General features: G+C 37.5%; 1 protein-coding gene across 1 annotated transcript; it reads left to right on the top strand.

Moving 5' to 3' along the window:
* Positions 1-21,750: 21,750 nt before the first annotated feature.
* On the top strand, positions 21,751-66,644 carry LOC149804313 (serine/threonine-protein phosphatase PP1-beta catalytic subunit). The gene is made up of 8 exons (XM_089938736.1): positions 21,751-21,905; positions 23,847-23,978; positions 27,658-27,888; positions 38,354-38,458; positions 49,640-49,711; positions 52,447-52,598; positions 58,504-58,638; positions 63,134-66,644. Exons 1-8 carry the CDS (start codon positions 21,854-21,856, stop codon positions 63,233-63,235), a joined length of 981 nt encoding a protein of 326 aa, XP_089794862.1. The 5' UTR covers positions 21,751-21,853; the 3' UTR covers positions 63,236-66,644.
* Positions 66,645-72,089: the final 5,445 nt, after the last annotated feature.

The raw sequence follows: 72,089 nt of genomic DNA, 5'->3' as shown, positions 1-72,089 counted from the left end.
CAAAGAAACAAGAGGGTGAAAATCAAACGGTCACGGTACTGTTGGACATTTTAGCGGAGTTAAGAAGTCTGAAACAAATGTATCAGACTTCTTTATTACGACTGAAGAGAATACGACCTTCCCGAGCTAAACACGTCAACCCTGTGACTAAGCCTACCGTACCACCCTTAGTGATTTCAACCCAATCATCATCATCAACGTTACGCAGTCCAGAAGTAGGCCTTGGCCGTGGCAAAGGCTTAAGGCAGTTAAAGTTGATTGCTTAAACTCACCCCTACACCAAAATAAAAAGGCCCTTTTCAGGGCCACCCACATTTCTCGAAAAGAGATAGCCTTTCAATTTGCCAATAACTCAGAAAAAAATAAACCAACCCATTTTACCCCCTATAGTACGTGTCTTTGTATGAGTGCGTGAGTGTAGCTTCTTATTTTAAAATCAAAACTCAAAGACACTTACCTTATATCATTAATTTATTCTTTTATCCATTGTTACAATCCAATTCACAATTCACAACACAAAACTTTAATCAAAAGTTCATTGACTTCTTCTTTCTCCTTTTTAGTCTCTCTGTTTTTTGAATTTCTTCACCGTCACACTCTTTTCCTCTTCTTCCTCCTCGCTTTCTTCCCTTCTTCTTTTCTTCTCCTGTTTCTTTTTCTTCACCTGTCTGCTTTCTTCCTCTGAAAAATCCATCTCTGCTTCCGAAGAATCCCTCTCTTCTTCTGAAGAATCCTTCTTTTCTTCTGACTCCTCTTGTTTCTTTTTTGGGCAATCTGGAGACCAATGTCCTTTTTCTTTACAATAATAACAGGTATCTTGACTTTTGTCTTTTTTAGCCCCTGTTTTTGTTCTTTTTTGACGGTCTGGACACTCTGAAGACCAATGCCCTTTCTTCTGACAGATATAGCAAGTATCTTGACTTTTATCTCGAAAGGAAGGAGAGTAGTCCGTCGGCTGGTCTGAAGAGAATTTTCTAATGACCCCTCGCAAAGCTCTGACGAAACGTTCGATTTGGTTAGTCTCTTCCATCTTTGTGCTCGGCTTGAGAGTGAAATGAATAGTGAAAGGACAAGACACGCACCTTTTTATATACGCTGGTCTGCCATGACTATAAATTAGTCTATGGTGTTTAAACTTGAGTCATTTGACGTTTTTCACTCAAGATGAAACGATCCTATTCATTTGAGAAGAAAGAAGAAGAAGAAAGTAAGAGGCAGAAACGTGATCTATCGCCTCGTACCAGAGCTGAAGTCTTGGCACAAATTCATGCCAGTGATTTTGAAGAGGACATGAGTGAACCAGAATCCGAACCCTCTAAACAAAGTTCGCCACCCTTAGTCAACCCTGAAAAATACTATTCCATTCGAGAGACGGAAAAGCGCTCCTCTAGAAAATTTAGAACCACGGCTTACAAATACAAGGTGAAGTTTAAAGATTTCAAGGTTGAAGTGCCGTTAGAGAAAGCAGAAGTGTTCATCACTGGGGTGTGGGATTCTTTGCTCACTGCACTCAAGCGACAATGTCAACCCAAAGAAGACGATCGCTTGAGACTTTCCATACAACACGACGGTTTGAAATCTCCTGTTTGGATCGAGTTTAGCACCCCTGCAGAATTGACCGCTTCCAAAGTCATGGACAAGATTCAACACGTACAACAATCTAATGATCAGTTTGACATCACCGATGGTAAAGCCACACTGGACATGACCCACGTCTCTCCTCCTCAAGGGACTGGACGCAAAAAGATGTTATTGGTGGACGACCTTCGCAACACCAAAACAAGTCTCGTCCGAATTAACAACCCTCAAGACCAGATGTGTTTAGCCCGTGCCATCGTGGTGGGACGAACCTATGCCAACAAGAACGACACGGTAGAATGGAAAAGAACCTGGAACACTATTCAACGTTCCTATAGAGCCAAACAACGAAACGAAGCAGAAGTCCTGTTGCAACAAGCCGGACTGTCCAAAGACACACCCTGTGGCATTCCTGAGATGCAAAAATTGCAAGATGTCCTAGCTCCACGATACACCTTGAAAGTCCACCCTCAAGAAATGCGCGGACCTCTATTGTTTCGAGGCCAAGATTTTAAGGATGGAAAATACATTCATGTTTATTATCACGATGACCATTTCGATACCATTACCAGTATCACTGCATTCCTGGGATACAGTTATTACTGTGAGAAATGTGATTATGGTTTTAATAATCGAGAGCAATACAAGCATTGTGGATTGAAATGCCCAGGATGTTTGGCCTCTCCACCCTGTCTGAGCGAAGAACCAGTGCCTTGTTCACCTTGTCTGCGCACGTTTGTCGGCCCTACCTGTTACCAACAACATCTGAAGACGCAAGGTTCACAGAAGAAATGTGCTTGTCAACTGCTGAGATTGTGCCCTACCTGTGGACAAGGCATACTTACCAATAATGCCAAGGCACACGTATGTCGAGGAAAGAAAAAATGTCACATTTGTCACCACATCGTGGACTTGGAACACCAGTGCTACGTGCAAAAACACCAACCCCCACCAGAGAAAGAGGATGGTCACAAGAAGAAAGGCAATTTCATCTTTTTCGATTTCGAATGCATGCAAGAGACCGGCATTCACATTCCTAATTTCTGCGTGGCTCATCGAGCGTGCGAGAAGTGCATTCAAGAACCTATTTTCAGTCATTGCCCTCACTGCAGCAAGATTCCTGGAGGGCGTGAAAAAATCTTTCGGGGACCGAACACGTTAGCCGATTTTGCCCAATGGGTCTTAGACCCCATCGACAAGACGTGGAGCCAAGAGGACATCGAACGTTACGGAGATTGTCATCGTCATGCCACGGTGATGGCTCACAATTTCTCCGGATACGATGGATAGTTTCTTCTCAGATACTATACGGAACAAGGCACCGAGCGTCCTAAAGTGACTTTGAACGGAGCTAAAATCATTTTCATGCAAGTGGGACAAGTACAGTTTAAAGATTCGATGAGCTACTTGGCCATGCCTTTGAGTCGAATGTCTAAAACGTTTGGAATGACAGAAATGGCTAAAGGGTACTTTCCACACTTTTTCAATACGGAAGCCAATCAACACGCCGTTCTACCCCATTTACCTGAGGCTTACTATTACGACCCCGACAACATGCGTACCGAACAACGAGAAGCTTTCTACGCTTGGTACCAGCCTCACGCCTCGGACCCTTTCGACTTTCAGGAAGAAATGCTAAAGTATTGTCGTTCCGACGTGGACATTTTACGGCGTTGCTGTGGAAAATTTCGAGAACTGTTCATGGAACACGGAGGGGTCGATCCTTTGAAAAAAGCTTGTACCATTTCCAAAGCGTGTTCCTTAGTGTATCGACAACGATTCATGCCTGAAAACACCGTGGCTGTCATCAGCCCTCAAACGACCCACTTTGTCAAACGTCAATACTCGGTCAAAGCCCTACGTTGGTTACATTACTTGTGCGACAAGGAAGACAGGTGGATTCAGCATGCCCGCAACGGAGGGGGTGAAAAGACCATCGGAACGTATTCGGTCGATGGCTGGGACTTAGAAAACCCCAAGATCGTGTACGAGTTTAACGGTTGCTTATTTCACGGATGTCCCGTCTGTTACCCTGACCGTGGCCTAAAAATCAGTTTTTGCAACGAACCATGGAAGACTTGTACCAGGACACTTGTCAGCGACGCCTAAAGTTAGAACACCAAGGATACCAAGTGGTGGAAATGTGGGAACACGAGTACGATCACCGTATGAAAACCGATCCCGAGTTTAAACGTCTCGTGGAAAGTTACCAGTTCATGGACCCGCTGAACCCGAGAGATAGTTTGTACGGAGGAAGGACCAATGCCACCTGTTTGCTGTACCAAGCCGACGAAGAGAAAGGAGAAGAAATCAAATACTTGGACGTGTGTTCGCTGTATCCCTACGTGTGCAAATATTGTCGCTTTCCTGTAGGGCACCCACAATTGCTGACGGAACACATCGACCTGAAAAACATTCGACAATACGAAGGCTTAATCAAGTGCAAAGTTTTGCCTCCCACGAACCTATACCATCCCGTCTTACCTCACCATTGTCAAGGCAAACTGATGTTTCCATTGTGCCGTACTTGTGCCGAAACGTGCAACCAAGACCAGCCTTGCCATCACACCCAGGAAGAACGTGCCTTGACGGGAACATGGGTCAGCGTAGAATTGTTCAAAGCTCTGGACATGGGATACCAACTGTTAGAAGTGTACGAAATTTGCCACTTTCCCAAGACACAACAATACCACAAGGGTGACCCCACGCAGAAAGGCATTTTCGCCGACTACGTGAATGCCTTTTTGAAACTGAAGCAAGAAGCCAGCGGCTATCCGTCCTGGTGTCACACTCCCGAAGACGAAATACAATTCAAAGAGAAATACTATGAACAAGAAGGCATCTCTTTAGACCACATCGAGAAAAACGAAGGCAGGCGATCGTTTGCCAAAGTGATGTTAAATTGCTTGTGGGGTAAAATGGCACAACGACCGTGTTTACCCAAGACGGAATATTTGACAGAACCTTTCCGCTACTTCCAGATGATTCACGACAAAACCAAATACATGAAACACGTGGACGTCGTTCGAGAGAATTTGATCTTGGTCAATTACGAAGAAGATCTGGACTTTGTACAAGACGACCCTTTTGGAAATGTCATCATTGCGGCTTACGTGACAGCTCATGCTCGCTTAAAATTGTACGAAGCTTTAGAACTGTTAGGGAACGCGTCCTGTACTTTGACACGGACAGTTGCATTTACATCCATCACCCGAGTCAACAGCACCCTGACATCGAAGGAGACCGTTTAGGAGCCTGGACAGACGAGCATCCCGACGACAAGATTCTAAGTTTCGTCAGTGGCGGTCCCAAAAATTACGGCTACGAATACCGGGACAAACAAGGAGAAGTGCACACGACGTGCAAAGTGAAAGGACTGACTCTGAATTATCGTACCAGTCGTGTGGTCAACTTTAGGGTATTGAAAGAAGCCTTGCAATCGGGAGAGGATGGAAACTTTAAAGTGACCACCTATCAACCGAACAAAATTGTACGTTTACCCACTCATCACATCGTCAGTCGGCCCTTGGAAAAAGTCTATCAAATCGTGTACCAGAAGCGAGTGCGACTTCCCAATCATTTCACCTTACCGTATGGACACGTTGGTATAAAACACTGGTTGTAAGAGGATAGTCACCTGCTAGAAGGATGACTTCGCCACAGCAAGAATCGAGTGAGAAACCCGATGAGAACTCCAAGTTCAAACCCTACCATTTTCCAGTCTTCTTACCTGACTATTGTGATTGTGCCCGTCGATTGGACACGTTTCAGAAATGGCCTACGGATAGGGAAGGATTACCTTCTTCGCATGTTTTAGCTAGAACAGGATTTGTCTACTTGGGACCTGAGTCAGGATTGGGATACGAGGTACAGTGTTTCGCTTGCGGAGTGAAGTTACGAATGGATCTATGTATCTATAAAGATTCAGCTATTCTGGAACATACTCGATGGTCTCCGCACTGCCCTTACCTTTCTATGGCCTTTCCGCCCATCACACTACGGTACAATGTTGACGGTACCTTAGAGACGGTACCTTCCAGAACAAGACATAAAAAACATAAAAAAGGAAAGATGTACAAGCTGGAGACTGCATTGCGACTAGTATAAAAAGGGGCTATGGTCAAGATCGATAGTTCATTGTGACTACCAAGACTGAGCGAACAAGATGAATACTTTCAGAGAAACACAGAACAAGTTGTTTAGAAAGGCACAATTCAAGTGTGAGGCTTCGGAAGTGGAATGCGATTGTGAGCCTTGCGATGGGTACGATGCTGTACGTTGTGACCTTAGCGATGCCGTAAAGCATCATGGGAACTTTGTTCTCACGACCCCTATCATGGAAAGTGATGCTGTGCGTGTCAAACCTGAGGGATGCGAAAGTGATGCCGCTCGTCCTCTTGGACATTTTACTGGGTTTCGTTTTAAAGGGGAATGTTCACCTTCACGTCTACCCCTCTACGGATGTCATCCAGCCCTGAGCAAACTCCTGCCGATGTCACTCAACCCTCATCGAAACGAACCTGTGAAAGACGAATATTCGTTTCCTGTGCGTTTGTCGGAATACTGCGACTTTGAAAATCGTCTTCAATCATTCAAAGGAAAATGGCCTAAGTATCTGGAAGGACCGACCCCCGAAGAATTAGCCAGAGCCGGATTTTTCTACTTGGGCGAAGGAGATAGAGTCAAGTGCTTCAGTTGCGGTGTGTCACTTCACCACTGGGAACCACAAGATTCGGCCTACGTAGAACATGCTCGATGGTCACCGAATTGTCATTACTTACCCTTAGTGGGACCGAGACATTGAAGTAACTTACCATAATCTGTTCATGGATACTTTACAAGAGAACATTCGTGCTTTGCCTGTGGAGTTGAGAGAACGCATTTACCGAGAGCTGGTCAAAATACAAGTGAAACGTAAAGAACAATTGCATCCATTACGTCACCGGTGTTTGAACCACTGGTACCTTCAGGCTATACAAGGACTGATTGAGTTGAAAGTGTTCCATTGGACAGACATTGATCAACGACCCCCTGGTTTTAAAAAGGAATGGTTTGGTATGGACGATTCTATCTACTACATTGTAAATGTACTGCATCGAATTCCAGAGGAAGAGTTAACGAATTACCAACATCTTGTACGCAATGTCAACTTGGTGAAAGAGGAAACTTCTGAACGAATTGTAACGTGTAAATTAGTAACTAAACGATTTAGATTCGACAATGAATTGAAACCATGTCTGTGCAAACAGTACATTTCTTGTGTCAGACCAAAGAGGATTTAGTATGACCTATTCATGGATACTTTACAAGAGAACATTCGTGCTTTGCCTGTGGAGTTGAGAGAACGCATTTACCGAGAACTGATCAAAATACAAGTGAAACGCAAACGCAAAGTTATTGAAACGTTTTTAAATTATGCTCTGTTCCAAAGTACAAGAAGACTGATTATGAGTGGATATTACATCAGGCACAAAGTTAAACGAGGCTATTGGCCACCACCCAACGATTCCAAAAACAGTGTATATACTTATGGATACTTTACAAGAGAACATTTTGGGCTTGCCTGTGGAGTTGAGAGAAAGGATTTACCGAGAGCTGGTGAAAATACAAGTCAAACGTAAAGAACAGTTGCATCTGTTACGTCACCAGATCTTTAACCACTGGTACCTGAATGGTATAAGAAAACTGATTCGTCAGAAATTGTTTCAGTGGTCAGACATTGTTGAAAACTTTGAGGTCGCCAATGATGTACATGTTCATAATTTTGGTTACTTTGACATTCACTTACTGCAACGTATTGAGGAAGACGAGTTAAAGGATTACCAACATTTGTTACGTGGAATCTGCTTAGCGGAAGACGAAACTTCTAAACGAACTCTGACGTTTCGGTTACAGTATGTAACATTTAAATTCCCTACTGGAGAACGAAGATCTCTGGCTAGAAAGTACGTGTATTGCATCCGAAAAAAAGAGAATATAAAAACAGGCTGCCATGCCACGACTTATGTCACATGTCATTGAACAGATTCCGTGGAAGGAACTCAATGACCATATTCAAACCGTGGATCATTACCATCGATTATTACAAGAACTGTATCCATTCAATTTGGGACGACAAGTGGTGTGTGTCTTAGTGACTTGTTTTCTGGGATTTCGTTTACCAGCCGATTCTTTGTGGACTCTTTACGATCAGTACTTACCACCTCAATGGCCTTAAATGGTCACGAAAAACTCCTTTTGCTCAAAGCCTTCCGGTTTCATCTGGATACTTCTCGACCTCAACAGGAAAAAAAGATTCGTCAACTTTTAGCTACCCAAGACGTGTATGACGATGTGTGTGTAGCTTGTGACTTACATCCCCATTGGACAGATGTCCGTGCCTGGAAAGAATGGGATTTTGAGGCTTGGACCCAAGAAGTGGCCCAGTATGCACGAGAGTTGTTCAAGGAAAAAAGTTACTTTTCAACCCGTGTTAGTGACGGTGCCAAAAGAACCCGTCACCCAGGACGGGACTGTCGTGGACAGGCCTGAAAGACCCTTTCGGGAGGACACTTGTGTGACCTTACCCCCTACTATAGAACTGGATAGAACATTACCCAAAACATGTTGTACAGACACTTGTTTTTATTCCAAGTTAATGGTTATCATGTGCCTTTTATCCTTGTACTTAAGCCTTTGGCTTTTATGTATTTTTGTCTTTCGTATTCATGTTTGAAAAAAAACATTCAATAAACGTGTTCTGAAAAAGTATATAAACTCTTGTCTTGTTTGTTTTCGTGTCACAAGTGACATTTCTCACACAATGGCTACCTCTGCTGTCTCTGCTCCCTCTTCCTCTACTGTCAAAGTCATCGACGAACACTTAGATCGTGCCAGTTGGGAGGCTTTGTATCTTCGCCATCCCTTTAACATGCTCATTGCTGGACCTAGCGGTTCAGGCAAAACCGAATTCGTCAAACGTTTGATCGAACATAAACATCATTTGATCGATCGGCCACCTCAGCGGATCGTGTGGTGTTACAAAGAGTGGCAATCGGCGTACAGCCTCTTGCGAGAAAGTCAAGGCGATTCCATCGTGTTTGTGGAAGGCATTCCTAAAGAAGACGACGGCATCGTCTCTGACTCTCGTCAAACCCATTTGGTCATTTTCGACGACATGTTAGGAGAAGACGAAGAAGAAATTAAAATGTGGTTCACGCGCAAAGGGCATCACCATAATGCCAGTGTCGTTTACATCACCCAAAATTTGTTTCAACAAAGTAAAGCCCATCGCACCATCAGTCTCAATGCGCATTACATGGTCTTGTATAAAAGCCCTCGAGATAAATCGCAAGTGCAAGTCTTAGCCAAACAGTTAGGAACGCCTTGGCTGACTCAGGCGTACGACGATGCCACTCAAACTCTACACGCCTATTTACTCGTCGATTTGAAACCTACCACCCTCGAGGATTTGCGATTTTGTACCCACTTGTTTCACCACTGGTGCCAAGAGGGAGGGCCTGTCCTGTACACGTCTCCGTCCTCGACTTAATTTCACTCCCCATAAAAAAAAGTCTATAAAAACCTCAGACCTTTCTTCGTCTGTCTCACACAACGTCAACATGATGTCCCTTCAGTCGCATCTTCCCGTCAAATTGATTCGTGCCTTGTATGGCATCAGTCGAGAAAAAAATCCACAAATACGAGCTCGTGTCTTAGAAGCTAGTCTCAAAGAAGTCTTACGATGGTTCACGGTGACGGCACGTCAAATACTCCAAGGAATCATTCAGATTCCTCATCAAACCAAACGCTTTTTCGATCGAAACAAAGTCGCTTTGGTCCAACTGGCCGATCCTCGCATCGACACTCAAACCAAAAAACAAATCATTTTGAAACCTGGAGGGAGCGGTACTCTAGGAGGGGTCATCATTCGCTCTCTCTAAAGATGGGATCCTAATGCCCCCAAAGTTATACCCAAGAAAAAAGTCCAACGAAGCCCCAAGAAGAAAAAGACCAGGTCCCCAAGAAGAAGAACTTCTCCAGTGGCGGGACCCTCTTCTGATCAGACACCACCACCCCGGAAAAAGAAAAGAAGCCCCCAGAAAAAGAAACAGAGAAAAAGTCCCCAGAAAAAGAAAAGCCCACAGAAGAAAACTAGTCGCAAGAGAGGCACTTCGGCCAGGACGCAACCTTACACTCGCAAACCACGATCTGCCACGGCAGTGACTGCGTCTTCTGCATCCTCACGTTCATCCACTTCTCCGTTGATGACACCAAGAATTGAAGAGTACTTGGAGACGTTGATTACACCAAGAACTTCTCCGGTGATGACCCCAAAAAGAACTTCCCCAGTGGCAGGACCCTCCAATTTAGTGGCAGTGGCTGCTGCTCACAAAGTACCTTCTCCCAAAATCAAAGTCCAAGAAAGATCGGGTATGTTACAAAGTTTACTGGATTTGTCCAAGCAAGAACTGGCTCGATTTAGTCCGTTGCGTACCCCTGCACGACGTGTCATGCCTATCCTCAAACTGATACGACGTAAAGACAATCAGTGGCGACGCGTTCCAGTATAAAAAAGGCCTGTGACCAAGTCGGGGGTATCAGTGTTTTTTGGTACTCCTGAAGACTCAAAGATGTCACCCTCCAGAAAACCCCAACGAAAGAAAAGGAAAGGACTACCAACACGTTTAGTCAAACATGGGGACATGTTATCTATCCTGTCCAAAGCTTCTCCACCTCTACGAAAAAAACTCATTCAATCGGCCTCCAAAGAGGTCATCAATACCGTGTGTGAATATTGTTTGAACGTCTTGAAAGGCACGATCTATTTGTCCAAACACCAGAAACAATGCTTAAGCAAACATCGTCACGTTCTTCGCCAAATGGTTCAAAAGAAAATTCCCATTCGTCAAAAGAAGAAGATGTTGGTCCAACGTGGAGGCATTTTGCCTCTCTTGTTAGGCCCCATACTGAAAGGAGTCTTGGGAACCATGTTGGGAGGACTGGTGGGAGCAAGATAAAAAGGCCCTCGGAAGTCCCAAGATCTCAGAATCGACCCGTGGCAACTCCATGGAAGGACGAAAACTAGCTTTAGTGCCTTACAAACGATGGATGGAATACCATCGGTGGCAAGAACAACGCACCCCGCATTTACGTCCCAATCCCAATTTGAGCGAGATGTCCCAGTTACAACACGAATTGCAGTCCTTGATGGATCGCCAAGATTTGTCCGAAACAGAAAAATCGCAAAAGTACGGTCAACTCTTGCAACGACTGCAACTCTTTCACCAGAAAGCTTTAGACGAAACAGCTCTACCCACTTTGAAAGATTTTAAGACCTTGACGAAAGGTCCAGCGCCATCATCACTACCACCACCACCACTACTACCATCCCCAGGGGTCACCAGAGATGCTACCCCACGAAGACCTGAGGAAGAAGAGATGCGAGAAGTGTTTCAAACACCGTCAGCAGCTCCCATTTCGAGTAAGATTGCAGCATCCTTGTTGACCCCGTCCCCCACACCCCAACGAGAAGAAATGAAAGCTTGGGTTAAAAAGATGATGTCCACTCCTCCTTCGACAGAAGTGAAAAAAAAAGAAGGGAAACCAGAAGTGAAAAAAGAAAAGAAGACCAAAGCCATTCCATTGCCACCTCCACCTCCACCACTACCTTCGACTTCTACTCCCGTAGCCCATCGGACACGTAAATCCGTTTCTAAACCACCCTTTCGTCCCACCCAAAGTAGCATCACCGAAGAGTGGGTGACTTATTAACACACAAAAAAATGGAAAAAGTCTTAGCCAGCATTTACTACGATCCCTCCCATCCTGCAGGTTACGCAGGAGTTCAAAAATTGTATCGTGCTGCCAAAACGCGACTGAAAAGTCTCCGTTTACCTCAAGTGCAACGATGGTTACAAGAACAAGCTACCTACACTTTACACAAACCCATTCGACGCAAGTTTGCCAGAAGTCGCACCCGAGTGGAAGGCATCGATCATCAATGGCAAGCCGATTTAGCCGATGTCTCTCATTTGGCCAGCTACAATCGTGGCTACAAATATTTGTTTTGTGTCATCGACGTCTTTTCCAAATTTGCCTGGGTCGTGCCCTTGACTTCCAAATCGAGCAGCGAGTTAGTGCGAGCCCTGCAACGGGTGTTGAAACAAAGCGGTCGTCACCCTCTTCGATGGCAAACGGACAAAGGCACCGAATTTCTGAACCAAGCTTTCCAAAAAGAAATAAAGAAACGTGACATTCATTCTTTTACCACCGAGAATCCCGAAACCAAAGCCAGCATCGTGGAACGTTTTCAACGCACTTTGAAAGAACGCATGTGGAAATATTTTACGCATCACCACACTCTGAAGTACATCGACATCTTACCGCACCTGGTGCAAGCGTACAACCAATCTTACCATCGAAGCATCGGACGTGCCCCGCAAGAAGTGACTCCCGACAACGAAGTGTTGGTGTTTCAAAGCCTGTTTGGTACGTCCCCGACGAGGGCTGTCCCCAAGAAAAGTGGAATGTTGGCTATAGGAGATTGGGTGCGCATTGGTAAAACCAAACGCACTTTCGACAAAGGTTACTTACCTAACTGGACGACCGAATTGTTTCGCGTCACTGGACGAGTGCATGGCCGTCATCCTGCCGTCTATAAATTGGAAGACATGAACGGAGAAGTGCTCAAAGGAACGTTTTATTTACGCGAGTTACAACGTGTCACCAAAAAAGAAGACGACGTGTACGACATCGAAAGCATTCTCGAACGCAGAACCCGTAAAGTGGGCAAACGACGTGTCAAAGAAGTCAAAGTACGTTGGAAAGGATATCCACCCAGTTTTGATTCTTGGATCGACGCTTCGCAAGTCATCGACTATAAAAAGAAGTGACCATCATGCCCTTTCACACAGCAGACGCAGCTACGTCGACCACTCCTCCTTCACCTAGTTCTTCTGTGCAAGATTTACAAAAACAACCCTTGTGGGTGTGGTGTGGAGAACGTGTGCCTAAAACGCAAATCGTCTTTTTCTGCCAAATCTTCGTGGTGTATTGTGTCATCGGGGCAGCCATTGCCAATTTGAGTTTGCAACAAGGAGACAAACAATTGTGGACCATTTTATTGAGCAGTTGCATCGGTTACCTGCTTCCCAATCCCTCCCTGAAATTCTCCTCGAACGGGAACCTTGTGTCCAGTGCCAGTGTCAGTCACCACTCCAACCACAATCAGAACCCCATTTTGGGCGGAGACACGCCTCTGACGTCCAGATACCCCTCGGAGAGCCACAGAACTCTGGAATTATGAGTCACGAAAACCAATTTTACTTAACCTTACCCAATGACAGTTCCATGGAGGTGTTTCCCAACAACACGTTGTGCTGTTACACGGCCAAATTACCTCAGACCATCCCACTAGATCACGAAGCCCATTGGGAAGTGGCTTTAGTAGAAATGATTCACCCGACCCAAGTCCTCAATGTCCTTCCGAATCAAAATAAATTTGATGTGGAAGTTCATGACGAACAATTGCAACAGTGGTTGGATACCCATGGCAAATATGACAAGAAAACCCTTGGTGGCACAAAAATCAAAAGTGGACCACCTATCACTTGTTCATTCCCCCAGGTTATTGAAAGATGCGGCACTGACGCAAGGCAAAGAATTTCTCCAAAATGTCATCATCGACAAACAAAACCCTAAAGAAGCCTTCATGAGGGGAGGCAAAAATGTCTTGCTACAAACGGGCAAAGACATTTTAGGCCGACGAGACACACCTATAAATGCCCTGCACGCTACCGAGTCAGGCATTCAGCAAGGACAAGGCAGAAAGAGACGACGAAGAAAACACCCTTTCACCAGACTTCAAGCGAGAAAGGCCAAGAAAAGAAGAACCGTTCGAGACTTAGACGTTTTCGATTATAGAGAAAGAGACAAAAAAATGATGCACCGAGAGTCTTGCGCTTGTTCAAAGACGGAACTGGATCTGTTTGCCATGCCCCCCACCAAGATGACGATGCAAGAATCCCAATGGGTGGAATTTCACCCCGTCTCCTCATTGACCGATTCCGCTCCCATCGAGTTTGAAATCAAAGGACAGCCCGAAGATTACATCGATCTGAATAGCAGTTACTTGTACTTGAAAGTCAAAGTTCAAGATAAGACTGGAGGTGATACAGACACTGAGCCAGTAGCTCCCGTCAACAATTTCATGCATTCCTTGTTCAGTGGAGTGGACTTGTACTTGAACAACAAACTGGTCAGTAGCAGCATGGATACTTACCCTTATCGAGCGTACCTGGAAAATCTCTTGACGTACGGAATAGACGCCAAGAACACTCATCTCAATGCCTCTGTGCTATGGGAAGCTGACGAAGCAACCCAGTTTGAAAATTTCGAAGCTGATGAAAAGAAAGACAACAATGATGGATTTGTAGAACGAAGAAAGAGAATCATGGGACCCAACAAAAGTTTAGAACTGATGGATCGTTTGCATTTGGACATGTGGTTGCAAGAGAAATATTTGCTAAACGGGGTGAATGTCCGTCTGAGACTGAATCGGAGCAGTACCGCTTTCCATTTATTGGCTGATACTGACGATAATTACAAAACCAAAATCGAAGAAGCCAGACTCTACGTACGCCGTGTGGAAGTGTTACCTAAAGTGGGTAACGACATCAGTCAAACATTGAGCAGAACGACCGCCAAGTATCCGATACGACGAGTGGAAGTGAAAACCTTCACCATTCCCAAGGGACAGCGATCCATGATCGAAGATCATCTGTTCCAAGGACAGCTACCCAAACGTTTGATCGTTGGTATCGTCGAAAATGAAGCCTTCAACGGAGCTATCGCTAAAAATCCTTTCTACTTTCAACACTTTGGCGTGTCCAAGATCGAAGTCAGTCGCGATGGCAAGACCTTGTGTACCCGACCTTTCGAACCTGACTTTACCAAGAAGAATTACTTGAGATCGTACTTGTCCCTGTACGAAGCCACCGGACAGTTAGGAACCAACACCAGTCATGGTATTACGTACGACGATTATGTAGGAGGCTATGCTTTGTGGGCTTTCGATTTCACTCCATACCAAGGCAGCGACGAGGGACATTTCCACCCTATAAAATTCGGCCAGATTCGTGTGGAAATTCAGTTTGCAAACCGAGACCCTGATGTAACGGTGAACGTCATCCTGTATGCAGAATTCGATAATACCATAGAAATCAACAGTTTGAGAGAAGTCATTCTAGATTACTAGAAACCATGGAAGACTGTTATCCCTCTTTACCTAGTGGAGAAACTTTGGACATGAAATGTGAGGAGACTGTGGAAGAAGAAGTGATCATGATGAAGTCGAGATGGCCAGAACAAGAAGCCCATTTAGTCTGCTCTTTTGCCAAACACTTGGTGGAAAAAATGACGGAATTGATCAAGAAAAATTGCTATGGATGTCAAAACGATCATCCCAGTCAAATTCAACATGATAAATGCCTGATGTTGAGTCAAGAAGAAAAATTGGACGAATATCTGGACGAGGCTTGGAGTCTCATCTCGGACGAAGACATGTTGCATCAGTGGTATAAAGACTTGCGTGAACGTTCTTGTCCACCATTAACCACTCAAGAGATCCATCGCATCGAAGCTCTCCTGAATCAAAGTGAGGAGACGAAACGAAGAAACGGTTATTTGTCAGACATTTTCAAGCAAAAAATCAGGATCGAATTGACGACTTATTATTACCTGTGAAGAAGAAGAAAAAAAAACAACACAAAACATGGATACCTGGGAACTTTATTACCTTTTGAACCACAGTTCATATATGGCTTCTTGGAATCCTGTCGTCTGTGCTAAAGATGAACTCCCTCATCGCAAACCTAAAGACCATCAAGCTTACGTGATCAACACGGACGACAGTCATCTCCCAGTAACCCACTGGGTAGCCGTCTACCTTCCTCAAGAAGGATGTGTGGAATATTTCGATTCGTATGGATTGCCTCCTTTGGAAGACGATATCATCGACTTTATGAGAAGAAATGCTCAAACCACCCGATTCAATAATGTGAAATTACAAGGCACAGATTCCTTGGTGTGTGGACAGTACTGTGTGTATTTTCTGCATCATCGCAGCCTGGGCTATTCCTTAGAACATTTAGTGACTCATTTTGATCCTCGTTCTTCTTCAAGAAACGATGTGAAACTAGATCGATGGTTTTGTGACCATTATGCTTATCTTTTGTCTCAAGCTAGGAAACGTAGTGTCCATCAATGGCCTAATGATTTCCAACAGTGGAAATCACAATTTCATTCACAACGTTGTCAGCCCTGTTTAAAGTAGACTGTAAATTGAAAAAATGTTTGTGATTTGAAAAAAATGTTTGATGTTATCATGTTGGATTATTGTTAAAAAATGTTAGAGTTGTTGTTTAGTGTCAAGTGATTTTTGAATAAAAAATGTTGTGTTTTGAAAAAAAATGCCTTTGTCTTTTGTTTAGCTATAAGAATGTTTGATCGATGCTCTTTAATTTCTTACTATCCCTCTCATGACACTCACTGAACGTTGCGGCTCGAAAACCGCGTGGGGGATGTTTTCCTTCACGTCCGCGCTTTGACTTTAAGAACCGGGGCAGTTTCCAGTCTAACCATCCATTGTCGACTCATCCTCCTACGAAGATGTGCTCCAAACTAGCTAAGCTCAACGAAGCCTACGTGAATTTGCATAGGGTCAGACACAGTCTGATACCGAAGCCAGAAGAAATAGAGAATGTGAGAATGCTAAAAGTTACTGAAGACCTGATAGAAGAGCTCTTCAGAGAAGAAGTGAACAGGGAGAAAGAAGAATGGACAGAGAAGTACAGACTTCAAAGACAGCAGCAACAGCAGCAACAGCAACAACAACAACAGCAGCAGCAGCAGCAACCTGAAGCTGACAGAGGCTTTGTCGATTGTCGTATCGACACCAATGAGTTCTTCTTCTCTTTCCGAAGAAGCAGACCTATTGCCAGAAAGTCTATCCTCAGAGGACATCGCATTCTTAGAAACTAAAAAAAGATTGCCATAGCAAACAAAAAAACAGCCCTTTTCAGGGCTACCCAATACTCTAGAAAAGAAATAACCGTCAATTTGCCAGTGTATGTAGGTAGAGTAGTGTGAATATAAACACTGACTCTTTTTTTCTAGTGTGAGGGTATGTGTTTGTGTTTGTGTGTTTGTGTTAGTAAGTGCTAACGTACGTTGGTGTGAATAGTAGATTATGGGTTTGTTTATTGTTTCTTAGCGTATGTGGAGAGTATAGTTTGGGTTTTGTAACAGATCACGTACGATTGTGTGGATAGTAAATTATGGATTTTGTTTTAATGATTTGAGTGTGTAAATAGTAGATTTGGGGTTTGTTAAATGTTGCTTCACGTATGTGGATAGTAGATCATATGAAATGAGAAAAGTAGGGGATGTTTTCCTTCACGTCCGCGCGTTGTTTGGTCATGATCTAGGTAAGATCAATTTTATGTCTTAGGGGATGTTTTCCATCACGTCCGCGCTTTTCGTATAAGAACCCACAGTATTCGTCGTTCAAACCATTCTACAGAGAAGATGGCTTCGAACCAGCTCGATAAATTTCAAACATTGCAAGACGTCCTTGACAATTTGGGCATGATAGAACAAATGCTAGTACGACTCAATGAAGACCACTATTCTTATAGTCCGCATAGAGTAAAAATGGAGATTAACAACTTAAGAAAAGCAAAGGACATGATAAGTGGTGTGATGAAGGAAATAAAGGAGGAGAAGGAGGATGAAGAGGAAAGGATAAGAATACGAAAATGGAATGAAAAAATTGAAAAAGAAGAAGAAAATGAGAAGAGGAAGAAAGAAGAGTAGGAGGAAGAGAAGAAAGAAGAGGAGGAGAAAAAAAAGAAGAGAAAGAGTGTAGGTGAGAAAATAAGAAGTTGGTGGAGAAAAAGAAGAAATTAGAAGCAGAAGAAGAAGAAGAAGAAAAATCAAAAGGCCCTTTTCAGGGCCACGCATATTTCTCGAAAAGAGAATGACTTTTCAATTGCCTACCCCTTTTTTAAATTTAAATTTAAATTTAAAAAATTTTAAAAAAAAAAAATCCCATGTTCAATTCCCGTATTCCCCATGTTAATTTCCCTTGTCGCTAGACAGACCCACGATTTATTCCCATGTTAAATTTCCCTTGTACGTAAAGTGACTCACGATTTATTCCCATGTTAATTCCCATTGTACGTAATCTAACCCACGATTTTTCGCCATGTTAAATTTCCATTGTACGTAATCTAACCCAGGGGTCTCTGTAATGCTAATTTCCATTGTACGTAAAGTGCCCCACTTCACTACTTCCGCTGACCAGTCTTGATTTACTCGCGATGACAAAATCGATCAAACATTTTCGTGGTGTTTTAATGCGAGATAAGCTTGCATCGATGGTGCCGCGCACACGTGAAACTGGCATCTTTAATCTGGATTCATCAACAAGCCCTGGCACTCACTGGGTCGCAAGCGTGGTATCACCTCAACATAATCTGTATTTTCAATCGTATGGACTTGTACCACCTGTCGAAGCTGTTAATTATTTATCCCGGGGCACTGGTGGAGGAAAATCGTTTTATTCAAATTTACCAGTACAACCTCTTGTCGTTGAAGCGCTTTGTGCGCTGAAGCGTTCAGCATCACCACAAATACTTACTGATTTCACATTAAAATACGTTTGATAATATACAACGATGTGTCTTAACATTTAAGGATGTTTGCAAGGTGCTGATGTGGATGCGAGCCGATTTGCCATCTAAGCGGATTTGTCTGAGTTTACTAATCGTGTTGTTGTTGGTGTCGACCCATGTGAGCATGTGATTTTTGAAGATCAACCTGGCAAACTGAAAACGTCAAACGTAGACATTCAAAACAGTGCCAAGATAAAAGGCGACTTTGCAGTAAAGAATCTGGTTGAGTTCACTGACAACGGTGGAATCATAAACAACGGTATGTCGGTTGCGTATATCAAAAGGTTACAAAAAAACACAATATGCGGATGAACAAATCGCTAAGGTGTCTGCACCATCACGTGTGTAACTTCTTGGAGTTTTAGTTTAAAAATATTAATCACAGGAGAAAAACTAACTGAAACGACAACCATAGCAAATAGCCGACTTATTTTCACTTCTTTTATTGAAATTACCCAGAAAAACCGCGCTCATCGTGAAATACAAACGCGCGCGTTTGGTCGTAGATGCTATATGTAGTCTTGCTGAAGCAACGACTGCTGGTCTAGGTGTGACTGGAATCACAACCACATTAGTCATTGTATATGCACCGATCGAAATTATTGTCGCAGCTATATCAATAGCAACCGGTGTGTCGGTTGGTACTAGTAAATTAATTTCAATGCGACTGCATTCATGAATACGCACCTATTCCGAATTTCTTGCAGCCACATAAAGCAATCTCGATAAGATCAACAATTTGTAATCGGCTTCAACTAAACATAAAATAACCAGTGCGGCTGAGTTTGAAACAGTTTTGGCAGAAACGGAAATTCACTTTTTTGGGGGGAGGGTGCTCTCACCCTTTTGATCTTCAAGACCAGTTAGGGAGGCTCCTGCCCTACTATTTAAGTTGCCGAGAGGCACGTGTGCTATGGTTTGTTGTTGAGATTTTTTATTTTCCATATTCTGCATGTATTTATGTAGAATATATATATATATATATATATATATATATATATATATATATAGAGAGAGAGAGAGAGAGAGAGAGAGAGAGAGAGAGAGATTGGGGGTGGGGGTTTGTTTGTAAAAAACAAAATATATGTATTTTCGAAATAATCTTCAAGACATTCATCATAGTCCAGTAAGTAGGTTTCCATCATTCTATGCTCTTCCTCTCTCTTTCTTTTATTCTTTTTATCCTTCTACTTCTGTCTTGTTCTTTTATTTCCTCCTCTGTTAGGGATAGTTGTTCTATTTCGCTTGATTTTGTCTCTGTTGGTGGTATTCTTTTGGTTGTCGGTTTGTTTTGAACTGGTTGGTCTTGCTGGCTCCGTCTTTGTTCTGGTTGTTTTCGTTTTTCCTGTTCGGTGTTTTCTGTCGTGGTGCTTCATAATACTTGTTTTATTTTGGTTTCTTCAGTCTCTCTTTATTTCTTGGTTACCTTTTGTCCTAGTTCTTGCTGTTGTTTTTCTTTTCGTTGTTTCTTGGACAATCTCTGACTTGTTGTTGTTGTTGTTTCCCCGTCTCGAGTTCCTGTCTGTTCTGCTGTTGTTGTTGAGATTGCTTCTGTCTTGGTTGTTGTTGTGGTGGTACTATCTCTCAGACAATTACGAGCACAAATAAGAAACAACACAGATTTACAGACAGAGAAACCAAAACAATCTTCAGACCGCTTCAGTGGACTATTGGTTAGAGCGTCCGCCTCGGATGCGGAAGGTCGTGAATTCGATCCCCGGCCGAGTCATACCAAAGACTTACAAAAATGGTACTAACAGCTGCCTCGCTTGGGGCTCAGCATGAAGAGGTTAGTATTAGGACTGGCCCGGTCCTAGGATGTGCGAGGCCCAAGGCAGCATGTTGGGCCCAAGGCAGCAAAAGCGATGACCGGGGTCCCAAGCCAAAAATTGCATTGCGGAGTTGATTTCCTGAAAGCGCGGATACAAGGCGGTTGCCTCGTTCGCCTTGCCCTAGGGCCGGGCCTGGAAAGAGGCCAGTGGGGCCAAAGCCCTACGTAACACTACTCGCTTTTTCAGTTCTATCCACGTACATACTCAATGCGACATAATTTGTTTTCTGTTTCTACGAAATAGTACTCTTTCAAATGTTTTCTTGTGGTTTTAGGCGCTTAAGTCATGGTTGTGGTGGATCTGGGTAGGTTTATCTATGCAGTATGTTTAAATAACGATGATTCATTTCCTAATCATGATAGATTTATTTACTGACGTAGGGTGGCCATTAAACCTACAACATGTAACAAAATAACAAACAAAAAAAAAATAAAAAAATAAAAAAAAAATTCAAGTACAATACTAACAAGAATTATAATGTAGACAATACAATACAATCTTCACACAATTCATACGCGACGCAAATCCATAATTATAATTATTTACAATCCTTACCAAAACTAAGACTTCTACGTAGTTTTTTTTATTATTTATAATTCTTGTAAAAGAAATACCAAAGTAGATGTAGATATATATATTCTACAAGTGCTAAGTACTGGAGAGAGTTTTTCAGCTGCTCTCCAAGTACCCTACTGATAGACTGCGTCGAGAGAAAGGATGATAGGGCGGGGTTAGTTATGCGCGCCAACATGCAATGTATGTGCTATTTTCGCTAACACTTATATTCTTTCACTCACTCTGCCTACTTACATATACATATATATGCTACATAAGACAATCTCCACACACGTATTCTACTACACATAGTAATGTATGATCTAGCAGGCTGTACACTGTAAACATATAATAGCAAGACAACAACCGGTATAACACTTACGCACATTATAACACTGGCTACATCTAAACAGTCGTTTTCGCATGCCAGTGCTCCATTTTGCAACACAAATACAAAAATGCAGAAGCACTTTAAGTGATGACGGCTTTCAATCTGGTTAAAACAATACGCTGTTATACATGAAAGACTAGGGAGATCTGATTTTAATCATATTGGACTAAATATTTTTTGTACGTTCAGCAATCAGATAAATTAATATTTGCACGAAGTTTGAAGTATAAAAGCGTCTAGAAGCTAGAAAAAAAGAAAAAAAGGTATATTTTACGACGATTCCATTCTGCATCTACATTCAAGTAATGAGTCATTCCCGTATATCGGTATTTTGAATGTAGTTTTTGCCGTTTTTGCCAAATATAACCCTTATTCACAGTTGAGTCAATATGATCAAAACATGTAAATTATGTAGCGACTAAAATTATAGCAAGCACAATATTTACATTTATGTTATTAATTTCAAAGATATTCAGTTTAAAGAATAATTTTATTTTTCCCTTTAGTAAGCTGATATTCCATTTCATAAAAAAAAAAAATCTATTGCGCATTTAAGACCAACCCATGCACAACAATTAAATAATTAGTCTCCCTTCTGCGTTGCAGCATAAACTTTACTTAGACTGGTATTGTTACCGAACTGTATAGATAATACTTGTCTGAAACAGAATATATTAGAAATCAGGTTTATATAAAATAAGTAATAAAATCCATACTGTAGTACATTACGATTAGTTACAAGGCAGGTGTCGCACCGAACAACGTCATACACTTAAAGCAAAATGGCGGAGACGGAGCTGAATATTGACAGCTTAATATCCCGACTTTTGGAAGGTACTTGCATACAATTACTTGATTCCCCAGGCCTCGAAATGAAAGAAAATTTTCAGATGAAATTTGAAAACAGGATCAGATACACTTGATATGCCATTTGAACTCGGTTCTAAACTCTGAGGAAACATTAATATGCGCTCTTCCTGTTAAAGATTTCGAAGTTGATCAACTTTACCGTTTCCTGGTAACAGTCAGTAAAACGTTGTTTTCTATCCATAGAGTTCTGATATAAAATTGAAGGATTTTTGCGACCATTATAAGAGTTGTACCGGTTTTGGAACGCTGGAAATGTGACAAATGCAAACATATCTAACCACTTCCTGTAATGTAAAAGATTTATGTCAGTTGGCGTTATCTTGATATACAGTGCTGTCGGGCATTTCTGCGCACCTAAGGTTTGCGTTCACCAGTATTGAAGCAAAACGCATACCGAATTCGACCGATTGACGAAAGTAAATTTCTGCAGTGCTTACCATTTCAAAAGGGGCAATTGTCACTAGAATACTCTGTTCAGAATAATATTAATTTTGAACATGACAGATACCACCCCTGTGTTTTCTTGACTCGCGATATGTTAGCCTATTCTGCGATTAGCTTTGAAAAGATGTAATATTTATTAATAAGGCTATTGAAATGAAAATACATTACTTTGGACTGTTTCTGTCAGCATTTTGGTCAAGTAGTTATGGTTAGGTTTAATGCTGGTTTTACAAAATTCAATGTAACAAAGCCAGTAAATGGCAAGAGATATTAAGCAGACTAAACTGATCTTGTAAAAATTTAGTAAAATTCATTTAAAAACAAAAAAAAAGCTATTATGTTGAAGAGAACCACCAATGAATATGATATAATGTGTTTACAACGTCTCGTTTATGAGAATAAAAAAATTACTGAAGAATTTAGAAACAGGCTATATGCCGGCTAGTTTCTTGAGAATCCCATTCTAGTGGCAAGTTGACATCTGGATAGCAGACAATTTTGTACGTTTGGGACAGCTTCTTGCAAAATTGGAAGTTTGGATTCAAATGCAGTATTGTTTTAAGGTATACATTTTCATCTTTTATATACTGTATTTATTTGTATGATTCTAAAAGATACATAGCAGATAGGAATTTCTGGGTTACAAGCTCAAGAAGGTCAAGGAGCGGGTCTTCATTTTGACATTTAGAAATCACATTTTCATGTGCATTTAGAGTAGAAATGTATATTTTTGTACACTTCATGAATATCACTTCCTTAATAAAAGGACGATCATTCTTTCTTGAGACAATTTGGATATTCGACCAAAGACAACACATGATCCAATGTTTACAGTAATGTTATATTGTTGTGCAGAATTAACCTGCTGCGCATAATTAGCAGACATAGTGGTAGCTGATGCAAACCTTGCAATCCAGAATGAAATTGTTTAATATTAAAGCATATTTATGAAAAAAAGAGAAATCATTTAATTAAAATAGAATATCTTGTTATTGAGATCCCGTGGACCTGTGACATACTTAACACAGCCGTGGTCTTTTAAACTTCAAACGAATAGTGTAAAAGTTAACATCAATTTTTGTCCATGCCCCCGTTTTGCAGAAGCATCTGTGCCTAATATTTATATGTATGGTATAAGAAATGCATACACATTAAAAATTAAAGAAAGACAAACTTGCACAACACATCTTTCATGTTGTCAAGGCTTCTTGTTCTCATTTACTGTTTGGTTCAGAAAACTGGAATTGTATATCTATTATATTGTTTTGAAATGGACTCTAACATTGGATCCTGGACTGCAGTGGTACTAAGCAATGACACTAATGCAGGAATGTGCTGGGCATTTATGATACATCAGGTTTTATAAGATTAAAAAAATCAGGGTCAAACAATATTAATGAAACCCAAAAACTTTTATAGAAAAATGTTTTGTGTCTGAGTTATCATTTTGTTATATTTTAGTGCGAGGATGCCGTCCTGGGAAGACAGTTCAGATGACAGAGGCAGAAGTTCGTGCATTATGCCTGAAGTCGCGAGAAATTTTTCTCAGCCAGCCAATTCTTTTGGAGCTTGAAGCTCCATTGAAAATTTGTGGTAATTATTCAGACTTTTGAAATATTAAACATGTTTTTCTTTAACTTGGAGGAAACTACAAGCAAGATACTTCTGTTTTAAATTGTGCCCTTTGGCATCAGATGACATTGTTTAGTACACTATACACATGTTGCTTGTTGACACAAGTGGGTATGGCTGTTAAGTTTCAGTGTTCAAAGAAAAATGTTTTTAGGCACAGGCCTAGGGCTGGTGACTTTACAAAAATCACAAGCCCTGCCACACAACTTTGCAATTGCTACATTTCCTATATAAATTCAATATGGGGGTTTGAAGGTAATGCTACTGTCATCACTACACTCACTTGAGACTGGATTGTCCTGGTGTTCGGACAATAAGTTTGCAGTGTGTGCAAATAATGAATTGCCCCCCTCCCACAATTTGTTTTGCTGCCATGCTTCACAAAATAAAACTAATTTTGTTGAGCTTTGCTGATAGCTAATTGCTTCCTAAATTGGCTTAAAAAATTAATCACACTTGAACACTATTCGACAGTTGAAATGATCATGCTTTACGTTTTATATCTGCAGTAAAATCCGACTTCAAAGAAGTGTTTTTGCTGTTCACAAAATGTAAAAAATCTTTAATACATATGGCTTAAACATTCTTATTCATAGCAGTGACAGGTAATAACTTTTGTTCTCCTACATGTATCGAGCAACTCTTTGATTTACCTATCTTTGGTTATTCCACATCCTGATCATACTTATGCAGATTCACATAATGGACTCACCCACTGCAGTCTTCAAACACATGTCACTAGCTATTATCAGCCAGTTAGACAATTTGGGAAATGGTGGTTTATATCTGACCGCTTTGCCTTTTAATTGTCACTATTTAAAATGCCTCAAGGATAGTTTCACTTCAGCTCCAATCATGACTGTTTACCGTTTATATATGCTACATGTAACTGGCATATACTGAAAGTAGTAGGCCTTTTTAATTTTCAAAAATTGCTGAAAATTGAGTTTTCTCAAAACACGACCATGTCAGGGGGTTTGGGAATACAAAATCACGTTTTTAGCATGACACACCATGCTACAATTTAATTAAAATCGTATCTCCACTTCATGTAGGATCTAATTTTAATCAGATTGTGCCATGTTATGGCAGGTATGGCAACATCTTGAAAATACATTTCCGCATTTCATCAGTGCAATCAAAGTTTTCTCTGGCAAATTGATTACTTTATTTCAACAAGCCTGATGGGCACCTCTCTTAGAGTACAGTATGTGCCCGATCGGACACACACGCACACTCACAAAATAAATGTTGAGTGTTTTGTTTAAAAGGAATCTTGTTTGGTAGTGTTTCAACAGTTAGTCAGGCTCCCTGCTTAGTAGACTCCTAGTTTTTTCGTCCAAAAAATTATACACCACTCCGGACCCAGACTATTTAACAAAACAGAAATCTGTGACATAATACATGAAAACATTCATTGACATGTTGGTTGTTGAAACCAGGTGGAATCATGTTATCGATCTTTCAGATGTTGGACATTTTGAAAATAAATGTAATTTATACAGAATAACAAACAACTTCATCAGAAAAAGTACTTTATTGACAATTATTTTCGACTTGATTATAAAACAAGGATTCGGTCATTAAACAGCCCAGTCCCCCCCCACCTCACTGGATGTCTAGAGGATATTTTGGGAGGTCCCTCGGTAGCTCGCGCCCTCACTTATAATGCTGTCGATGTTTTTGAAACCTGATGTGTGCGAGTAATCGAGGGAGAGGTGTACTGTGATTCTCACCCTAAAATTTGACTGCTATGAAAGATATTGATAGTAGATTAAAAAATGATTTTTTTGCAATTCATCATAGTACATCTACTTTGATTTTTGGGAAAAGTGTGGTTTAATACAGGGCCTTTCATTAGATTTAAAGTTGGAGGGTGAGTTGCCAAAGTAGGCGAGAGCTTTGGGGGATCTCCCCCAATGGTGCTAGCTTCTTTTTTTTAAATAGCCGGTGTAAAGTTAAAGCAGCCAGGTAAACCTCCTGGCTCCCAGTTGATAAGGAAAACCCAGTTAATGGTATGTCAGCAGAATATTTGATATATATGGTCAATTAGATGTAAATATTTCTAAATTATAATAGAGTATGGGGAGTGTAAAATCAGGGAATCCCTATCATGTTCAGAATATTTTTGTTGAGCCACCAATTACTTGGATATCAATAGTTAATGTTTAGCTCACCTTGCCATAAGCCAAGGGAGCCTATGCTGTGGCCTTGTATCAATCGTACAATGTTTGTCTATCAACAGTTGCTTGTTACCACTGTGGCAGTCATATTCTGATCTAATTTCAACCAAGTTCAGATTTAATGTCGTTTCTCAGTGCATGATAGGCTATACATTGCAACCAGTAAACCTGGTGGAGAAAGAACCTGAGAAAAACCCAGGTATGAACCACTGACCCATGGGAGGCTAATGGCACATTTTTTCACATACCTACATTGGCCAAATCTGAGGTAAAGGGGAACCTTTTAGACTACTAAGCGACTCCAGGTCACTACTTAGAATATTTATGGGGCCCCTATTTAGAATGTATTTAAAAAATCAAACTCTTGGATGAGAGTGATAATGAGCAAGATTCATGCACATCAACAAGGTGATTTTGCAGACCTTGTTATTACTCTGGAGGTCACATTTCTGATTTGATTTTGATAAAATTTGGGATGCATATTTATAGCATTAAGTTATTGGATGTGTTTGATAATAAGTGAAATCTACACCTATTAGTTAGGTGATTCAGTGTTTCCCTTTGTGCATATTTGTGCATCAGAGATGCATGTCTGATCAAAATATGACCACAGTTTTTTTGGCTGTGCATATTTTTGATGCAAAGCATTTACAATGCGATCAGGATTTGTTCCCTCTCTGAAGCAGAGAACATGGGATGGCATTGTGTCTCCTTCGAGCATAGGCATTGCTATGACATAGTATCCTTCCCTAATCTTGTGAGCTGGCATTTGATTTCCTTCAGGCTCAACAACATGTCTAGACAAACGATCCTTGATACTTTCCTGACTAGAAAAATGATCTCCAGATGAAAACGGCATGCATTCAGAATCACCAGCCAGGAAAGTGAAAGAAGCAGAACATAGCTATATACCCTTAGAACATAACTTGAAAGAAAAATGTCAGAAGAAATTCCTATGGCTGGAATTTGGCACAACCATTGGGATGGCCCATTTGACTTGTATTCATACAATTGTGAAGACTGCAAAGTCAGTAATCCTTAATTGACATGGTCTAAGGATTTTCAGAACTCTGCTCTTGTTTGCCACAGGGTATCTGAAGAACAGATATCATCACCAAGGCATTCTTTCACAATGAAGAAGTCAGGAAGCTTGTATAAAAAAAAGACATTAGATTACCAAGGGGGTTAATGCTGTTTTTGTAATGATTTATATATAATTGGTTGGTTTGTAAGTTTGTTGCAATAAGAGAAAGACCATTAAAAGTTAAAGTGAAATTTACTAAAAGGAAGATGAACCATTAAACTCTATGACTTTTGGATAAATGTGAAGAAGTAGTTTACATAGCATGCCATACTACATAGGAGTACTTAGTGAAATGACTGGTTGTAAAGTTATCTGAAACAGGTACATGTAATTGGTATGAGGCCCACATGGGATTTGTGTTTCTCTGTTACAGGTGATATTCATGGACAGTACACAGATCTGTTGCGATTGTTTGAGTATGGAGGATTTCCACCTGAGTCCAACTATCTGTTTTTAGGGGATTATGTGGACAGAGGCAAACAGTCCCTGGAATCCATATGTTTACTTCTAGCCTACAAAATTAAATATCCAGAGAACTTTTTTCTTTTACGAGGAAACCACGAATGTGCAAGTATCAACAGAATATATGGCTTCTATGATGAATGTAAGTCAATTTAATTTATACTTTTTAGAAATAATTTTACACATTTTAGTATTTACACTAAGAGGCAGTTTGGGTGAAATAGTCATCCTCGGTCTTGTTATCTCACCCTTGTACACCAATAAAGCAAATTGACTTTGTCTTGCTTCATGATGCTGTTTTAATTCCCTTCCCAATTTTTCCATTGAATTTATTGTATTCTGTGCAGGTGTAATTGATATTTATGTCAACAATTTACTTTGGATTCCTGCCAAAAATTCACACCTGAACCTTGAAGAAGTTACAGGAATTTTATGTTTTTGTTGCCCAAACACAACTATGGAGATATTTTTGGCACAATTGTACTGTAATGATAAATCAGTTTATCCAGTATCCAACTTTAAAAAACCTTGCTATCTGGCAATGTAATTGCAGGGGCCTATCCAAAAATCTACCTGAACTAATACACAAAATCAATAACGCCCTGACATAATCTGCCTCCAGGAAACACACTTACCAGAGAATCCGATACGTATACACAAAATCTCCAGATACTCACCAGGCATATTCAAAAGTTGCAGCAACGGGAAAAAAGGAGGAGGACTTCCAATATTTCTAATTGATTCCCTGCCCTACTCTGAAACATTAATTTATCCCAATGCCAATAGACATAAATAATAAAAATTGTAATAGTCAACATTGCATCAAATAATATAATAATAACTAATATATATGACCCAGGGGGCAATGACAACCCAATCAACTTAGAATTTTATCGACAAATCTCCACTAACCAGTCTGGAAACCAAATCAGTTGTGGCAACTTCAATGCTCACAGTGAACTATGGGGAGAAAGTAGAAGGGATAAAAGAGGCAAATTAATTGAAGAATGGATTGCTGAATCAAACCTAACCATACTTAAACAGGGTTCGTACGGTCTTTGAAGGTCTTTGAGAGTTTGGGAAAAATGAGGTAGCATTTTCAAGGCATTGAAAGTTTGGGAAAATCGAGCTATTACCCTGAGGTCTTTAAAAGTCTTTGAAAATTGAAATAAACCTAAAAATTTGTAATTTCTTTCCAGAATCACAAATAAAATTATCCGAGGTTGTTAGATTCGGATGTAATCTAGTTATCGTGGTTATGTTCTTTTGATGACCCGTTCAGTTTCATTGCCACCGCAATAACAAAAGAGGCTTTGTTTGGCCATCCAAAGTTGGCCTCGGCGGCGACTTCAATAACACATGTACTCTTCATCAAAGCAAGACGGCTACACACTTCATCAAAGGACGTCAGAAATAAAATTGCCTAAGGTCGTTAGCTTCGGATGTAGCTGGTTTTCCTGGCTTCTTTCTTTTGATGAATCGTTCAATTTGATTGGACAAGTCCATCAGCTTTGGCCAATCAAAATGTTCATTACACTAATTCACTCTACGCAGAAAGTGCGCGAAAGTATTACGCTCGAGCATTCAAAATTTGTTCAGTCGATTTACATCTTCAGTGTTTAAAAATGCCAGGTCTTTGCTCTTTCAACGATATCTGGCTAGAACAAGAGAAAGTTGTCCTAATTGAAAAATACGAGAGCGACACCATATAGCAAACATATAAACCACTAGGGTTTTAATTTCACAACAACGCAACGCTATCTCGTCCAAAATCAAAATTATATAGCCTCCGAGAGAGGTGATAGGACAACTGGTCTGAGATTAGAACACCGCTGAAGTCCCTACATAGAAACAATATATAGCAAACACAACACATAGCACCAACATATAACACACACGGGACGTAAGAGACCACTAGCAAGGTCACCAAAAGAACAAAGGGAAGCATAGCCGAAATTAGGTGATGGAAATCTATTTCGGAAAACAACCCTTTATACACACTAGGGTCATTTGGAATACCCCGACAAAATTCTAAATAAAACTTGCTTTGTAAAATTCTTTTAATAAAAACAACAGATACAACAAATCATTGGGGGAAACATAAACACATAAAACTACTTTCTCTTTGACTAAGTAGGGGTGGAGGGGCATCTGTCTGGTGCCTCCCCCCCCCCAAAAAAAAAAAAAAGAACAAGAGAAATACAAGGAATGGCTGCAAAAGGATAAATTATGTAAACGAAAGGCGTTTTGTACATTGTGTAAAAAGACGATCAAATTGGCTTCAATGGGAGAAGGAGCCCTTCCTTACAAGTCATGCCAAAGGTAATTGCAAATTAGTAACTACATACTGTTCATTTAGTGGAATAAAGATGCAGAAGTATAAGCTATTGGTAGTTTTGGGAAAAATAATGGTAACTCATTACTTTTTGGGTATAAAATATTGTTTAGTTTGATGATTTGGGAGATATGGCAAAAGAGGGCCCGTTTAAATTTACTTATACCGTAAGTTTATTTAACACGTTTGAGGGACAAAAATCATTTTCGAAAAAATTTTTCTACATAATAATGTTCCTTGGTTTAATATAGAAACATCCATTGTAATAAATTCAATTCATGGATAAACAGTTTCAAAGTGCGCATGCGTACACTATAGTAGAGTTAAGCAAGAGTTGTTGTTCTTGAATTGCGAGTAAAAAAAAAAAAAAAAAGTGGCATTAACATGTGCTGTGAAGCTTTAACTGTAGGAAGTCAAGTCATTTGATTAGGCAAATAAAAAAAAGAATGAAAAAATGTGTTTCCAGTTGACGGAATGTCCCCGTTTCTCATTGCCAACCGTCGACCTTTTTCCCCAGTGGTATAAAAAAAATTTTTAAAAAAAATCACATTGCCGAAATTGATTTGTGTATCTATAGTCCGACTATATATCCCCGTTTGTTTGTTCCCCTATATTTTATTTCACTTTTTCAGAAGCCATTTTTTAAATGGTAATTTGTGTCTAAATAGCGTTTCTTACTAGTATGTAAAACCGAATTAAAAATTACTTTCATACATCATGAAGTTATTTGTTTTCATTTAGATTCATTAAAATTCTTGCAATGATAATTAATTTTGTTTCGTTTCTAGGATATAAGCACCGACAAAATAAAAAATCTGAAGAACAAGTCGCACCAGAAAATAAAGCAAATATAATAATGCATTTAAAGCAGTGCTGATGTCTGTTAAGAGAACAATTTATTTTGTATTAAATCTGACACGTATGTTACATATTTCTGAAAAAATAACAAATGTTAACCTATTTTACAGATCATTATAATGCTATTTTAGGAAATTAATTATAGTTTGACTTTAATCAGTAAACAGTATTGTAGTATTTGGCATTCGTTTTTTTCTCATATAACCTGTATACACAATGTTAGCAAAAGTAGGTCTTGGAAATCTCTGTTTGTGGTCTTTGAAAGTTTGGGAAAAGTCTTTGAATTTATCATTCATAGTTCAGTATGAACCCTGTTAAATGATGGGTCTAAAACTCGACTTAATCCTGAAGATTGCTACCTCTCAGCAATCGATCTTACTATATGCGCACCCAAACTAGCCCAACTTACAAACTGGTGGGTTAATCAAGATAACATATTAGGTAGCAACCTTTTCCACATCATAATCTCCCTCCAAATATCAGTTCAGCACAACCTTCATGAAGCCCCACCCAAATGGAGATATGATAAAGCTGATTGGGATAACTTTAGAAACATACTAGCCGCTATTAATACCAAAGAGCTCGAAGACCCAGATATAACAATATTCCATGACAATGTAATTACTTCTATACTTAATGCAGCTACCCTAAATATTCCCCAAAAAACAAAAACTTAAACTAAACAATCAGTACAATGGTGGGATGATCAATGTCAAAAAGCACATAGAGACTTAAAAAAGCACTTAACAAATATAAGCGAACAAAAGACTCAGTAGATTTCATCCAATATAAAAACAAAGAAAAATGACAAAGGTATCATAAAACTAGCCAAAGAAAAAACATGGCAACACTTTTCCAAATTGAACCTCAAACCTAACTCTAAACAAGTATGGGACAATTAAAATCTATCCGGGGGAAAGCTATTAACTTAACACCTAAGCTGCAAAATGCTACAACCAACCATGACAAAGCTGACCTACTTGCTAATCATTTCTTGACCATGAGCAGTAATACCAACCACACTAGGAACTTACAAGAACAGACAGAACGCTGAAACCACACTTCCTAACCACTTTAAAGACCTAGGGTTCAAAAACTTAAATTTAAATTCCAAAATCACCCTATAGGAATGGAAAATAGCGCTAGGGTCTAAAAAAGAAACCTCACCTGGGAAAGATCAAATTGGATATATCATATACAAAAATCTTCCAAACAACATTACAACAACCATTATAAAACTGCTCAACCAAATTTGGCAAAGTGGAAAACTACCACTCAGCTGGAAACAAGCAATTGTCATCCCAATCCCTAAACCTGGTAAAGACCCTAATAATATTAACTCGTATCATCCCATCTCCCTCACTGATAACATATGTAAAATGATGGAAACAATCCTAGCCAACAGATTTAAACACCACCTAGACAGTAACAAACTCATATCAGAAAACCATTGTGGCTTCTGTAACAGGCACTCCACCACAGATCAAGTTTTAAGGCTTTGAAGCAGATATCAAACTAGCTTTCAGCTCCAAAAGAAAATCAGACAGACAACTCATAGCAGTCTTCCTTGACCTTGAAAACATGTTTGATCTTGTCTGGACCAAAGGATTGATTGCAAAACTCAGCCACTTCGGAATTAGTGGACGCATGTTTAACTGGATCGAAAACTTCCTAACAGGTCACAGGATAATCAATAGAGTAGGAAACACCACCTCAAAAGAATACCCCCTTGAAAACGGTACCCCACAAGGGAGTGTACTCCGTCCTACGCTTTTAAACATCATGATTCATGACCTTGACCTCAACCTAGCGACAAAACGGGTTAACATTTCCCACTTCGCTGATGACAGCGGCATCTGGAGGGCAGGAAACCCTGCTAGCAATCAAGTAGTCAGAGAAATCCAGAAAAGCCTAGAAAACATAGGAAGATGGGCAGATAAATGGAGTTTTAACATCTCACATGAAAAAATGGTAGCAATAATCTTCTCCCCTAAATGCAATAACCAAATAATTTACCCCAGCTTCTATATTCAAAACCAGTCAAACAAATATGCTAAGGTAGTAAAATTCCTTGGTATGTTCTTTGATAATCATCTAACTTGGAAACGCCAGATTGAACAACTAATTCAAAATTGCAGTGAAGATATTAATCTTTTAAGAAATCTTAAAGGGACCGCCTGTGGATCTAATCAAGACACCTTATTAACCATATATAGATCACATATATAGATCACTTATAAGGTCGAAGCTAGATTATGGATGCCAAGTTTACAACTCAGCAAAACAAACATTACTGAACAAACCGGATACCATCCAAAGGAAAGCATTATCTGTTTGCACTGGCACTCTACCATTGACATCATTGGATGAACTTCAAGTCCTCACTGGTGAACTGCCAATTAAAATTAAGAAGACAGAAAATGCTCCTCCAATACTCCAGTTGATTAACAAATCACCCTGACTCGCATCTTACAAAATTAACCATTAGCAAATGCAACAAACCATTTAGCCGCAAGCTAGTTCCTAACCCACCAGGTGGCAAATGAAGCCTAGAACTCAGGGAAAAGCTGCCACCACTTGCTCTACAAGAAGAGTACACTCACTCCCCTGACCCTGCCCCTTGGACAAAACCCTATCCCTAGGATCAGCACTAGAGTCACCAATTATGGAAACAAATTGGAACAAGAATTTAAACTCAAAACCATCGTAGCAATGGAAATACAAGACACCTACTCAGGCTTCAAAAAAACATTTCACTGATGGATCCAAAACAACCGAACCCCCCCAGAACAACAGCTGCAGTGGTTATTCCTGAATTCAACATACAAATAGGATCCAGATTTCCAGACCACTGTTCTGCCTTCACCAGAGTTCTGGGCAATAATAGAATCATTAAAATGGATTAAAGACCAAAAAGTTCAAAAAGCAGTTATCATCAGCAACTTACTTAGTGTAATATAATCCATCATATCTCACAGCACCAAATCAAGAGAGCAATTCTTGGCTAGAGCTTTCTATATGCTTAAGAAATTATCCACAGCGGATCAGATAGTTGAATTCATGTAGATACCATCACATATAGGAATCCCTGGTAATGAGCTAGCTGACAAAGTCGCAAAAAACATGTTAGGGAACCCCAACCTTGCCCACTCAGATATAGCATAACAGAAGCCCAAGGCATGACAAGAAACTATATTAACCAGAAATGGCAGGAGCACTGGAACTCCACTACCAAAGGCAGGATACTCTACTCCATTATAAAAGAAACCAGTAGGTCCATCAAACCACCCAAAGTGAACAGCTTGGACCAGAACATTATCAATCGCATCATAACCGGAAGAACAAAATTAGCAACAAGTTTTGGCAAACATCTAGGACCCAAGCCTGCTAATATCAGTTGCTATCACCGCAAAACCGTTGAAGACCTGCCACGTATATTCAGTAGCTGCTCAAAATACTGGGTAGCTAGAATGGAATTTCAAAATGCCACCCCTCAAAATTGGAACCCGTACCACTTGCCCAGTTTTCCTTAAAAATAACAACCCCAGCATAAATCTGATCTACCAACATACTTCAAATTCCTAGACACATCCAAGCTAAGAGAAAAAATATAAAACACCCTAAAACCATAAAATAAACAACCTGATCTCACTTAAAAATAAATTTCATCTAGCAGAGTACTCAGCAAGGGTGTCCCTCTAGCTTAAAAATAACGACCTGTAAAACATACATAACCCACCCAAATACTCTCTAAAACCATGTTAATATGCATAGACAGATGGGCGCTTTGATACGTCCCTAGGGACCTGAATACTCATCAAAGGTTCCCGTCTTCTTAAATCCCAAATATATCCTTAAAAATCAACAAAAATAATATTTTTTTTAAAAAAATCTCTGGTTTCTACTTAGTTATAGCATGAAAGACAGCCAAGGTAAAATACTGCGGCCTACTTCTTTGATACAGACCATACGTACACTAAAGCAGCACAGAGTTCTCCATCAAATCCAACCTAGCTCATCTTTAGAACAATTTCGGACACAAGAACCAAGACTCAAAATCCATGCAAGTACGTCCATTTAGACCAGTACCCCGGAATGAGCGGCCTTCTGCCTGCGGATAGTCGCCTGCATTTTTTATTGTCCTTTAGTAAAACTAGATTAAATTTGACTAAATATGGGCTGGTGTTCTTGGGAGTACACAACATTAACGACTGGCTTGCCGAGTTCCTTGCCCTCTTGCCTCTCTCGGACATCGTGTAACGGCGGATATGTGGAACAATTTTACCTGCCTAAAGCTAGGTGTCCCGATGTGACGTAATCACTGCAACCAATCTCAACAGGCGTTACATACTGCTTGGGTTGACACATAGTACAGTCAATAACGGACTGAAATCAACTCTTTGTTAACATGAGTGTGTGTTGAGCCCATTCCCACTCATGAAAGCTCTTCATTCAGGTCGTTAGGGATGTATAGTCCTACAGCCTGACATAAATTAGCAGTGCTCCTTGAGCACATAAATGCCTGGGGGATGTGGCATTAATTCCTCTCCCCAGGAACATTTAGCATCCCGCTGTGCAGGAATAAACCTGTCGCACATGTCCTTTTGGGAGTACACGACGTAAATCCAAGTAATCAATCAATTAATCAGCATTTCATATTTAAAGTAAGAAAATAGTACCATTTTAATATCAGTAATACACTACCTGTCACTATTGTTAAGCTTGCTCTTTTTGAAATGATAAAACCTTGTCTGGGCTCAATGCACCTTTCTCGTGTTTGAGAAATTCTTAGAACACATGCATTGACCCAGTCTGTTGTCCTGTCTTTAACCCATAGCACATCCTCATTCTATTTTTTCTTTGGACAACTTCTTGAATCAGATGTGGAAAAAATAATCAAAGACAAAATGTTTACAGTGATAGTTATTCTGTATCTGGATTTGATATTCATGTTTCATTTCGGCCAAAAATTATCCTTCAGTCCAAAATTATAGTTAAATGTCTAGTGATCGTTGAATTAGTGCATTTTGTATGCTAAATCAGCTACCCTCCCTATTTCTAATGAGGGTCCAGGAATTACATGCAGAAACATGTCAGTTTACTGTTAGGTCATCAAAATTATCCATTCACTGTTTTGAATGTTTAGAGGTTGTATGGGGTTCATCTGTTAGTCTCATTATTATTAATTAATACAATGAGCATTATTAATTTGAGTTAATCTCCTAATGATACTTAACTATAGATTTCTCTGTCAGATTACATTACATTAAAATTACTTTCTCTGTCATGGGTCAGTCCCATTTCAAAAAGAAGGATATGCAGCCACAGCAGCAAAGTAACCAACACTCATGTAAGTCCACTCCATGACAACAATCCACAACAATCATACTCAAGACAAAGAAGCTAAAGAGGCAGGGGCAAGGTGAGAAAATCTATTGTTACCACTCTCTTTCCCAAGGGAGTGGGTGAAATGTCTGTTCAGACATTTCACCTTTACTAGCAGTGCATCTCTCTTCCTTTAATACAAGTCGGTGCTCAGCTGACCCTTTCATGCCTGGTTGAACATTTCAAAAGATTGGTGGATCATTTCCATAGTAAAGGATGGTTTATGTCTGTGATTCACAGAACTCCCTTCTCTCTTAAGGACACCCATCTGTCATAAGTCAAATGTTATGAAGTTAAAGGAAGAAGGTGACAGTAGAGAGGTTTCAAAATGTCCAATCACCCAAATTTTATTCCAAGATATTTCTGGTTACCAAAAACAGTGGAAAACATTGATTATAGATCTTTCTCCCCATGACTTATTTCTGTGAGAGGAAATCTTCAAGATGGAAACTAAAGCATCAGTTCAAAATGCTATTAGACCTACAGACTGGACTGTTTCCATTGATCTTCTTGATGTATATTTCTACGTTCTGACCTTTCCTTCACACAGAAGATTCTTCCAGTTCTTCATTAGAGGTATTTCAGTTTTGAGCCATACTGTTTGGTCTGGCCTCAGATCTAAAGCAAAGTTAAGGACGTAGTAGCCCTTGGGTGGCCGCTGTTGATAGGTTTGACTGTATATGCTTTATCAGTTGAGGAGGGATGTGTATGCTGCAGTGGGAATTAAGATTATGTTTTCTTGTTATACAGTAGAACCTGTCTTGAAAGACCACCCCTTCTGCCCAAAAAAATATGGTCTCAAGAGAGGTGGTCTCTCATGACAGGTCATAGCACTATATAGCCATTAAATCTGTGCAAGAGAACCTGGTCTTTCAAGACATGGTCTTTCATAGCAGTGGTCTCACAAGACAGGTTTTACTGTATCATCCATGGTTTGTTGCCAAAAAACCAACTTCTCTCAGTACTTCCATCCCCAGTAGGGATCCCCAGTCTTAGTGGCATCATTGCTGGGGATGATCAGGATGATTATACAGTACTTCTTTGCCCAGTCAAGGCACTTAGGTTCTGTTTTGCAGTTGCTAAAGGGACAAGAAAGGATAGATAAGGGCTTTTTCTCTTCCTCAAGCGACTCAGCTGATATTTCAGCATCCACTCTTTCTAGATGGCTTCTGCTCACCATGAAGAGAACTTATGTCACTCCCGATGATCTCTCTCCTTCACGAGGAAAAAAGTCCGAGAAGTAAGGGTTATCTCTGCTTACTAGGCCTATCTCAAGCAATCACTCATCTTTAGACAGTATTATGAAGGCTGGACTTTGGTGATTACACACAGTCTTTTCTTTAAAATTCTGGCCCTTTAAGGACCAAAAGTATAAAGGAGAAGACTCTGTAACAAACAAGAGCCAAGGTATTTTGTTTTTTCCTGGGTCCTTAGTCACTGTACACAATCATTGTGATCCAGATCATTGCTACATAACAGCAGTTGAGTACAAGGTAAGTAATGTTTCTTCATTTTACTCCTTTACAGTCCTGCATCCATCCTCCTTACTGACAAATTTAGCTTAACAATGGTGACAGGTGATGTATTTCAGGTATTAAAATGTAGGGTAGGGGGGAAGGGGGAGTGAAACTGATTTTAATTTATTTAATACTTATTTGTCACTATTAGATAAACTCCTCCCACCCAGCTCTGATGTCCTTCATTAGCAGACCTCCATGGAAAGAATGAGGAATCACAACTGTGCATAGGCCAATAGTGGGTAGTCAGACTGGGTTGATGCACGTTTTAAGAATTTATTATTGGATGGATCATTGGCAAAATGCCAGTTGCAAGCAATTGTCATAACATGGAATTTAATATTTTAACCCTTAGTCTTGATTGTTTCTCTACAGACAGTTTGTTATGTATGGAATATTCAGTATGACAGGCTCATTAACAAACATTATGGCCATAATGGCAGAGTACGCATATGTCTGCATGAGAAAAAAATTTAGAGGCTCATCACTTAATAAATTATTTTGTATTGCAGGTAAGAGAAGATTTAATGTCAAATTATGGAAGACATTCACCGATTGTTTCAACTGTCTACCAATAGCTGCCATCATAGATGAGAAAATATTCTGCTGTCATGGAGGTATGCAGTGTCATATTTTTGTATAGCTTCAAATGTATAAATAAATGTTCAGATTTAAAAACCTCAGGCCATAGGTTAACTTTTTAGTTTACATCTCATTCCAGCTTGTGGAATATTTACAAACTGAAATCATATTTGACCTCTCAAATTTTGACATACAGTGTAACCCCACTATAATGTGCCCCGCTATAACGCAAATTTGGATATATCACGATCGTGTCGTGGCTCCCAAAATTTCGTATAATCATTCACACATGAAAAATTATTTTTTTGTTCAAAGTACATGAAATAGTGTATAAAAAATGTATTATCATTATGGGGAAGAGATCACGTATAAATTCGATTTTAATATGATTGTGATGTGGTTCCTGAAATTTTAAATACATGTATGTGTATTTTTCTCGTACTGGAAAGAATATTTTTTTTAAGTACGAGAAATAGTGTGTAAAATGTTTATTATCATTTTGGGGAAGAGTTCACGTATGATATTTAATATAATGCAATCGTGACGTAGCTTCTAAAATTTAACAATATCACCAGGTTCTTGAAGTGTTATGCCAAAACAAACATTATCGGAAATGTTACTTATTGCTGGTCCATGAGTAAAGCCAGTAAGTCGTCTTTGTGATTGTCTTCAGTTAATCCTGTATACAATCGTTGCTTAAACAATAGTCAATATGTGTTTCTTCTTTAACTGCATACACAACCAAACAGCAGACAATGCGGTGGTTGATAAAAAATTCTCACAGTTTAATAAACATAAAAAAACAAAAGCTGCCACGATGTTTGCTGGGCTTGGCAGTGTTATTAGACGGAATCAGTTGACCAGTAAATAATGTCTGCTTTATTAGCTGGAAATTGAAAGGGTATGAAACTGTAGATGCATTCAACTTTAATTTTTTTTATAAAAGTGACTTGTGATCATTGCAGGCATACTGCACTTAGTTATCGGGTTTTACATGTGTATGGTGTTTGCTTATGAACTCATTATTAATTTCCTATTTTTTTATAAAACTATTTTACCATTATGGAAAAGCATGATCACAAACGCAATTTGTTCTCTGCACTTTGCGCAAAATAAAGTTATTATCATCTTGGGAAAGAGATCGTGTATGAATTTGAATATAATATGATTGTGGCGTGGTTCCTGAAATTTTAAATACATGTACGTATATATTTTTCGTTCCCGGAACAATACTTTTTTAAAGTACGAGAAATAGTGTGGGGCAGAGTTCGCGTATGAATTTGAATATAATAAGATCATGGCTTGGCTTATGAAATTTAACAATTTCACCAGGTTCTTGAAGTGTTAGGCTAAAATAAACATTATCAGAAATGTTACTTATTACTGATCCATGAGTAAAGCCAGTAAGTCGTCTTTGTGATTTTCTTCAATTAATTCTGTATACAATCGTTGCTCAGACAATAACCGACATGTGTTTCTTCTTTAAATGCATACACAACCAAGCAGCAGACGATGCAGTGGTTGATAAAAGATTCTCACAATTTAATAAACATTAAAAAGCCACCAATATGTTTGCTGGGCTTGGTGGTGTTATTAGACACAATCATTTGACCAGTAAATTTATAAAAGTGACTCATGATCATTGCAGGCCTACTGCACTTAGTTCTCTGGTTTTACGTGGGTATGGTGTTTGTTTATGAACTCGTTATTTATATCCCAACTTTTAAAAAAAAATATTTTATTGCTATGGAAAAGCAAGTTCACAAACGCAGGTTGTTCTCTGCACTTTGCACAATGATTAGTATAGTAGTTTTCATATGTTTCTTTCGATATTCACAAAATCTGAAGTAAAAGTTATATGCACGCTGAAAGCATGTGATGAGTGTTAATTATTCTTGATGTAGTCGTTGAGACGAATAGTCGTACAAGTGTTAATTATTGGAAATTTGCAATGGATAAATGTACACAGAAATGCTTATGAGAAAATTTAAGCAGTATGAAATTTGTACAGACACCATTCATAGACCCTGGAATGTAATGAACCGTACACGTGCTTCATCTTTATTAACCAAATTTTGCTGTTAATTTTTCCCATTGAATTCAGACACATAATGATGTGTGACAAAATTATTGAATAGTTTAAATATGTATGCAGGTTTTGCAATGGAATTACATATATTATGGATTAATTGCAGGCCCCAATGGTACGATATCAGATGGCAAGTAAACGGTGTTGATACTCTGTTCATACTGTATATTAGACGTTGAATTCAGACATGATGATCTGGGAAAAAAATTATTGAATATTGTAAATCTGTGTGCAATTTTTCAATGAAATTACATGTATTATAGATGAACTGCATGCCATGACCGCACAGTAGTAAACGGTGTTGATACCCTATTCATCATATACATTAGACATATGTGCCAATGAGTTGTTCTCTGAAAAAAAGTAAAATACTGTCCAACCCCGCATTAACGCAACCCCGATATTAACGCGATCCAGTTTTTTGGACCCCAATTATCGCGTTATAGCAGGGTTCCACTGTATATCTTCAAGATGGATAATTCCTTTTTGTTGTAAATGTAAGCTGCTTTTTTTAGTACAGTGCTACGTTGCTGATGTTGTTGCTGTTGCAAGGTCTAACATCAAATCTGTTAAGATTAAATAGCAAATCAACTAGGCCCATGAGATAGTACTTCAGGTGAGAAAAAAATGGAGAAAATATTATTAAACTCGTAAGAAGATTTAAGGTATTCTTCAGTTTAGCTGTTTTCAGGTATAAAAATAATTCCGTTTATATTACTTTACCCTGAGGTAATATCAAGTTCACAGTTAGTAGGAAGCAAGACATCAGTAGGTCCTTGTGGTATTGATTAAAGTTATTCATTTGCATTTATTTCATAAACTCCTTGATAGATTCTCGATATACTCAGCTCGAATCATTTTGAAGCCCCTTGATAGATTCTCATCATATTTGTCTTGAATCATTTTGAAGACCTTTGATAGATTCTCATCATATTTGACTTGAATCATTGTGAAGCCCCTTGTTAGATTCTCATCATATTTGACTTGAATCATTGTGAAGCCCCTTGATAGATTCTCATCATATTTGTCTTGAATCATTTTGAAGACCTTTGATAGATTCTCATCATATTTGACTTGAATCATTGTGAAGCCCCTTGTTAGATTCTCATCATATTTGACTTGAATCATTGTGAAGCCCCTTGATAGATTCTCATCATATTTGACTTGAATCATTGTGAAGCCCCTTGTGAGATTCTCATCATCTTTGACTTGAATCATTCTGAAGCCCCTTGTTAGATTCTCATCATATTTGACTTGAATCATTGTGAATCCCCTTGATAGATTCTCATCATATTTGACTTGAATCATTGTAAAGCCCCTTGATAGATTCTCATCATACTCAGCTTGAATCATTTTAAAGCCCCTGGATAGATTCTCATCATATTTGACTTGAGTCATTGTGAAGCCCCTTGTTAGATTCTCATCATATTTGACTTGAATCATTGTGAAGCCCCTTGTTAGATTCTCATCATATTTGGCTTGAATCATTTTGAAGCCCCTTGATAGATTCTCACCAGACTTGGCTTGAATCATTTTAAAGCCCCTTGATAGATTCTCATTATATTCAGCTTGAATTATTGTGAAGCCCCTTGATAGATTCTCATCATATTTGACTTGGGTCATTGTGAAGCCCCTTAATAGATTCTCATCATATTTGACTTGAGTCATTGTGAAGCCCCTTGTTAGATTCTCATCATATTTGACTTGAATCATTGTGAAGCCCCTTGTTAGATTCTCGTCATAGTTGACTTGAATCATTCTGAAGCCCCTTGATGGAATCTCATCATATTTGACTTGAGTCATTCTGAAGCCCCTTGTTAGATTCTCATCATATTTGACTTGAATCATTCTGAAGCCCCATGTTAGATTCTCATCATATTTGACTTGAATCATTGTGAAGCCCCTGGATAGATTCTCACCATATTTGACTTGAATCATTTTTAAGCCCCTTGATAGATTCTCATCAGACTTGGCTTGAATCATTTTAAAGCCCTTGGATAGATTCTCATTATATTCAGCTTGAATTATTTTGAAGCCCCTTGATAGATTCTCATCATATTTGGCTTGAATCATTTTGAAGCCCCTTGATAGATTCTCACCAGACTTGGCTTGAATCATCTTAAAGCCCCTTGATAGATTCTCATTATATTCAGCTTGAATTATTTTGAAGCCCCTTGATAGATTCTCATCATATTTGACTTGAATCATTGTGAAGCCCCTTGATAGATTCTCATCATATCTGACTTGAGTCATTGTGAAGCCCCTTGTTAGATTCTCATCATATCTGACTTGAATCATTGTGAAGCCCCATGAGAGATTCTCATCATATTTGACTTGAATCATTGTGAAGCCCCTTGATAGATTCTCATCATATCTGACTTGAATCATTGTGAAGCCCCTTGATAGATTCTCATCATATTTGACTTGAGTGATTGTGAAGCCCCTTGTTAGATTCTCATCATATTTGACTTGAATCATTGTGAAGCCCCTTGATAGATTCTCATCATATTTGACTTGAGTCATTGTGAATCCCCTTGTTAGATTCTCATCATATTTGACTTGGAATCATTGTGAAGCCCCTTGATAGATTCTCATCATATTTGACTTGAATCATTGTGAAGCCCCTTGATAGATTCTCATCATATTTGACTTGAATCATTTTGAAGACCTTTGATAGATTCTCATCATATTTGACTTGAATTATTATGAAGCCCCTTGATAGATTCTCACCAGAATTGGCTTGAATCATTTTAAAGCCCTTTGATAGATTCTCATTATATTCAGCTTGAATTGTTTTGCAGCCCCTTGATAGATTCTCATAATATTTGACTTGAATCATTTTGAAGCCCCTTGATAGATTCTCACCAGACTTGGCTTGAATCATTTTAAAGCCCTTTGATAGATTCTCATTATATTCAGCTTGAATTATTTTGAAGCCCCTTGATAGATTCTCATCATATTTGGCTTGAATCATTGTGAAGCCCCTTGATAGATTCTCATCATATTTGACTTGAGTCATTGTGAAGCCCCTTGTTAGATTCTCATCATATTTGACTTGAATCATTCTGAAGCCCCTTGTTAGATTCTCATCATATTTAACTTGAATCATTGTGAAGCCCCTTGTTAGATTCTCATCATATTTGACTTGAATCATTGTGAAGCCCCTTGATAGATTGTCACCATATTTGACTTGAATCATTTTGAAGCCCTTGATAGATTCTCATCAGACTTGGCTTGAATCATTTTAAAGCCCTTAGATAGATTCTCATTATATTCAGCTTGAATTATTTTGAAGCCCCTTGATAGATTCTCATTATATTTGACTTGAGTCATTGTGAAGCCCCTTGTTAGATTCTCATCATATCTGACTTGAATCCATGTGAAGCCCCATGAGAGATTCTCATCATATTTGACTTGAATCATTGTGAAGCCCCTTGATAGATTCTCATCATATTTGACTTGAGTCATTCTGAAGCCCCTTGTTAGATTCTCATCATATTTGACTTGAATCATTGTGAAGTCCCTTGATAGATTCTCATCATATTTGACTTGAATCATTGTGAAGCCCCTTGATAGATTCTCATCATATTTGACTTGAATCATTTTGAAGACCTTTGATAGATTCTCATCATATTTGATTTGAATTATTATGAAGCCCCTTTATAGATTCTCACCAGACTTGGCTTGAATCATTTTAAAGCCCTTTGATAGATTCTCATTATATTCAGCTTGAATTATTTTGAAACCCCTTGATAGATTCTCATCATATTTGGCTTGAATCATTGTGAAGCCCCTTGATAGATTCTCATCATATTTGACTTGAGTCATTGTGAAGCCCCTTGTTAGATTCTCATCATATTTGACTTGAATCATTCTGAAGCCCCTTGTTAGATTCTCATCATATTTTTCTTGAATCATTATGAAGCCAAAACAATTATTCCAGTTGCATGCTCCCTTGTCGTTTTTACGTTGGAGTCAAGATTCCAGTCATAGAAAATTGGCATTAAAGGGTTTTATTTTGATCATTTCATTTGTAAATATGTACTAAGCCACTTTTAATTTTCCTTGAAGCGAATCATAATGAAGGTAAGAGTTCATTCTGTGAAATGCTTGGTTGCCCTTGTGACATTAAATCATGGAAAAATTGCATTAAAGTTTTGGTTGAAGTTTTTTCATTTGCTTATAATTCCTAAACCTAATCCTGGATTATTTTCATACTTGGGATGAATCATTATGAAGCTAGAACAATTTTTCCTGTGGTGTGTTGGTTTGCATCTTTAACTTGGGTCAATGTCATTCTCTTAGAAAATTTGTATTATGGTTTCATTGTTGGTCCCCAGCAATTTGTTAAATCATCCTGGTAATTATGTGGTGGTATCACAGATTTTGTTTTCTAAAATGCATGTTATCATCATACAGGTGAGAGAAAAAAAAATCCATGAAATATAAAAGAAAGTAATTATGTTTACATGGTGTTCTTTTTTCCTGAATTTATGTCATGGTCTCAAGCCAAACTTTATTTTCACAGTCTTTGCATTTAATTAATAGATTGAAAGTCAACCTTCAGCAAACTCTTTATCGTCTTCATTGTAAAGGTCCCTTTACAGTCTGAGAAAAGATGAAGCATTCTGTTTATTAAAGGATGTAAAAGACAAAAGACCATTTCTTATCTAATTATATAATACTTATGATGAACAAATTACCTGTAGAATGGAATATTTATTTCAGGTGCAAACAAATTGCTTACTGTTACTGGCATTTTCTTTGAATAAGGCTTTTAAAATAGTTTCAGTTTGAAGATAAAAGATGCACCTGTTTTTACTTTGGCTCAAAAGAAATTCACTGGGCAGCATCCACCAAAGTTGAGCTTATTGATCAGACTGAATGTTGGGAGGTGGCTCAGAATCTATTGTGTACAGTTGAAAGCAGTGAGAGGTGGAAATGCAGTTTTTGTTCATTGGGTTTTCCTCACCCATTGCTCAAACAATTAAATAGCCTGACACCTGGAGCCCCTATAATTTCAGATCAAAGAACACCTGTATTCTGAGTAAAGTGACTATTGGGCTTGTTGAGAATTTTTTTTAATTAGCCTGAGAAAACTTTGATCAAACTGACATAATGCATAATTTTACTTTTAAATTGATGAAAGACTATTAAATTGTTAATATTCATGTCCATGAATGTCCCTTACTTTTGCGAAGATCATCTACTTGCCATACATCTATTGAAAGCTGTAAACTTGGCATACAAAGTAAAGCATGTAACTTATGAATGGGTAACAAATTACCTGGATTACCTGTAATTAATGCTCACTTGGCTTTTACATACATATGATTCTGTCAGTGGTAGAACAAAACTACCATTATTATGCTGCTGCACATATTGTTTTGTAGCTGAAATCTACAGCTTTTGAAAATTAAATTATTTGCATTGTTGAGAAAAACCCCGCTATTTTTACACATTCTGTCAATGCACTACAGAAACAATTGAGAACCAGTCTTATTTGGACTGAAACTGTTGCAGCAGTGATTGCGACTAGTACAGTGATATACGACTGAGTAATTGGATTAAGGCTAATGTGTACACTTTGACTTTAGGTCAGATGCAGGATTTTTTTTTTTTTAGATGTAAGTAGGTGGTCCATGATGGCTTTAGAGTCTGATAAAAAACTGGCCATCCTTTGGTACAGTTAGTGATAGAAAGGAAAGATTGACCAAAACATGATTGCAGCAGAAACATTTAAAAAAGTGAAGCAATACTAGTCAGGGATGGCACTGGCTTTAAAAAAAGTTATCACCAAAAAAATCGCCAACCTCAATATTTCTTCACTACTTTTCAACAAATGTCGCCATTTTCATAATACACTGTCCATTTATCACAGCATCCTTAGGACCAAGGTAATACTGCCAACATAAGCAGGTGTTTAGATAATTAAGGGAGGGGAGCGCTGAAAATAAATTGAAATTTTACATACAATTGAAAATTTTAAGAGATGACCTGTTGTCAGTGACTAGGATTTATGCAGACAAAAAAAGAGGAAATTTTGAATAAATGAAGACAACTAGTCTGAAATACACTTGTATATTGACAACTTACATTTGTGTAGTACACTCCACAATGTTTTAAATAATATACATGCATATGTTTAATATATGAATTCAAGTATTTGATCATATGTTAGAAAATTCATGTATCAGTCAAATCCCTTTAGAAATAAAACTAAACATATATTAAAAAATGGTAGTCCTCGTTTGATATATACATCCCATTTTCAACAAACATGTTTCCCGAAACAGTTCACTTTGATGTTTATTATCCTAGTAGCATATGGCTGTATAACTGTTTATTTGCTACATGTACTTAATTTGGCCTAGATGTAGCTCAGCCAGAGATAACTACCATGATGCTGAGGCTGCCATCATTTAACTCGATGGCCAGATAATAATAATAATGAGGACTTTGTATAGTGCCTAATCTTTAGAAGCTCTAGGCGCTTTACAACATTAGACAACAACACCTATAAGATAAAAAAACATCTATAATGCTATGATTATAAAAACAAACACCATGAAATTAGAAAACATAAAAAACATGCTGAAAATATTTAAGGTAGGAAAGATTATTAGTTCTTTAAGTTTGTTCTTGCAGTCAAAATAAGTGAGTTTTGAGAGCACTCTTGAATGGGATCACTGTGTCTTTGTGTCTAAGTTCAGTGGGCAATTCATTCCACGTTGCTGGGCCCTGGTATGCAAAAGAATGCTGTCCATATGACTGTTTTCATAGTGGGAATAATGAGTATACGATTGTCAGAAGAGGAGCGTAAGTATCTTGCTGGTATATACACATGGGTGAGGTCGGACAGGTATGTTGGACTGGAGTCCATCAGTGAAACGTAGCACAGAGAACAAATTTTGTGTTTGATTCTGGATCGAATAGATAGCCAGTGTAGGGTACAGAGCAGCAGGAAGGTGTGCTCTGATTGTGGTACTCTAAGTATGATCCAAGCAGCTGTGTTTTGAACTTTTTGAAGTTTCTGGAGTAGATATTGAGATGAACCTGACAGAATTGAGTTACAATAGTCCAGTCTTGAAAGTATCTATTGTTTCAAAATATTTGAACTTTAATTTGAGTTTTAAACCTCCATTGGTATAAATCGTAAGCATGAGCTTTTTTGTTGCAAACCGAAAACTTTGCACAGTAAATATGTTCCATTGACTATGAAAAATGAAATGATGCTTTTAGTTAAGTTTGTTGCTGATTTTCTTTGATCAAAGGTCTTGATGAAGGATCATGTGTTATTGAAGGCACCGCTAAAGACACTCTTTGAAGGATCAAACAAATACCCATTTGTTATTGCTGCAGCAACATGAAATAATTGTAAGACATTTGACGGAGACAGACTTATTTTTTCATTTGTTTAGTATATATACAGAATGATCAATGCTTCAGAGGTAATCGGTTTTCTTTGAAGTCTCAGCAAACTATTTTTTCTGGTACATTTTTAAAAAAGGAAAAAAACTGCTATTGTCTGGTAGGTTGTAGTCATTCCCATTTCTGCCTTTGGAGCTGGTCGATTGTAGCTAGTCAGGTAGCACAACTATATTGATTATATTACATCACAGAGTACTAAGGCCAGACATCAGCATGAGCAGATTATGATATAATAATGCCGTGTTAGGGTGCTTTGTCAATATGAACAAAGGATTTGTTTATGTAACAATAGAATCCAAGTTCACATTAGTCAAAGTTTGCAGCTTCCTGACATGGTACCTTTGAATTTCTCAGCTCCAATCCCAAGACTGTATATACAGTTTTTAACAGTCAAAAAGGTCATCAAAAAGATTGCCATATGGTATATTCTGTCTCCAATAAGGAAAAAAATAGCAATTTGCGACATTGGTGAGCCCAGCAGGATCCTTGCTAATTTAACATTAAGCAGCACCTATGAACAACATCAAAACATTGCTTTACAGGAAATATTTGAGATCTGAATAATCAAACAAGTCAATTTAACATGATTTCTCTTAATATCAGTTTCTTTTTATATATAAAATACAGCAATCGTAACATTGTGTGACAATTTATTAGTAAAAAAAAGACAGGACCCTTTTGGGCATATGGAATTCAAGTTAGGGCTTGAGGAATTTGCATCCAGGCTTGTGAATTTTTTTAAGGTCGCCATCCCTGGGCCTGTGTCTAAAAAGAAAAATTCCTTGAGCACTGTCACCATGTGTGTTTCAGAAAAGCATGAGAACAAGAACAGTAATAAAAACAGAAATAATATAAGATTTTAAAATCCTGAAAATCTATTGGTTTTTTTTCTTCTTCATATTTGCATGATCCTAATGCATCCCCACCCATTGCTAAGTAATGAAGGACTTGCCATCCAATCCATTACTTTCCACCCAGGGAAAGGAAATCTTCCAATCAGTGTAAAAACCTGAATTTTATTTCTTCCAATTGTTTGTTTACTTAATGTGAGAAATACCACCATCAGAACCTAAATCAGAAAATGCTGTAACTATTCTTGAAATGGAACTTCCTGGACACTAGATGATTTTGATTGTTTTTCTTAATCCAGAATCATACCTAAGGATCTTAGCTTGGAATAATGTCGCAGAATTTTTAAGAGAATAATTCTGAAAGAAAGCTGAAAATATAGCATATTGTTACTGGTGCATAGCATAATAGCTGGTTTTTAAATATATCAACACCAGTGCATGACATATTGGCACGTTTTTAAGGTATCTCTGGATGAATCAGGACCCCCACTGTAAATGGCCATAGGGAGAAGACTGGGTTCGGGTTAAAGTTTTTCATTTCCATATATTTGCTGAACCCCTTGATAGATTTTCTTAATACTTTGGGTGAATTATTATGAACCCAGGACAGTTAATTTTCTTTCATACCTTCTCAACCTATTGACGTTAGGGGCAAGGTGACATTTTTACGGTGGTGCTTTGTTCATGGGCTTGACTTGAAGGCCTCGTCTTTATTGAGGCCTTTTTTAAATTTCTTCCCTGATTAGGCATTAGGATGTATGTTAATTGTCTGTGAAACACCTGTTGGCTTTGCTTGATTGTCACTTGTGATAATTTTTGTAAGTTTCTTGTTTCTTTACATCCAGGCCTGTCTCCAGATCTTCAGTCAATGGAACAGATCAGAAGAATAATGAGACCAACAGATGTCCCAGATACTGGTAAGTTAAGCATGTAGTTGAAATGTACATTATGCATTATAATTGTTTGCATTCGAAAATTGTTGGATCATATTTTAAGTCAGAGCATGCATGTTCATCTTTCCTTCCTGTCTTCAAATGACATATTGTCTAATTTTTCACATTATTCCATGATCCATGAAATAGATATGGTGTACATTTTGTGCATGACTAAGTTTCTGTTTCTATAGTAAATTAAAGCCTTTTTTATGTATTCTGAAAGTAATAAATATCACAACCATATGTCTTGATTCTGCCAGTCCATTTGATCATGGGATTCTTGCAAAAACAATATAGTCACACAACTTCCAAACCCAATAAGGGACAGCTTGCGCTGATTTCCTGTGATTTTCAGGCCTTGAACACAGTGAGCAAATATTTTTATTTTTGTTTTGAAAATGAAAGTAAATGCCTGTCAAATTATCATGTTTATATCCTTTTGCCCATGAAATCAGTTGATAATTTAGACTTGTTTGCGTGTGAGTATGCATATGATCCAGATATGGCCACAGTTTCAACAACATTCTCAAATGTTCTTCTCAAATTGAGATTTTATATTCTCTTGCTTATGATACTTACAACAGAATCAATATTTTTGTCACAAGTAGAATTACTGACAAGGTGCAAAATGGCTCATTATTTTTATGATTTAACTTGGGTAATACAAAGTTGAGGAATTCCTCAAATTTGAGCAAATTCTCAAGAATTCCTCAGAGATAAGACAAGACTTCTTTAACCCTTTACCTCATACAGGCGCCTGGGGCCCAGAGTGGTCTGAAGCGCTCTCCGTTACAGATCACTGCCATCTCACCTCTGTCTGCGTGGGTTCGAGTCTCGGATTCAGCCAATGTGGGTATGTGAGAAAGCTTGCCAGTGGCTTTTCATGGGTCGGTGGTTCTTTCCGGGGTTTTCCCGGGTTCTTCCTCCACCATTAATACTGGCCGCCGCCATGTATAACCTATCGTGTGCTGAAAAATGGCGTTAAACCCTACAACAACAAAAAAATCATACAGGTGCCTTTGGACGCCTCTACTCCATTTGCTTGAAAGCACGTTTTGACGCCTCGACCCGAATTGCATACAAGTGCCTTTTGATGCCTCTAGACCATTCTCATGGAAGCGCAACATCAGCCATTTTGAGCAGGTTTTCGTAGCACCACCTTCGTAGTAACTACATTAATTGGTTTGAATGACCATTACGTCAGATCATGTGGTCACTGTTTATGCTGTGGTCGATATCTGCTATTTAAAGTAACTCAGTCATATTCTCTACTCTCCAAAATGGAGGTTGCAGATTTCATTCAGTACTTACTCGAGTTTTCACGTTTAGAATCACAACTATGAAAGCTTCAATAACTTAAGTAAAGGCTCTGATATTGATGTAGGCAGCAATATGTTTTTATAAATTATCAAATACAAATGATTTAGTGATATAGACGCAAACAAAGAACTTGTAAGTTTCTTGTACAAAAAATGGCAGTTACGTTTGGTCATGCACCTTCACTGACTTGATGGGGAACGAGTTCTCTCAAGATTTTAAAACACATTAAAAAATTTTCTGTGAAGAATAATTATACATCTATAACGATTGGATTTTACTCTTAAATCTTTCCATACATAATATACGTGTACCAAAAATGTAAAATAGATCAAATTGCTGTTAAACGTAACATACACTACACTGCTTAACAGACCTTTGTGTATGGAGTTGAATAGGTAACAGGTGTTCTATTTATAAGCGCACTGCACTGGGTAACTTTGCTACATCTATATCGAAGGTCTAAAAAAACATACACTCTGTGAGGTAAAGGGTTAACCAAATTTAAGATTCTATCATTTTTAATTTTTGATGCCTGCTGAATTTTCTGTAAAACAAAGTCATTGTTACTAACCAAACAGTAAGAAAGATATTCAGAAATGTTGAGATGTTAAATGGAGCTGAGTTTAGTGTGGTTTATATTGCAACTTTTGACAGGTTTTGATTGAATTGTCTCCTAGAAGGGTGTAGAAGATTGATCCACTGATCTGCTGTGATGGAAATTTTGAACAAGTGAAAGTTCAGTGTATAAGCCATCAGTCTTCAAAACATAAAAGTGATTATTTTGGGGAAGCTGGGGACTCAGTTATCTGCTCAGGATGACACAAGGGAAGAAGAATGAATGTTCTGATGCAGAAAAATGCCAGCACCTTGGCATCCCACTATGTGGGTGATGAACTAGTGACTGAAAATTCCTGGCAGCATCTCTGCAAAGAAACTCGAAGCAAGCATCCCCTCACTTTTACCAACTGATTCTTTCATCCCATGTCCAGCTTTTCATGAGATGACACAAAACATTCTATTGTTTCTTATCTAGAATGAGTAGCTTCATTAAACAGCATCAGTTTCTTTTCCTTTCTTTTCTTGATCGTAGCAGTACAGTTTGCCTTCACTGTTCGTGAAAGTTCTCAGCTGAAAAGGATTTGTCCCATATTAAATTTTTATGCAGATAACCTAAGAGATGAATTCTGTTACACCCTAAAAAATACAAAGCTATTGCTAAGAATATTATTTTATAGCAATGCAACTCTAGTATATGTACTTTAGGAAAAAGTCAAATTTACAGAAATATTCATTTTTTTAAAAAATCTGTTTCAGTTTGTACTGTTGAAACATTTTATGAAGTCTGAGCAAAGGTGTTCATAACCTTATGGAGGTTGTATATTCTTTCATGTTTTCAGGTTTGTTATGTGATTTGCTATGGTCAGATCCAGACAAAGATGTCCAAGGATGGGGAGAAAATGACCGTGGTGTGTCATTCACATTTGGTGCAGACGTTGTCAGCAAATTCCTAAATAGACATGACTTGGATCTTATTTGTCGAGCCCATCAGGTATAATAATTTGTTCTGCAGAAATGTATCCTATAATAAAAGTTTGGGCTGGTAAGAGAACTTGTGTTTTGTTTGTGTCCCTAGTGTAATGGTTATAATGATGAGACATTTTGATTCAGGAATCATTGAATTTTATGTCCTGCAATATGTCCATGTTCCATATTCAATCGTTAAGGTCACACCAGACATACTATAACAATCTTATTTCTTTTTCATGAATCTTAGCCACTGATTATTTATTAGTTTTGGCTAAATGAGTAAATGCCCACCCCATACATTCTATGAAAGTTTGGGTAAATTTTTCAGTTTTATGCTACTCTTTGTATTCTAATGAAACTTGATGGCAAAGAAAATATGTTTCCTATTCCACTTGTTTTAAAATTAGGGTAGTATGGTTTTTTTTATATTTATAAAATCTATATATTATAATGATTAGTATATATAATGTATTAAGTACTTCAAGTACTTGGCTAAACCTGCTCAGTTAGGTGCATAAATCAATTTCTGGATTTATTTTTAATTGTGAGGAAAAAAATATTTAAACATTATTTATGTGAAAATGATTAGTATATATAATGTACTAGGTGCTTAAAATGCCGGGCTAAACCAGCTGAATTAGATATACAATTATATTTCTGGAATTTTGTTTTTGAAACAATTGTATCGGTCGTGTGTGTGTATGTGCTAGGTATGGCACAAAAATTGGGACAGTTTGTCGACCAGAAACACTGAATTTTTTGGGGGGCCCAATTTTATTCTTTTATCTACTTCAGTGTTATATCCTTTGGAATGGGGGGGGGGGCATTAAAAAAAATCCCCAGAAATATTGCAAGACAGTGTGTGTGTGTGTGTGTGTGCATAAGTTGAAAGCCTTGTTTTGTTCATGGGTCATTTTGCAAAGATTTTATGCAGGACACTGATTAATATTGTATCCGTACTCATCAGACTTTATAAATGACCAAATTTAATTGCTGGTTAGATCTTTGTAGATACCTGGCCATTAGGCCAAGCAAGTTTTTGGTATGATCATATGTCTGTCATGCATCAGAGACCCCAAGTGGCTAAGTGGTCTCAGTTGCTTACCTTCACAGATCACTGACATATCACCTCTGTCCACATTGGTTCAAGACTTAACTTGGCCAGCATGGGTGTGTGAGAAAGCTGGCCAATAGCTTCCCATGGGTTGGTGGTTCTTCCTGGGGTTTTGTCTGGTTCATCCTCCACCCTAAATATACTGGTTGCCATGTGTAGTCTATCATGTGCTGAAAAATGGCATTAAACCAACAAAAACCAAAAATGTCATGCATCATTTGACATCCTTTAACAGATTTTATTTGCACCTTAAAATCCTCTTGACTAATTTACACATGAATTTGCATGGTATATTCTAGCTGAGCCTTTCATATCTGTTGTTGTAGGGTTTAATGCCATTTTTCAGCACACAATAGGCTATACATGGCGGCCAGTATTAATGGTGGAGGAACAACCCGGGAAAACACCCAGAAAAAACCACTGACCCATGAGAAGCTACTGGCAAGCTTTCTCACATACCCACATTGGCTAAATCTGAGACTCGAACCCACACAGACAGGTGAGATTCCAGTGATTCGTAACGGAGAGCTCTTTAGACCACTCGACCACTTGGGGGCCCTTCATATCTGTTAAAATTAGGTCAATTTGGCCATTGTTACTAAAAATGGTTAAACATTTAAACTCCTTCTGCTCAAAAACTTCAACATATATTGACCAAATTTCACAGAAAACATACAAGTATAAAAAGTCTTTGATATTTGTTTAGATGATGCTGATATGGTCACTTCTAAAAATATATAACCTTTCAAATGACTTCTTCACAAAAACTTCTTTACAGAATTTGACCAGTATCAGTGTGTTTGCATTTAATTTTCATCTATTTGTTTGTCTATTTATGCATCCATTTTTCCTGGCAAAACTCGTAAGATTCTTCATGATAATTCTATGAAAATCTTGACATATTTTAGACTAGTGGTCAAGATGTGCCATTTGCTATTCATTTTGTCAGTATTTTAGTGTTTTCATCCATTTATTCATCCATCCCCACCCCAACCTGCTTACTTAAACTGGTACATTTACCTTCATCTAAGTTTATATATGACTTGCACATTGAGTAAAAAAGCATCTTTAGGGTCCAGAGGTTAGTGAAGGAAGAAATCATCTTTGCTTATTAACTTTAGTTATAGACTACATACCTCAACCAGAGTTTGTGGAGGGCTTGCACTTTGGCATGGAAGAGGACTCTTTGATTTGGGGGTCAAAGGTTAGAGTCATTGAGGCGAAAGGAAAAAATAGGTTTTGCAGAATACCTTTTGTTCTAAATTAAGTTCTTTGACCAAACTTTGTGGATGGCTTGCAGTTAGGATATTAAAGAAATCTTTAGGTTATGGAGTCAAAAGGTTAGAGGTCATGGTCTCGTTTAGTCTATGAAGAAAGTGATGGCTTCTGCACATTATGTTTTGTTTAAGACTGCACACCTTGACTGGAGATTCCTGGTCATTGAAACCTGTATGTCATTAAACCATGCCATGCTAGTGTTTATACAAATGGCCATCTAATTGGGGGGAGTGTGTATAATGTGACCTTCACAGGATTCAGGTTAACCTTTTGATTTACAATTTTGTAGATGTGTTTGTCATTAAACATGAAATTCAGAAGTCTTGTGTCAGTATAAACGTTTATCTGCTGTGATCATATATTTCTATCTTATTCCCTTTTAATATCAAAATATAATCCAACATTTTCACATTCAAATTTGTGAATATTGAACGTTCATTATAATTGGACTCTTACTTGGTCACCACCTGCTATATTTTGTGTGCCAACTTTTAAAAATAAAATGGGTTCCATAGATCAGTGTTATTATAAGTGGGTTCACATGTTGTCTAGACATGGATTAATGTTTGTCGGAGATGTGTACATTGTTTTTTTTTGTTTTTAAATAAAATTCAGGTTTCCATTTCAAAGTTTAATGTAGCAATTAGAGTTAATGTTTTACAACATTTATACTCTTTTGTATTCTTTTTTGGCATGCAGTGCTCTTTGCAGTATGTACTGTATGCAGATATTTTGTTGTAAATTCATTTACAGAATTGATGTATAATGTCTACCTTTTTATTCATATTGTGTAATGGAATAAATGTAGTTTCACTGTCATTCATTATTTCAGGTAATATAAAAAAAATCGGCTTCCATTATACTTGTACCGTACTTACCGCATATGTTGGGACACCGTATTTGTTGGGACACCATAAATTAATTTTAAAAATAATTTTTTTGTGCACTGTATGTTCTGGGACATATAGTTTTTTTCGAGTCGTAAGTTGTGGGACACCTTTTAAATCATTCGAAAATTACATGTTGGAAATTGCAATCCAACTGATATTTTATTTTTTAAATATAAAACTGGAGATAAAACAATTTAATCCAATGCAGCAGCATCTCATCAACACAACCCTTCTCCAGCACACGTATGGTCTATTATTTTGGTACATGAATATTTTTTTAACTTTCTCATACCGTGAAAAATTGTTGGAGGCAACACACCACCTGAAGTGGAAACTGCAAGAACAAAAGGAAGATTTTTTTCAAATCTGCACTAGTCTTGCTAATTCTCACACTTTTGATGCCCATCTTATCGTCAGTCCATCCAGGAATGCGATCAAAGTACACCAGAGTTTCATCCATGTTAATGATCATATTGTCGGTGAAATGATCTGTTTCTCTTCTGGCCATCACGAATTCATCACGTGATTTTATTTTCTCTAAATCTTCTGGATGATGCTGGGTCATCGATGTTCACGCACGAAGCACTATATTGTGCAACTTTAAAAACTGTTCCATTGTTTTACGTTGTTGTCAAACTTTTTGTGAATACTGTTGAAAAGGAACCAAAGTTAGCTTCCATATCTCGGCCATCTTTGTATATTCAAAGCTATAAAAAAAAATCGGCACACTTAAAAGAATCCATTAGTCGGCATCTGAGGTCAGCTTGCTTTGCAATAAAATAACCTTTGTATTGATATCCTTTTTAAAAAAATCGGCTTCCGAGTCCAAAGTCGGCTTCCAACGTCTGCTTGCTTTGTAATAAAAATAACCTTGTCTTTGATGTCCTGTTGGCAAGTTCAAAGAAGTTTACTGCTGGCTGCCAGTTGTGTTTATTTACCACCAGGGCTTATATGTGCTTGGCATCTTTAGTAATAATTAATACAAAGGTGTACTGATGTCTGCGGGTAAATATTAATGATACTTATGTAACCCACGCTGGCGAAAAGATTTTCATTTGCACTCAAGTGAATGTGTTTTAAAATAATGATTTTTATTTACAAGATACTGGCATACAGTATAGTTCTCTTCTGGCCTTAACGAATTCATCACATGATTTTATTTTCTCCAAATATTCTGGGTGACGCTGGGTCATCGACATCTGTGCACAAAGCACTATATTGTGTCACTTTAAAATTTGTTCCATTGTTTAAATTTATTTTCAAAATTCCCATGAATACAGTTGAAAAGGAACCCAAGTATGCTTCCATATCTTGGCCGTCTTTGTATATTCAAAAAAAAAGAAAAATTGGCTCACTTCACAGAATCCATAGTCAACTTCTGATGTCGGCTTGCTTTGCAATAAAATAACCTTTGTATTGATATCCTTTACAAAATAAAGTAACCGGGGTCAGCTTCTGAGATTGCCTGCTTTGTAATAAAAATAACCTTTTGTCTTTGATGTCCTGTCGGTAGGTTCAAAGAAGGAGTTAACTGCTGCTGCCAGTCATGTTTATTCACCACCAGGGCTTATGTGTGCTTGTTATAGTAAGGATAATTATGTATCCGTAGCTGGTGAAAAGACTGTCACTTGTACTCAAGTGAATGTGTTCAAATGATGAATTTTTTTCTGCGAGATATTGTCATACAGTAGTCCTGGATATAATTCAATCTTGATTATTTTGCACCCAACACCGTGTCATGTGTGAATGGCTTATTCAAGATATCAGTTGACTATTCCCTTCTTGTATGCGATTTTGTTGGCTCCAGTTTTCAGTCGGATAACATGTTCAAACCTTTGAGCACAACCACACACAATTGTTTCTCAGTGTTCATGTCAATGAACAACATGGTGTGTGGTATCGGACATAACTGATACACGCTACAGTATGGAAGCCTACGCTACTTGTACGGATTTCGTGGAAATGTTTTATTCTTTAATGCTCATGTTGAAAAAAAGGAATAACTGATAACAACACAAGGTTAGTTTCTTTCTTTTTATTGTCAATTAAGCGTTTTATTTATCTATTTTATTGTGACGTGCAGTTGGGGGGTGGGGTGGGGTAGAGCACAAATGCAATACCAATTTATTTCGTTCTTAAGTCTTGGGACATATGACCAAAGTGAAAAAATGTTTCACCATAAGTTCTGGGACAGGAAAAAAAATAATTATTTTATCGTGTCCCAACATATGCGGTAAATACGGTATATATTGTGTGTATGTGTGTGTATATGTGTGTGTGTGTATATATATATATATATATATATATATATATATATATATACACACACACACACACATATATTGTAGCATCTTGACTGGTAACATGATAGATATCAAGCATTACAGTCTTTTAATGTTTAGAATGGACACCTTATAAAAATGACTTAAATATTTATTGTCTTTAAAACTAGCAGTTTATATTGTTTTGTTTGTGTTGGTTTTAACAGCTCTTTTGAATGTTATTGGCTATATCATGCCAGAGAAATGGGAGTACTTCCCAAGGTTACATCTCTGAAGCCAACCCAGGCTACCCTGGGTAGGTGTCAAACCTATATCCCTTCAGTATGAGAGATAGATAAGCACTTAATATTCTGCTTGTTGCAGGTGGTGGAAGATGGATACGAGTTCTTCGCAAAAAGACAACTTGTGACATTGTTTTCAGCACCCAACTACTGTGGAGAATTTGACAACGCAGGTGGCATGATGTCAGTAGATGAGACTTTGATGTGTTCCTTCCAGGTAAGCTTTGAAATTTTTGAAGATGTGACTCTTGTGTTGCAATATGGGCAAATAATCCTAAAATAAGTTTCTTGCTGTTACATACTGTGTGTCTCGTACATTGATAGAGATTTAATTTTGACTACATATGCACAAAATGCCAACAGTAGCCCTCATCATATCACTACCTATCTTACAATGTAGGTATCCTCATGGCTTCCAGTCATGGAACTTTATGGGTGTATTTATTGTGGACAGTTCTGCTCATCACATGCAAAAGTAGGCCACAGTGACCTGTTTCATGATCAGGTGATTAAAGTTTTGCATTTAGCTCAGGTTCCCTGACACAGTTGTATGTTCAGTCATAAACTTGATGAATACATTTATCTTGGAATTCTTTTTGCCATGTGCAAATGTAGATGAGAGGGACCTATTTTTCTTGTTCTAGTGATTTTGCCAGATGTTTGGATTGTGCCACTGTGGAACAGTCTTGATATAGCATTCCACTGAAGTTTTTATTCTGCTTTAAATACATTCCCCAATCACATTAATATTACAAGGATCATTGAAAGATTTTAAAAAATTGACCTTTGCATTTATAGTACAGATAGACAAAGGGAAGAAACTCTTCCCAACCCTTGCCTTTACTTCCCCTTACTGCCACAAAGTGGCTTCTGTTGTTTAGCAATTTGCTTTTGACGATATGAGATACAATATATCCAATACCTCTCATGGAATTAAATTCATTCTTTTAGACTTTTACATCATCCGGCAACATATTTGGTATAGTATTGAGGGCAAAGGACTATATATTGCAGTCATACTTTTTCGTGACATTATCGTTTTTGTGTGAATTTATCGAAGACATGGATTTATTGTCCCGCTGTTGTAACACAGTATTATCAGTACAGTATTGGTTATTTTTGTGCACAGAGATGTTTTGTCTCGTTTATTTAATAACAATTGCAGTTTATGTACAATAACAAATTTGGCTCGTTATTTCCCACGAAATTTCTCATTCTTGTCTTTCAGAGAATAAAAGACCATGTTGATAACTTGAAAAAATACAACAGGTTTAAAGCAGTGGAAGACATGCACAGAATATGCATTGTGTGCACAAAACGTTCATCAGCAAATACTTGCAGCATGTGTGAACTATGGTTAGAAAGCACTTAGTTTAAGGTACTACAGTGAGGACTAAGAACAAAAGAGCAGATTAATAAGTCCATGGAAAGAGACTGTGGAGTATTAAATTTTCATCCAAAGATATCATCCACTTGTCAGCTTAGTAGGGGACACTGATAGTCCCTCCTTCTTGATGGGTTCGAGTGGTCTAAAGTGCTCACCATTACGGATCACTGCCATCTCACCTCTGTCTGTATGGGTTTGAGTCTCACATTCAGCCATTGTGGGTATATGAGAAAGCTTGCCAGTAGCTTCTCGTGGGTCATGGTTCTTTCTGGGGTTTTTCTTGGTTCTTCCTCCACCATTTATACTGGCTGCCATGTATAGCCTATCTGGTGCTGAAAAATGGCATTAAACCCTACAACAAGAACAACCCTACTTTTTCCATAACGACTTACATCTTGTCAGCTCTCAATGGAAGATATAGGGTTGAGGACATGCCACACATTATTTCTCAACAGACATTGTCAGAGTAGCAGATGCAGCAACTATTTCAAGAAGCAGTGACACAGTGGCTCTAGGGCCTATAGGTCTTGGTGTATGGATATTTTCTGAACATGGATGAGCCATATGTCCAGTATGTATAAGACTAACCTGGGAGCTGGCCAGCTGTGTGCAAAAATCAGTGACTGAATCTATAACTTCATTTAGCCATGCTCTGTACTGCCTGTCTTACATGGAAATGTGTAGCTATATTTGGATCTGGTTAGCCAATCCATTCATTTCGCCTTATGGACCAATGAGGCAGCTACATAACCGTTGCCTTGCTGAAAACCAGGTAGTCTGACCATCTGAGAGCCGCGATGACCACAGAACCAATAGTCATGTTAGCCAGCTAGCCAGCCAGTAGCCAAGAAGACAAGTTAGCACAATTACCATTATTTCATATAATAAAAAAACCCATGGCACATACCTTAGTGGCTCATGCAGCTGCAAAGGTATATGGCATATTCTTTGAAGAGATATCAAACAGTTCACAAGGACAATACCTGTGCCCCCAGGGATGTTTTATTTTTTTTTACGTGACCAGGTTAGCAAAAACAGATCAAAACAAAAAAGTTTTTATTTTATTTTCAGTAATAAAATTATAGATTTGTAAATAAGGATGGACTGCACTGTTTATATTTTTTTTAGCATTAGAAATTTTAATACTTAAGACAATCCTGCATCATAGGATATTTGACCTTGACCTTTAAAATGGAGTCGCACTGAATTTTCTGATGATGGAGTCCCAATCATTTGTTCTGCAGTACATCGAAACTACCAACTTAAAAACTAAGCTTCCTTTTTCTGATCATTGATTAGCATTAATTCTTTTACATAATGTATGTTTTGTCTAATTTTGAATGGCGTCAAAACATTATATGAACATTTATGCACCTTTGTCAAAATTTGTTGCCAACCATGCCTTATTATGCATGTATATTTGTGCTTGACTTTTCTCTCAGATATTTGATATTACTTAAGTAATAGAATTTGTAATCACCGTGCACTATGTAACTGGTTCTGAATGAAAGAAAATGGTGCTCATCTGACATATGGTACCATTGTGGCCATTTTTTAAATCTGTTTTCACTACTCTTGCGTGAATGATGGCATTGAAATAGGATTTTCACTGATACACTTCTTGCAGTATTTAATCACTTCTAAATGAAAATGGTAGACCTGATCACCAGCACATGTATGCTTTTATAAAGGAGTTTTGAAAACGAGACATAATTTGACGTTGTGGTGAAATCAGAGGTCATTACTTGCATTTTTGTACTTTGTTGACCTTATGAACATTGTGACTTCTAAATAAACATTGTGACTTCTAAACATACAAGTGACTTCTAAATATACAAGTGAATTATGACAAGACTTTGTATTTAGCATTCCATTGCACAAAATGATAGAACGCTGATGTTAATTTTTAACGTCAAAGGTCTTGACACAAATTTTTAGCTGCACTGGCTTGTGAACACGATAACACAAAATAAGTATGAATATATCTCATTAAGATAGATTAAGATATTAAATGGTGGCACTTACATTATTGCTTTTGCTTTTTTAATATTTGAGCTTTAACCTAAATTAACATGTAGGTATATTTTGATATTGTCTGAGATAAGTTGAATTATTTTCCGTACATGATATCAGGTTAAAGGCCAGTTACCATGACAGAATTCTGTCCCATGTTTACAGATATTTTGTAAACTTGTTAACACAACATTAAGAAAATATTTTGTTAAATTTGGCATGTTGTAGTTTCTCATGAATATAATAGATGGCTTCAATACTCAGCTGTTAAAAAGAAGGAAACAGTGTTATTTTGGATTCCTGGAAATTCTTTTCATCTAGTAGAACAACGGTTCAGATCATGACCAAATCAGGGTTGTGGTGGAGTTTCAGGAGGGTCGCATATGTTTGTTTTTTTTATAATAAAACTTGGAGAGGGGATGTATCTTGATAAGTGCTACATCATTACTGCAAAAAGGTTTCTCTAATCTGTATTTCATGCTTCGCTGACTTTGTTCAAATGTTTTCTAAGTTCATGTGTGCTGTTTATAATAGAAGCATTAAACTATGTGGATGCATGTCCTTTTTGTACTACACATTATTAACCAAAGAAGGTCACTGTTACCTACATTTTATGACACATTACCATAGGTTAAGTATCTTTGTTTAGCTCAATCACAAATTTTTGCATGCTTTTACATCCTAGCCTACACAAGAGACCCTTTCTGATCAGAGCTGTTGGAAGTAGAAATAAATTTGTTTATTCATTAGTAAACCTTGCATATTAATTTTCTGCACACAATATTGTGATGGGTTATTCTCAACAGCTAAATGCATATTATACATGTGAAAGAGAAGGTATTAGAAAAGTGGACTGCTTGCATTTGATGTGAGGCCTCAGTTGGAGTAGCTAATCAGGGTCATTACAGATGCATTGAATTATTTAATAGTGGTAATTCTGACTTCTGTTCTATGGTTACTCCAAACCTATCAGTTCATCCAATAAATTCTGGCTTCAAGGGGTGGAAAATGTTAATAGCTTCTGAAAGAGATTCTATGAACAACAACAAAATAGGAAAGAAAACAAATCATTTCTTGTTTTTATCAACTCATAGCACCTTTTCTTTGAAATCATACAAAAGTATTTTCTACTGTTTTGTCTTTTATGTCTTATCACAGGTGCTAGCATCTTGTTGTCAAGATCACTTTCAACAGAATTTATTTTCTGCATGATAATTTATGTTCACAGTGGCTGCTGGAAAATACTAAAAGCTTTGTAGAGGTGAGCTGTGTAATCACTGATTTAACCCGGGTTATGATACTGTTCTTTCAGATCTTGAAGCCATCTGAAAAGAAGGCCAAGTACCAGTATGGTGGATTGAATTCTGGTCGACCAGTGACACCACCTCGGGGACCACAGAAAACAAAAAAATGAACGATTTTTGCGATATAAAGTGTTTGAAGTGTATAATCCATTTTGCTTTCTCTTTAACTACTTTCAGTATCATGTGCTTTGACAAATTTGTGTGTGTGACACACATTCAGGGAAATGTTGACAAGGATTAGTATGCAGGTTAATAAATGAGCTCACAAACACCCCATAGGAGACTCATTTATAGATGTTGCAGTTCTTCTTTCTTCAAAGTATGCTGCAGTGTCCTTTCCCCTTAGAATAATTATTTCACTGATTTCATCATAGAATATTACAGTTTCACATAAAAATTCCTGTGTTTGCATATCTAGTATTCAATACACATCTTATCAAAATCATTTATAATTGAGTGATTTAGCACAAAAACACAAAGGATTATAAGAAGATTCATTTGAGCTAGATACTGCTGATTCATACAGGTTTATACTTATTTTGACTTTGGGGAAAACAGTGCAAGATCAGTATTTTTCTTGTTTTGACTTTGGGCAAATGTACACTAGTATTTTTCTTTCTTGCTTTGACTTCGGGCAGATGGTAAAACACCAGTATTTTTCTTATTTTGATAATATAAGTATTCAGAGCCTGAATTAGCAAGTGTATTTGACTGACATCTGATGATATCTATATTGAATGACATAACATAACACCATGGAGATTTCTGTCACATATTCTTAGTGCAGAAAAATAATACTGTGTTACAATGAGTACCTGTTGATTTTTTGTTCAATCAATTTAGGGCTAATTTTTTAAGTAAAAATTATCTTTTCTTCAAAAACTTTTTGACTAGTTTCAAAACCAGTATATAGTATTACTTTTTTGGAAAATAAAGATTGAGATCAGTCTGGATTTTTTGTTATGAACCTTTAGTTCATTGATGAACATTTATCATTCTGCAAACTTCCGGTTCAACAGAATCTTTTGAAGCATACAGTTAGGAAAGTCTGGATATTGATATATATAATGTTCTCTTTTGTGTATCCCTTTTGTTGGGCATGAGGGTGGGGTGAGGGTAGGGGAAGACACTCCCTGTATAACTATTGTTTCATAATTGCTTTAAAGCTGCTTTGTTATTTAGAAATGCATGGCTGTTAGGACATAGAGTTCGGAAATTTTTTAAAGAGCAGTATATATAATCTCTAAAGTTGCCCTGTATAAATGTTTGCACATGTACTGATTTCTTTTAACTCATTCATTTTAGATTATATTTACGTATATTAAGCTATACCACGACATAGCAATGCTAGGAGATAAATTATTTCATATAAGCTAAGTTGTAGTACTTTTTCTTCTTTCCAATATTTTCTTCCAACTAGTATACAAGTTAGAATCTCTCTGTATGTAGTTGTAGATGCCTTTATGACTTACTAAATGTTTCTTTTATTTAAGGACACACCTGTTTTTTTGCAAGATAATCCACACTACTATGTTGACTTCATATGGAACAAGCAAGATGCAGTCTTGTGCTGTTAATTTATTGATACTTGGAATTGATAACTTATATGCTCTTGGTGCCCATGAAGCAAAATATAACTTACATATATAAAAGAGAAACCTATTCTGAAGAGAAATATAGAATTACTAATTGCTTCTTTTTTTTATACAAACATTTATCTAAGTAACTTTAATAATACATATCTATCATACTGCGTGTTCATCAGACTCTCTATCGCTTTGGAGTCAGCTGATGTTTGCTGTTTTTTTACAGTGTTGGAAATTGATTAAAACATTTCATAATTGATCATGCTTCCCAATCAATGATCAATTAATAATCATCTGCTTTAATCACATGATGTGCCATCCCAGGAGGCATTTGGTTCATATAGGTAAAAATATGAAACTGGATTTCAGCTGAAATTGATAATATATACTGTAATTGATTAATTGGTCATTCCACTAAAAGTGGCTGTTGCTCAGACAATACATTAATTGGGACAGAATTAGTGTTTTATGAGCCACAACTAGTTTGGGGACTGTAAACTTGTTACTTTAGTCTGATCATTTGCCCGTCTGAATTTTAATTTTAAGCATTCGTAACGAGGTATTTTAAATAAATACGTATATGCATTTCATCATATATTTAAGTCTCTTCTGTAAACATATTTTTTCCAATCTTTTTTTTTCACTCAGAGAAATTTACATCCATTATCGTTAGAAAGATGAACTACATGAAAGAGAAAACGTTGAAGTAATGTTGAATTTATTAATTATTTTACTACACAATAAAAGTAATGCAGTTATCTTTTGTCTTATTATTTCTTGGAATAAAGAATGACATTGAATAGAAGTTCTTTTGATTGCATCAGAATAGATTCATTTAGCATTTTGTTAGGATTTTCTTGAATATGAAATTCTTATAGATTGTTATGTGTCATCATATCGCACCAAATGCTAGTTAAACTTAGAAATTCTGAAATTTTTGTACATATCTTAGAACATCAAAATACATTGCTAAGTTGTAAAATATTTATATTGCATTTTTCTTGTTTTTCTTTGAAGTATGTTCTGACAGTTTTGTAGCGTAAATTGTACATAAATGGTCTCATATTTTTTAGTCTGGGCTTACTGTAATATATAATAAATATACATTATTATTCAGAGTCATACAGATTCTATGCAAAGTGGTGCAAGTTTGATTTGTGCTTGGGAACTGAATGCATGATGTTGTCACTGAATGTATTGGAACATTCATGTTTGTCGTTTACAATAGTAGTGGTATAAATTGCATTAGCGTCACTAACAACTGTAAAGAATTGTCATCAAAGAGAATTGATTCTGTCATAGAATGGGGTTAAAAGTATAACACTTATGGATCTAGGTCAAATACATGAACTTCAATTTTGTGTTGGTGTTACTACCATTAGTGTAAGTTCTCTTCTATGATACAAGGTCTCATGATGAGAAACTATATCAATGTATTTTATGAAATTGTTAGCTGTTGTGTATTTATGATCACATCAGTATGGATGGGAGAAAATCTGGAAATTTTTAAACTATTCAGTTCTAAAGCTGTCAGCTGTTGATAAAGCCTTGAAAATGCACAGAAGTACCTCCATAAAGAAGTTGACAGGATGTGTAGATGTACATAGTACGGGTAGGTGTATATAATTTTTTCTTGAAATTCATTGCTTGCCTTAAAAAGAGACTGTAATTTGTAGGATCCATTTCAATACTGTAAATAGGTTATTTCCACATGTTTGTCTTAAGAGCAGACTTAGGCATCCGTTATCAGAGAAGCTGTCAGGCCACAGGATTGTGGGATTCTAGCAAAAATGATCAAGTGTCCCACAACTTTTAAAAAAATAAAGTGGGAAATAGATCACAGAAATTTGCTACAGTTTGCTACAGTTCCCACAGTTTGTTGTAAAAATGTATAAATTCTTTGTTATTAAAAATAAACTTGTATAGAATCAGATCATTGTTGTTACATCTTTTTGTCTCAAATGGTCAGTATGTAAATGTGTTTGTATGCAAGCACATGTATGATTGAGGTCTGATGTGGTTTATGCAGAAACTATCATGGGTTCTCTCTTGATTTATCTCCTGGTTGGAGGTGGGTATAATAAATTTATTCATTTATGAGTTTTAAAGGAAATTTCTTTAGCGTGAAAGGTCAGTAACTGATATGAGTCTTGTCAAACCACAAACAGGTATTGTAAGGGACAGATTGTCTGACACTGACTGAAAAAGCACAGAAAGTGGTAACGCAGATTTGGCCAGTACCATGCCATCTTGGCTTTTGATGACATATATGAGCAGATATCTTTTATATAGAAGTGTATTCTAAGGCAGGTCCATTCATATATATATATATATATATATATATATATATATATATATATGCAAGATTAGACAGTAATTTGCATCCAGGTTCAAACAAATTATTTTTGAAAATTTCAATAGGGTAGATTATCAGTAACATGCATCAGCTTTAGACAGTCATCAAGATGTTTATATTACGATTGTGTTCAACAGCCTGGTGACTGAGACTAGCACAGGATGCACTTGAATATTTGGGTCTGTTTGATGACTGTTCTCACTGCAGTGAAATACTATAGTTTCAAATGTACATAGGTTACATTATGTATATTGATCATGCGTGTCACAAAAAAATGGTGACCATGCTTACAGAAATATGCTGACTTTAATTATTAGACTGGTTGCTTGTAATTTTATACTCTACTAAAGATAGCTGCATGATATTATAGTTTGCAGTTGTCGGGGGGGGGGGGGTGCAGACGTCGGTTTGGATTTCAAGATGCTATCCTAAGTTTGAGTGAACAGATTTCACTGTAACTTCGTACGGGTTTTACCCCATAGTTCAAGAAAGAATTATATGGATCATGTGGTCATAAGTTCAAAGGTCAAGATCACTGTTGCTAAAAAAATTAATTTATCTGGTACATTTCAATTTTGGATGATAACTTGTCCTAATTAACGGATTTTAGTGCAAATTGGTACATCTGTTTCTCTTAAAGTAAGAACCCTAATGAATTTGGTGCCAATAGCTCCAAGGTCAAGGTCAGTACTTAAAATAATTTCATTTCCAGATGATAAATTCAGTTCTAGTAAACCAATTTCAATGCAACTTGGTACATGCATTCCCATTAGGACAAATCATATAATTGTTGGGGCCATTAGCTTCAAGGGCAGGATTACTGTTGCAAAAATTTGATTCTGCCAGTGCAGTTCATTTCCAGTGAACATCTCAAGATCTATTAGATTTCAGTGCAAGATGGCTAATGTATTTACCTTAACAGAAGGATGAACTTACTGGATTTGGGGGTTAGTAGTTCAAGGGTCAAAGTTACTTTTTAAAAACAGATTTTGCCTATGCACTTCATATCCAGGTAATAAAGGAAGAAACCTGTCTGGAGCTAGTAGCTCGTGAGATGTTATATGGGATCTTGTCCCATTGTGTATATAGGCTGTTTACAGCTAAATGTTATGTTGATGGGGATCTTGTGCCCATTGTGCATATAGACTGTTTACAGCTAATGTTATGTTAATGGGGATCTTGTGCCCATTGTGCATATAGGCTGTTTACAGCTAATGTTATGTTAATGGGGATCTTGTGCCCATTGTGCATATAGGCTGTTTACAGCTAATGTTATGTTAATGGGGATCTTGTGCCCATTGTGCATATAGGCTGTTTACAGCTAATGTTATGTTAATGGGGATCTTGTGCCCATTGTGCATATAGACTGTTTACAGCTAAATGTTATGTTAATGGGGATCTTGTGCCCATTGTGCATATAGACTGTTTACAGCTAATGTTATGTTAATGGGGATCTTGTGCCCATTGTGCATATAGGCTGTTTACAGCTAATGTTATGTTAATGGGGATCTTGTGCCCATTGTGCATATAGGCTGTTTACAGCTAATGTTATGTTAATGGGGATCTTGTGCCCATTGTGCATATAGGCTGTTTACAGCTAATGTTATGTTAATGGGGATCTTGTGCCCATTGTGCATATATGCTGTTTACAGCTAATGTTATGTTGATGGGGAACTTTTTAGTTGTATGAAGTGATGTACTCATTCAGTGTTACTAGCAGGTGTCCTGAATAACTGTGCAGGGATAAGTCAAGAATTCACCAATATGATTGGCTGAAGTTCAGTTGTGACCTAAGATTGACTGTTAAATATCTTGAGTCAGGATTTATAACTTCAGGGCTTGCATTGGTAAAATTTGAGCCACGGTTGGGAATTTGACAGCAGAGCTCTCAGACTCTAGTTCAGATTTTAGTAATACATCTTGATAGAATTAAATCATAAACAAATACTCTCCAGTCAAATTTAAACATTCTTATTTAAGAATGTTCAGGTAACAGGTTCTTGATAAATTGCAAGCTAGAATGAGGTATCTGTGATAGCAATAAAGCTAGAATGAGGTATCTGTGATAGCTATAAAGCTAGAATGAGGTATCTGTGATAGCTATAAAGCTAGAATGAGGTATCTGTGATAGCTATAAAGCTAGAATGAGGTATCTGTGATAGCTATAAAGCTAGAATGAGGTATCTGTGATAGCAATAAAGCTAGAATGAGGTATCTGTGATAGCAATAAAGCTAGAATGAGGTATCTGTGATAGCTATAAAGCAGAGTGAAAACACTTGATTAAAGATTTTGCAAAGAACACCATTTGTTCCCAAAAATTGCCTTTATTTTTTATACTGCATGATTAGAAGATGATGCTGTAGGTATTAAATGGATTACAGCAAATTAGAAGTTTACAGACATTTTTTTTGTTGCAAATCTAAATTGTTCATTATCAAGTAGTGATCATTGGATGCAAAAATAGCATTCTTATGGTTACAAACCATATACACTTGCTTTTAAATCGAGTGCAGCTGCAAACATGCATAGACTGATATGACTGGAAGGGGAAATAACTTTTTAAAGGCTCTTTTGCTCAAAACAATTACAGTCGTGGAAGCGAATATATATAAGTTCTTAATTGACCATTTAACCTTTGTGCGATATCTGGGAAGGATCATTTTGTCGGATGTTAAAGATCTATTCAGATTTTAAAACAGTATTGTGTATGCATGCTAACAGTATTGTGTATGCATGCTAATTCTGTATATCTCAAACAGTATTGTGTATGCATGCTAATTCTGTATATCTCAAACAGTATAGTGTATGCATGCTAATTCTGTATATCTCAAACAGTATAGTGTATGCATGCTAATTCTGTAGATCTCACAGTATAGTGTATGCGTGCTAATTTTGTATATCTCAAACAATATTGTGTATGCATGCTAATTCTGTATATCTCAAACAGTATTGTGCATGCATGCTAATTCTGTATATCTCAAACAGTATAGTGTATGCATGCTAATTCTGTATATCTCAAACAGTATTGTGTATGCATGCTAATTCTGTATATCTCAAACAGTATTGTATATGCATGCTAATTCTGTATATCTCAAACAGTATTGTGCATGCATGCTAATTCTGTATATCTCACAGTATTGTGTATGCATGCTAATTCTGTATGTCTCAAACAGTATTGTGTAGGCATGCTAATTCTGTATATCTCACAGTATTGGGTATGCATGCTAATTCTGTATATCTCAAACAGTATTATGTATGCATGCTAATTCTGTATATCTCAAACAGTATAGTGTATGCATGCTAATTCTGTATATCTCAAACAGTATTGTGTATGCATGCTAATTCTGTGTATCTCAAACAGTATAGTGTATGCATGCTAATTCTGTATATCTCAAACAGTATTGGGTATGCATGCTAATTCTGTATATCTTAAACAGTATTGTGTAGGCATGCTAATTTTGTATATCTCAAACAGTATTGGGTATGCATGCTAATTCTGTATATCTCAAACAGCCTTTTTTATGATGAAAATTCATTTGCAGGAAGTTATCCTGAAGCAGCTTGTGCTTCAACCAAAAAGCCATGATTACAGTGTGGATATAAAGATAATTTTACATTTAATCATTTCAAATGTAACCATCAACCCCAAAGGCAATCTGTGACTAAAAGATCAAGTATTTTACTATAAATATACTAAAGGTTGTAACTTGAAGACTAGTAATTGTAATTAGTAATTTACACTTTGTTTGTAAAGGATTTTCAAGATTTATTTTCATTTTTATTTTGAAACATAATTGGTACAAAATTATAGGTATGCCATTTTTATTTTTTGGGGGCTTGTAACTTGCTACAGATTGTCAGGGCATTATAATTTTTATAACTGGTAGCAGAAGTGACTGTAACCAGTAAAATTCATTTCATGGACATTTGACATTTTGGGGGCTTATAGAGTACAGGAAGTTGGACAGGGCCTATAAAATTATGACAGCTCCGTTTAAATATATTGATCATCACAAGAACCAGATTTCACAAAAAAGCTAGTAGAATTTTTAATTTAATTTCGTTATATTGTGCATCACTCTTGATCATTTTTGCAATGATTGTGGTGTGCATGATGAAAAGTGTTGAAAAAGTGATCTTTTACAGATGTTTTCTTATTGATTAAAGCGCTAAAATATGCCACTATCAAAAGTTGAGTTTGTAATATTTTTTAAATATTTTTTAAAAAGTGATAACATGTATTTGGTAAGTGATAGGTAGCACTTCTTTTGACAAGTTGTGTTAAAGCTCTATTTGGATTGCAGAATCATTTATATTGTTATCTGTATTACAGATTTCTGGACTGGTGGATATATTTTATCATCTGGAAATAAAACATAACATTGAAAAGAATCAAAAGATCTTTTGCGGTAGTTTAACCAAAATATGATTCTTTTTATTGGCGCAGGTTTAATGAATTTGCATACAGTAGGACTTTTACACTATGGATGAAGATGCTGACAAAGGGCTCTATTTTAACAGCTGAATGTAAATACATACTGCATGGATTTTCAGGTTTTCTCAGATTTTTTTTCTCCCTCTAATTTTTATACAGCTGCCACAAGGTGGAGCATGTTATGTTATGTTATGATGTCTGCATATCCATCTGTTTGTCTGTTACTAATTTCATTTCTGCACAATGACTTGAAGTTCTCTGCCATCTAAAAGTTTCAAAACTTGGTGGATGGCTTGCACTTGGGGTATGGTACAAGCTTTTGATTTGGAGGTCAAAGGTCAGGCCGCTGTGCTTGAAAAAAAAAATGGTTCAAGTACCATTAGTTATACATCACAGATCTAGACCAGACTTTGTGGATGGCTTATAATTGTAAGAAGACTTAAGCCTGTTGATTTGGGGGTCAAAGGTCAAGATATAGTGAGTTTTACAGTAGCTTGGTACAGTAGTGGCTATACACTAATACAATGTAAACTAAAAATAAAATTGGAAAATTGAAAAAAATATAGATCTATACATTTTAACCATA

This window comes from Sinohyriopsis cumingii, chromosome 2 (genome assembly GCF_028554795.1).
Source record: "Sinohyriopsis cumingii isolate HCF-2022 chromosome 2, ASM2855479v2, whole genome shotgun sequence".
NCBI lineage: Eukaryota > Metazoa > Mollusca > Bivalvia > Unionida > Unionidae > Sinohyriopsis > Sinohyriopsis cumingii.
Note: the sequence above shows the minus strand (reverse complement) of the source record. Positions and strands in the feature narration are given on the sequence as shown.

What these genes read in the sequence shown, in the direction of transcription:
- LOC149804313 (XM_089938736.1), top strand. Translation starts at nt 21,854, where the DNA reads ATGGCGGAGACGGAGCTGAATATTGACAGCTTAATATCCCGACTTTTG. An exon ending in AATATCCCGACTTTTGGAAG is followed by an intron (nt 21,906 to 23,846) that starts GTACTTGCATAC and finishes GTTATATTTTAG; the next exon opens with TGCGAGGATGCCGTCCTGGG. An exon ending in AGCTCCATTGAAAATTTGTG is followed by an intron (nt 23,979 to 27,657) that starts GTAATTATTCAG and finishes TCTCTGTTACAG; the next exon opens with GTGATATTCATGGACAGTAC.